The 72,089-nt window shown below is 45.6% G+C and overlaps 1 protein-coding gene across 1 annotated transcript; it reads right to left on the bottom strand.

The window, feature by feature from the left end:
* Positions 1–20,767: 20,767 nt before the first annotated feature.
* On the bottom strand, positions 20,768–56,127 carry LOC121833051 (venom metalloproteinase antarease-like TpachMP_B). The gene is made up of 13 exons (XM_042286117.1): positions 56,079–56,127; positions 53,645–53,802; positions 52,568–52,660; positions 52,071–52,188; positions 51,013–51,054; positions 50,469–50,596; positions 50,258–50,329; positions 45,226–45,359; positions 30,882–30,937; positions 29,675–29,786; positions 29,281–29,448; positions 21,920–22,051; positions 20,768–20,789 (listed from the first exon to the last, which is right to left on the bottom strand). The coding sequence occupies exons 1-13, from the start codon at positions 56,125–56,127 to the stop codon at positions 20,768–20,770; spliced, it is 1,284 nt and encodes a 427-aa protein (XP_042142051.1).
* Positions 56,128–72,089: the final 15,962 nt, after the last annotated feature.

Genomic DNA, 72,089 nt, shown 5'->3' with positions numbered 1-72,089 from the left:
AGGCCGACGAACCCGTCAACTGGTCGTTCCCGAGATTCACCGTAAAACGGTTTTGAAATTAGCTCATGGCGGCATTATGGCGGGTCATCTCGGGAGCGAAAAGACGAAGGATCGCATCAAGGAGGAGTTCTTCTGGCCAGGTCTCACGGCTGACGTAAAGAGGTTCGTAGCCTCCTGCGACATCTGTCAGCGCACGGTCCCAAAAGGCCGTGTACCTTGCGTACCGCTCGGTAAGGCCCCGGTAATCGAGACCCCTTTTCAAAAGTGGCGATCGATATCGTGGGGCCCATCCACCCACCGTCTAAACAGGGGAACCGGTACATCCTGACCCTGATGGACTACGCTACCCGTTATCCGGACGCCGTAGCCTTGCCAAGTATCGAGACCGAACGTGTGGCCGAGGCGCTTGTCGAGATGTTCTCTCGCGTCGGAGTTCCGAAGGAGTTGCTTAGTGACCGAGGCAGCAACTTCACCTCAGACCTCATGAAGGAAGTGGCTCGACTGCTCTCCGTCCGCCAGCTCCACACCACCCCTTACCACCCCATGGCTAACGGTCTGGTGGAGAAATTTAACGGCACCCTCAAGCTGATGCTGAAGCGCATGTGTGCTGAGAGACCCCGAGACTGGGACCGCTACCTGGCCCCATTGATTTTCGCTTACCGGGAGGTGCCCCAGACCAGCCTCGGGTTCTCGCCCTTCGAACTTTTGTACGGGCGCCATGTTAGGGGACCGCTCTCTATCCTAAAAGAAGTGTGGACCAACCTCGACCTCGAAGAAGAGGCAAAGACGACGTACCAGCATGTCTTCGACCTCAGAAACCGACTGGAAGAAACCTGTCGACTGGCCCACCAAGAACTGGAGAAGGCGGGTGCCCGTTATGCAAAAATTTACAACCGAAAGGCGAAGGACCGCCAATTCCAGCCCGGCGACAAAGTCCTGATTCTCCTCCCAACCGATAACAACAAGCTACTTCTGCAGTGGAAGGGGCCCTTCGAGGTCAAGGCAAGGAAGGGGGACGTCGACTACTCGGTTGACACCCCCGGGGGACTCAAAGTCTTTCATGCGAACTTGCTAAAACGGTACGAGGAAAGGAAACGCGAGAGCCCGGAAAAGCAGTGCCACGCGATCTGCGGAGTGTCCGACTGGAACGAGGAAAATGGTATTCCGGTGCCGGAGTTCGTGAAAACCGAAGGGACCGAAGACGTAAAGCTAAATTCAAGGTTAACGACGGAGCAGACATCGGGAATCCAGGAAGCAATGGCCACTTACCACAAGATCTTCTCCAACGTGCCCGGCAAAACAAACTGGGTCGAGTGCCACCTCGAACTCACCACCGACACCCCAGTTCATGTCAAGCAGTATCCGCTACCATTCGCCACGCGGGAAAATGTCGAGAAAGAAGTGGACGAAATGCGGACACTAGGAATTATTGAAGAGGCTCACTCGCCGTACAACTCGCCCGTCCTTATTGTGCGAAAGGCGGACCAAACCAACCGATTGGTTGTTGACTTCAGGAAACTGAACAGCATTCTGGTGGGTGATTCGGAACCCATGCCCCGGGCCGACACCGTGTTCGCGAACGTGGGAGAAGCGAAATACTTCTCGAAGGTGGACTTCGTGAAGGGATACTGGCAAATACCTCTCTCAATGGAGTCTAAGCCTAAGACGGCGTTTTCAACCACGACCGGACTCTACCAGTTTCGTTACATGCCTTTTGGCATCAAGACAGCCCCAGCCGTCTTCGCCAAACTCATGCGGCGAATTACTGAGGGCATCCCGGACGAACCATCATTACTACGACGACGTCCTTGTGGCCAGCAGGACATGGGAAGAGCACCTTGCCTCCTTGCGCCAGCTGTTCGCCCGGATTGAGGTAGCCGGACTGACGATACGGCCGAGCAAATGCGAATTCGGCGCAAAAAGGATCGACTTCCTGGGACATCGAATAGGGGACGGTAAGCTAGCACCGCTGGGAAAAACACTGGACAAAATCCAGGGCGCACCGGCACCAAAGACCAAGCGCCAGGTGCGCGCCTTTTTCGGACTGACGGGGTACTACCGGGATTTCATCCCGCACTATGCCGACATCTGTGAGCCGCTCACCCAGCTAACCAAAAAGAAAGAAGGTAACAACGTTAAGTGGACCCCAGTCCACGAAAGGGCTTTCCAAGAACTTAAACAACGGATTGCCAGTCCTCCGGTTCTGCGTCTCCCGGATCTCTCGAAGACATTTATTCTGCGCACCGACGCGTCGGACACCGGCCTCGGTGCTGTGCTAATGCAAACTCACCAGGGCACGCTACACCCGATAGCATATGCTAGCCGAAAACTACTGCTCAGAGAAACGGCGTATAGTACCATCGAGAAAGAATGCTTAGCCTTAGTTTGGGGCATCCAAAAGTTCAACGCCTTCTTGTACGGCGTACCCTTCATCGTGCAAACTGATCACCAGCCTCTTAGCTACCTTCAACGAGCGAAACAGCTGAACAGTCGCGTCCTGCGCTGGAGCCTACTGCTAGAAGAATATGAGTTCAGGGTAGAACACATCAAAGGTAGCAACAATGTTGGCGCCGATTACCTTAACCGCCTATAAATGTGTTGAGAAAAAAAAAGGTGTTTTCTGTGCCGTCGCGAATTGTATCTGTTGTATTTTAAGATTGTGCCAAGTGCACATTAACTATTGTATAAGAATTTTTTTTCCGGAAACCCTTTTTGTGAGCGCCTGCATGTGCGCACGATTTTGCGTGTGTTTTTGAATATTGTTCCACAATATTCTAAAAGAAGGGGGCCGTGTCACAAAACGCGCGCGCCCATGCAGTGCCGGAAACGGCCGTCGAATTCTCTGGAAGGGAGGGAGACCCCGCACCAAGGTCGTTCGCGCAACCAGATCTTTCTAGAAGCAGGGAGAAGGGAGAAGCGGAGCCCCCCCTTTCCAATAACCGTCAGGAACATTCTCGAATGTCTCGCGACGCCGACGCAACACAACACCGTCACCGCGCCGTCTTCCCCCTCACCTTCGACAAAGGAGAGAGTGTACCCCCGGTGAACTGCGTAAGTACGGACTTGCATGGAGGAGGATAACGCGCCAATACTATAAAAACGAGCCGTGGCTGCGTGTGAGCAGCTCGAGGGTTGGACTGTCGATAATTGCGAGTCGGAGGAAAGCGACTGCACCTCAGCTCACGGAAGTCTGCGAGACGTTTGGCGTCTGCAAGAGGGATCGTCGCTGCCGCCGCTGGGCGAACGGACTGCAGTGCCCGGGGACCCAAGTGTTAAGAAGCCTCCGAGTCAAGCCCACAAGCCCTGCGAGACCTTCGTCGTCTGCGAAGGATCGTCGCTGCAACTACTGTACGGACTGACCGCCGTGCCCGGTGAACTCTTTCCGTATTCCTTTGATCCGTTTCCGAACCCCTTCGTAGTAATTGTGTAAAGTCTCGCTCGAAAATCGTAACTCTCTCTCTCTCTCTGTGTATCTGTATTAGATGTGAGCTAAGATTGTAACCTCGTATCCGCCTTTATCTTGCTTATAAACTGTTGTTACGTTCTTTGCATCCTTTCGGTCTCTGTCTCATTCTCTGCCTTGCGACCGGCGAAAGCTGGGCACCAAAGCGACCCCCCCCCCCCTTTTTGTCACGTTGCGCTCCGTGCGGTGTTCCTGCGGAAGCTGCCGCGTTCCGTCGGGCATTCCTTCCGCGAATAAAAGGAACTAACCAAGCCGCACTCCGGTGCGCAGGGCATACCGCATACCCCATAACAAGCGTGACACGGCGCTAGACACAGTTTGATCAGTGCTGATTTGTTTTAGAGTATAGAATAAATGTTGATTTATTTCTACACCGAAAGCAGTATAGGGGCCTGACAAAAGCGAATCCCCACATCAGCTTCAAACTGGATCTTCGAAAGGTTATTTTTTATTGTTGATGACCCTACAAGCACCAGGTGCCATTCCGAGGCTCCCTCAGTGCAATATTGTAAGAATGCAACAGCTAAAAATGGCGCGCCCTGTGCCTTGCTATACTTCAGTCTTATTGCGATTTAGAATGCCCTTCGGACAGTCCTAACCCCAGTTAAGTCATACCTCCTCAGTCACACCTTTTGTGCGTGCAACTAAGATTGCCCGTGCAACTAGGGTATAAATTGCAAATATCTGAACCAACTTTAGGCATGGAACACAAAACGGGAGGAGGCCCGGCACGGAGCATCCCTAGTCGGTCTTGAAAAATTGTTTCGTGTCATACTTCCGTTACTGCGAGTGCGGTTGAGATTGTGAGGTAATATCTTGAACTTTAGTGCTATTTACCCGCTGTTTCGAGCGGAAACTACACCGCAGCCGGCGACATGCGTGACGAGGAAGTGCGATTCCGATACTGATTGAGGCTCTGCTCTGTCACGGATGCTCCTCCGCTGTAGTGCATGGGTACAATGGGTGCGAGATTGAATCGCGGAAGTTCATATGCGGCGCCTTGAAAATGATGTTCGATCGGAAAACTGTGCGTGGGCTCAGCCCTTTATATGCCTTGTTCGAGGACGACGTGCGATTACGGTTAGATTAGTGCTATTCATCAGCTACAAATCGTTTGGTTATGGGTTTGCATTTTGAATCCCGGCTTGTATTACGACCATTGCATTCCGGCAAAAAAACTTGCTATGTGTGTGCCACTTTAACACCCCCCCCGCCCTTCCCCCCGGCTCCGAGTGTGAAGGTTTCCCTGCTCACTATAATATATGCCTAAGGAATAAATTGACCTCCTAATCGGACTCCCCAAATAAAATAAAAATAGCCGAAGCAACCTAATTTTCTTTTGTCTTAGGGCTGCTGTAGTTGCCCACTTTAGTATAAGATATTAAAGATACCATGTAATGATACATGCTTTAAATTTTCCTAGGTGATTTCTGAAAAGATACACGAAAAAACTAAAAAGGAGAAGTCTGTTTTGGAAGTTAAAATATAGGTATCGATCGAGAAAGTGAAATCCAGATTTTGGGCTCGCATAGAAAAGCAACGCATTACAGTATACTGAAACTCGGTAAGAATATGACACAAGGCAGTGGTGATGCAATGTCAAATTTTGACCAGATAGCGTTACCTGAATAAAAAAAAAATACAAAAAAAAAAGTCTTTATGAGTCGACGTCCACCTGTCTAATGCTCGACAAACCAAAATTTGAGACTGTACGCGAATGTAGCAATTAGGCCAGTTGACAGCAAGAAAAAACATCATTGTCATTCTCATACTGATAAGTTGTTTTCACAGATATATATGCTACAGTGCCGCCCAGAATCTGAAATATTCTTTTGATGAATACCTGGTTTATGCGGACATCGACTCACAGAGAGATATTGTTTTTCTTTAGTATCTTCTGATCCAGGTAAAGCCACTTGCTCACACTTCCGCATTTTCTCACTACTGGTAGCGTCACATTCCCGCAGTGCTTCAGCCTCCTACGATGGGTAGTCCATTCATGCGAAACGAACAACACGCTTTCATTTTCTCAATCGATTCCTGTATAATGCCGCGCGCAGGGCCGGGCAAGCAGCGCCCGGTCACGGTATTCTAGAAGTTTCGCGTTTATTCTTACTCAATCCGTAACTTTTATCATTTCACCCTAGTTTCTTGTTCTCAAAAGGGCCTGTGCATTCTCACCCCGAATGCTCGATGCTCGAACTTTGTCGGCCAAATTTTCGCAATGCCGACGCACACTAGATAAAGAGCGGCCCGCCACCTTGTCGAGTCAGCCTCGCTCTCGCCTCCTGTTACGCCGCCAAATCGGCGCCCGGTTTTTCTGCTGCCTCGCCGCTCCTTCTTTATATTGTTTGGCACAAATACGCCGATTAAACTTTTCTTTTGAGTTGATAATTTATCGCCTCTTCGCCTTACCCTGTGACTATATTTAGATATTATTACTGGAAAAAGTCCCTTCCTCGGCATTCTCTAATCAAACGGTTCAAACGGTGCCGGGTACAACACGGCAAACTGCTGCCTAAAGGGCCATTCAAACTATTTTGAAGTTTTGTTTTAGGAAAAGGTGTTTTGGGGCTCTATGGGGACTTGGCAATATGCTCAATCTTCTTATTAAGTTTTATGAAGTCTATTATTTCGTATAAAGTAAATCACCGAAACCGAAACTGATGTTCGGTTTTCCCAACATTCAGCCTCCCTGAAGGCGGAGGTGACGTCAACTTTGAACCTTCGGTTCTGGAAAAATTTAGGAGTCATGAACTTAGATGACGCGGTGAGCTGTAGCGACACTTATTAGTTTGAGAGCGTTGTACCGCGTTACGACTGCGAGCCAGGAGATTTGTGTCTTCGTATTCAGCTTGCCAATCTACTCCTTGAATAGGTGGTCACGTTTCACACAAAGCTTGAATGAATAGCGGTCGCTTGTCAACGCAACGCAGTCAACCCATTCAAACGCATCGAAAGGCAACTGTGTGAATGGACCAGGGTTGGGCAGTATCGCGATACAAATGTATCGCGATAGTATTTCAGAAATAAATTTCGCGTCTGTATTTCTGTATCGCGATACATTCTTTTCACCAGTATTTGTATTCCTGCATGAAAATACATTGGGAATGTTTCTTTGTATTGCAATACAATCATGATGACGTATATTTCTTTACACTTCTTGAGAAATACCCTTCGCCCAGAGAAACAACACGTAAGTCCGCACGCCTTTTTTTACGTTCCGAGGGCCCCACGCTCAACGCGATGCTGAGGCATTGTTACTGTACTGACGAAGGTTCCTTCCGATTCTCCGAACTATTTTTTTCTTCTGACAGGTGTTGCGTTGCCTGGGGCTCGAACCAGGTAGCGTTCGAAGAGAGGCGTCGAAGTGTCTTCTGCCGCAGGTCCCCAGATAGGAATTTCATGAGTCATTGTTTGCCAGCATCTGACGGGATAGCTGTGGTTTCCCTTCCCCGATGACTGTGATAACGACCGCGGGTCGGAACGCTCGGCCGCCTTCCCCGTGGGCCCGTACCTGTTCGTGAGGCGGAGGGCTACCTGGCTTGGGGGGCTCTCCTCTTCGCTCTCTCCCAGGGCCCGGGGGGACCTTTTTCTGTTCCCCCCCTCCCCTATTGAAAATTCCATCAAGGTACGTAATTTGGGACACTGACTGCCAGTCAGCAGCCTTGGTGGAACGTGATGGACCATCAGACGTCATCTGATGGTCCATCAGATGACGTCTGACTGCCACTGCCAAGGGAATTTCATCAACAAGGGCAGCATTTATATAAGAGTAAAGCTATACACACTCATAAATATCGCCAAATGCCTCAATAAAACAAAATGTTCAAAGAAAAAAAAAATCTCGTCCACCGCGCATCGAACCCGCGACCACTTGCATACAAATCGGGCATCTTAACCACTATGCTATGCATCGGCTTTGGAAACTCGATTTGACTATTCAATTTATAGGAGATGCTTCGGCTACAAATGCAGTTAAGTCGTCAGCGTGTTATGCAAAGCACTCGTACATCACTCGCCGTACTTCAGTTCTACTCACCTGCCATGTAGAGTACTTTCGCGTCGTAAAGCGATCCTTTTGTTCGCGCGTCACCGGCCCAGTAGACCTGGTACACCTTGTCGTCTTCAACTACACCGCTAAAGTCCCTTACATCGTCGGAACTCACAACAGGCTGGGTCTTGTCGAGTAGAAATTCTACTAAAACATAAGACATTGTAGAGCCCGGGCAGGATCGACAGGTTAAAGCAAGCGGGCAAACAAAACGAGTCGAGAGCGATCGTTCATGAAAGCTCGGCGACGTCTCCATGGGCGAAGCGAAGTCGGCGAAGTGTCGTGTTCGGCGCTTCGGCGGGCTTCTGACCAAGGTTGTCAGTCCGCTGCGTGTCATATCTCTAACTTCAGCGGTTTTATGGGCTCACGTCCCGAAATCGTTTTCTCGTGCATAGATTACTTTTTGTATTCATAGATTTGACAAAATAGTGGTATCCGAACGAACTTTACGTCCTTTGACCGTACGTCTGTCTGCACGTCAAAGCTTTTTGACGTACAGTCAGAGACAATCGATGTACAGTCAGAATCGCCACCAAGACATCCTGATGGCATTTCGCGGCGGCCGACTGCCACCAGGAAACCATCAGAAAGCCGACAAGCGGAGTCTGACTGGAGTTTGACTGTAGGTCAGAGTAACTTGTTGGCTGATCAGATATGCTTGACGTACAGTCAGGCACAGTCAGCGGTCCACTAGAAAACATTGACTGCCAAACAGCGTTACATTGATGGATTTTTCCTTCGGGTCGGACGCGAATCACTGCTGACAGGCGAGGAGGTTCGGCCTCTTGTTTTCCCGCTTTCGAAAAAAAAACTCGTCCGGTGACCGCGAAAGAGATAGAACGTGTATCGGCGACTTCTCCGATCCTTCCCCGGCCTTGGCTCTCCGGAACTCCGCATCTGGCAAGTACACTCTAAGAAAAAAGTTGGCGTCAAGGAACTAACGGCAGCATTTGGTCCAATGAAATCCCAGTTGCTCCCCGAAAGGACCATCTGGTTCACGCTAGGTACCGTGCGCAAGAGCTGGGGACTAACTGCGCTCGACTGGAACGAACCGATAGGCGTGCGCGAGCAAAAGCAGCCATCAGGAGCCCTCAGACAGGGTGCATCAATGTGATTTAGTCCCCGAAAACAAACGGAATGTTCGCCAGGAGGACGGATGATATTTCGCTTGTCTTGGGGATCGGCGAGACTCAGCCCAGCACGGCTGAAATTGTTGACAAAACTCTGACGAAACTGGCGAATTTGCTTAATGTGCCACGAACGTTCAGACATCACATGGTAGAGATTCGCGCGTTGCGCGAATGAGAGTTAACGAATGAGTTGACTCTACTTCTCCCAAATATCTCGTCAAAAATGGTCTGTTGACATTTCACAAGTCCCATTCGTGTAATTTGCCTTCGCGCAAAAAAGGAGCATTTATCCAAACGCAACACCTCCAAACACTAACACTTTTTTTTTCTTAAATAAAACTTCAGAATTTGTAGAAGACGCGCTTTCAACACCGGAGTCTCGCAGTCAGAATAAATGGTCACTTCAATCGTTCAAACTTTACTTACTGAGAACACGTCGAGCCTGGTCTCTGCGTCTCCTAGTAACCAACCTTTCTTGGTAGTCCAATGTCGAACTCAAAATCCGCAACGACACACTTGATGCACGGCACGTTCCACTTAAAAAGCACATTCAGGGGCAGTATCTAAACGCCTTCATACGATCGTCGTCGCTGTTTCAGATAACATTCCAGATGAACCACGAAGAACGAACCGCACCCGGATCGTCATCCATGCCAACACACTGCTAATACAAAAGAAATGCGAACTAAAGAAAAAAGCCGCCGAGAAAACTGAAAAAAAGAGACAAAGCGAGAAAAAAAAAAACCTGTTTGCTTGTGCGTCACTTGACCGGCGTGTTGAAAATGGCGACCTTTGACCCGTCCTTGAAGCATTGCTGTGTCCGTGTGCAGTGTGTGCAGTGGGAGGGGGAAAAGAGATTTCCGTGTGCGCGCCCTTCCCCCTCCGACTAACAACCTACTTCGCGTTCCTTCTAGCGCTCCTCGTACACGCGGGGGTTGGGCAGATGGGGCAGAGAGGGTTCGTCGGGAAAATGGGAAGGGGACTTTGTTTGAAAAAAAAAATGTTTTTACTATAGCCTTCGTCACAACTTAGAAGTTGGTCGTCCCCGATCATTGCGAGATCCGGTTTGGATTCGAGGTGCTGCAACACGGCACTTGATCTGTTCTAAAGTCACAAGACAAGGGAACCCGATTAAGGTATGTCAAAGTACTTCTGTTTATGGTATATTCATTAACTGCGACTTCAGAAAGTGTTTTATTTTGAGCGCGTTCTCTAGCTTCCGAAGCGCGCGCAAAGCTCTATTCTTTTTGGCACCCTGGTTGCTTATTTTGTTATGCAGCACAGAGACCTGATATTCAATCGTATCAAGCAAAACGTCAGTTTTACCGATGGCTTATTTTTTGCGTTTTGCAGACTCCTGCAGGATCCCTTTACAATAAAGGCCTGTTCACACATGCAGCAGAGAGCTACAGGCATAGCACTGACCTAGCGCTAAGCGCGTGCTGACGGGAGCTTTCACCAGCTTTGTATCGCACCGTCAAAACTCTTGCTCATGGCAGACGAAAAGCAGCTCACGACACGTGAGCAGCGCTACTTCAGCGCTTCGCTGCCTGTGAGAACCGGCCTTAATGGAGACATTTATTCGATAGTACAGACTTTCGGGTTGATGGCGTGAGCTCGTTCCGTCGGTTTGAAGCATAGTTTGAGCACGCACACGCTGGGTCTGTAATTCTCAGCGAACAGTGTACTAAAAGTATCATATTGCGCTGGTCTGCTGTCAACAGATCGCATGTTAGATGTAAACCATTGTAACACTTTTGTAGCCTATTTATTATTTTATTACGTGTGTGTTATATCTCATACTTTTGCTGAGCGATCGTGTATTTCACGCTGCCCCTGTTGCTAATATTCCAAATTCCTCGCAAACAGGCAAGACGCTAAACGGTGCGTGGACCACGACCGGTTTGGGCAGACGTCTCAGTGTTCAAGCCATCGTCGACGCAAGTGCACCCTTCAGAATTTGGCCTGGTCGTGGATTCTACCGCTCAGGAACTTCGACTTCAATCATCCTTGAATGCGATGTGTATCTACGAGGCAATAAAGCTATGTTTAACCTGAACTGCACAGTTTCGTTTCGGAGATTCGTGGCTCGGGACCGAATGTAAGGGATAAATCTTTAGTCCCAGGGGTCTAAATTCAAGGACTGACGTTTAGACCGAGGAGTCCAAGTGCAAGGGCATAACAGTTGGTCCTCGGGGTTCATTTGAAACTGTGTAACAGTTAGTCTCAGGGGTCAGAGTGCAAGGGCCTAACAGTTCGTCCTCGGGGTTCAATTGAAGCGGTGGAACAGTTGGTCCCAAAGGACCAAGTGCAAGGGCCTAACAGTTGTTCCTCGAGGTACAATTGAAGCGGTGTAACAGTTGGTCCCAAAGGACCAAGTGCAAGGCCCTAACAGTTGTTCCTTGAGGTACAATTGAAACGGTGTAACAGTTAGTCCCAACGGTGGTAATGCGCGAGACTAAAGGAGGGGTGCAACTGTTACTCCCCTTCCCGTTATTCCCCGAGGGGACTGATGGAGGTGGCAACGAACTTGTTCCCCTGTGGTACTAAGTCGCGCTCCCCTTTTTCTTAGAGTGTATAACTTTAACGAAGTTTTACCACGATGTCGCTTTTGCGCGTCGCACAAATTAATTTAACAAAAACAGCAACAATCACACCGGGACCCATAAGATTGGCGCCCTAGACTGCAAAAAAACCCAGCTTATGGGTGGATCATGACATCAATTGAGGCTTGTCCGGTGATTGGCCGAAATGAGCGCAGTCCACTCCTCCTCTTTTTCGATTGTAATTTCTTTAAAAAATTTCGTGCTTTTTTTATTTAGTAGCAACGAAAATTTTATGTTTTTTCACAAAACGAATCCGTACTATAAAATAAATTATTATTTCAGTTCACGGACGCGCAGAGGGAAAAGACTGAAGAGCCGAGAGGCGTGTAACTTGAAAAGCGTTTAGTTTGGTATCAACATAAGATCGTGTTGTTTTTGTTTTTGTATTCTGTTGAGAAAAACAAAACTGGGGAATCAATGTGTTTTTTCCGGTTTGTCGCGCAATTCTTGGTTCCAGGCGTGAAGAGAGCTGCAGAAACTGTTCTAGGCTGACGCCTGCAGTTTGCGGTACTCCTCCGCGTTCATGTCAAAAAGCTTCTGTCAGACCTCGTCTAGCACGCCGCGATCTTTCCCTTTACCTTTTACCTGGCTTACCTGGCTGATTTACCTGGCTGCGTACATCCAGACCTCTCTGGAGTACGCCACCAGAGAGGGCCTGGACTGAGGCCCCCTGCTCATATTCTTTGGGCCTAATAAAGTGTCATCTTTCTCTCTTTCTTGCACATCCATCCAACTTTTCATCCGAGACCCTTTTGCGCCTGTGGTGCACTGAAACATCGGTACACGTCCCTGCGCGAGCCCAAGACTGCGTTTCTTTCACGCCGAGCATCCTCGAGCAGGACCACACTTGTGTCAGATCTTGGGTTAGCAAAGCTGATTGAACTCTGCGTTCAGTCTCTCACAGTGTTTTGTCACACTTCGTGCGCTACAGCGATGCGCAACGATTATTGTCACACTTCGTGCGCTACAGCGATGCGCAACGATTAGTGATCTTCGTAATGTGACAGCGCCGCGAACAACGTGATTGGCAATAAACGGTGTCGACAAAAATAAGGTTCCTACACACAGCGGCGTCTGAATGCGTTTGAATTCGCTTTATTAACGAACTTCTAAATTTCTGAGATACGTAGTTTTAATGTGCAAAAAAAAAAAAAAAACAGTTTCATTTCCTAGAACTTTGTATTTTAAATACCCATGACTCCTTCCACTGAGACAGCATTTCCTTTGATTTACTTCTTGCTCACTTTATATTTTTGTCACGTGATGAAGACGTTGGGTTGCAATACGACAAAATATGCTGACACGTGCGAGAAGATACGCGATAACCAGAAAGCTATCCTGCGCAACTGAAACAAAGGCTTGATATGTGCATGTTGTTGTGTATTCTGTGGCAATTTATAAATAAAATGGATTTGCCTCGAATGATCAGATACAAGTTGCTACAGTGCTCTCGCTCTTCATTGATTTGCAGCACCGCAGATATCAGGACCTAGACTAATGACTACCGCGAAGAATCTTTTAAATTCTAGTAAAATTAAAGCAAAACGACCCATTAGGTCAAGTCTCTGTAAATCGTTTTTCGTGTTATTTTTGCAGCTAAAGCTAAATAAAGTTCATAGACAGTTTTAATAGGCATTTTATTGTAAAAAGATAATGTAAATACATATATTTATTGTGATTTTTTTCTCATATAATACTCAATGCGAAAAACAAAAAGAAACGCTTTTATTTATGCTCCTTCAGATGCATGGATATTGGAGACCGGAAATTTCCACCTTGTAACTGTTTAAGAGACCTCGCGGTCAATATTTGTGCAGTTTCCGAACTAGCACCGCTGAAAAAGAGGGAACAATTTTCATCTTAGATTTCTCGAATTTGTCGTGGCGAGACACCGAGGAATGTTAGCCAGCCGTCAATTTATGCTTGGTACGCTATTCTAAGCACCACGCAGAAGTTTTAAAGTAGGATCTCTCTATTACGCGTACTGGTCTGTTTTCGGTTTTTGGAGCAAGATATACGTTAAAAATAAGCATTCAACAAATATCTGACAAGGTTACCAGGAAGCTATGTCTGAATGCATTTAGTTGTAGTACATTTGTGTATACACGTGCTAACAACTTAATACAAAACAGACATACACGTATACGAGCTATATGCTGACATAGAAATAGCGCCTCCTGCGTCAATATCACTTTTACTTAGGTTTGAGTTGTTTGCAATTTGTGACGAACTCTCCTTATTTGTTTTCCGTCCGGTCATAATGTGTGTGTGAGCAACATGTGGCATGCCGAATGGGTTTGGTTGCTTTGAACGACCCATCAGATAGCACAGGTCCAATTCATTTGAGCTTCACGTCAAAGAGTGGTTCGTAATTAACATCAGACTAAGAATGCTTGAAATGGGTAAGCGGCGCTTGGTAAATCTGCTGTCTTTTTCATCGTCTACGCAGTTCAAAAGACTGCTGTTGCTGGCGATCCTCTCTGTTCAATGTGAAATCAGCGATAGACAGAAGTGGGCAGTGTCGCGGTGCACATGTATCCCAATAGTATCTTAGAGGAGCGTTTGAGTATTTGTATGTTTCTTTGAAGCTACATGTGAAATAATTTTTTTTATCTCAGTTCTAAAAAAAAAAAAAAAAAAAAAAAAACTAAATTACCGATGTACCGCTTGTATTGCAAAACTTTGAGCGGCTTAGTTATTTCGTTACATTCGATGCCGAATTTTAACTGTCCGGTTTTTACCATACATTCAAAACCATATTTTTGTTGAACCCGCCCCATAACCCTTTGCAAAAAAGGCCTAAATTATATTTTAAAAATGGTTCGGAGAAAGGTAGATTTTATAAAATTGCACAATAAGCTCCTCTCCCAAACCTCTTCACTCTTTCCACAATGCCAGAGGGAATTCCAGAGAAGAGGAGAGTCGGGAAAAGGAAACCTCTAATCATTGAGAGTAGAGGAGCTTATCTTCCTCTGATGGTGCAACAAAAAGAAGTTCAGCTTTTTTTGTCCAATGTATCCACCCTAGGTGACTCAGGTGCACTTGGTAGGTCGCTGGGGCGACACTATATTTTAGCACCATTAACAATGGCAGACTGTATTAGTGTAGCAATCACGGCGTTTTTGAAAACAAATCTAAAAAGCCTAAAAGAACAGGCTGTGTATCACTGAAGACTGATTGGAGCCGGATATTGCTTGCACCTCTAAAGAGTCGAGCTAACTAAAACTATTCCCGCACGCAGAGTTGGCCAAGTAGGCGGCGCGCGCGTGGCCTAACGGTTAACGCGCCTGCCTCCCACGCGAAAAGCTAGGGTTCGATTCCTGGGAGCGACGCATCTTTTGTCATTCCTGCAATTTAAGTTTCTGGTAAATTCGAGAACCCTGTTGGGATTGTTCGAGGTCCGAAAGTTCTACGTGTCGAACATTCTACGCCGACTATTCCAGGAGCTCACTCGTGTACACAAGGGGCTTCGCATAGCGAGCCAGGGTCAGTTTTTCCCCAGCGTTCGACTCTGCTGTGATGCCGAATTCGACGCCCGCGACGCTTTGTTATTATCTTTTGTACCCGTTTATTTTTGGCACAAGTTCGCCACATTAAACGTTCTTTTATTTTTGTTTATTTATTGTTCTTTTGGTTACCACCCGTGACATTTTGGTGGAGGTGCGTTGTACGCATGTCTCTTCAGCACACCCCTACGAGGGCCCGCAGTGCAAGTCCGATCCCGAGCCCCCGAGGACCCAATGAAGAGAGGACCGAAACCCGATCAAGTACCCGCAAACTCGGCCTACCCCCGGAACTTGGACCACTGCCGGACAGGACAATGAAGCTGCCGAAGCCGACGATGAACATCACGTCGCAGGCGGACGGAACGCCACCGACGTCCATTGTCTACGTGTTTGCCCCACCAAGGTCGCCGCCGAATTTCAGTGGCAATTTTCATGAAGATGTGGACGACTGGTCGCGCCACTACGAACGCGTCGCACGGTTCAAAGGATGGGGTCCGGAGCAGAGCCTGCAAAATATCTACTTCGCTCTGGAAGGCACTGCACGCACCTGGTTCGAGAACCACGAAGCGTCAATTTCGTCGTGGCAAGATTTCCAGGCGGAGCTTCGACGTACTTTCGCCAGCCAGCAGTGACGTCAGCGGGCCGAGGATCTTCTTCAAGCAAGAAGCGAAGGGCCAGACGAGAGCGTCTCAAGTTTCTTCGAGGGCGTTCTCCGCCTCATGAACCGCGCCGACCTAAAGGCTCCTGGCGAAAAGAAGCTGCGGTTCCTGGTGCGAGTGGTGAAAGAGACCATCTTCCGAGGCCTTGTGCGGAACCCGCCTATCACCGTCGAAGACTTTATCACGGAGGCAACAAACATCGAACGTGCCCTTTAAGCACGGGCCTCCCATTACCAGTGACTTCCCGGCGTCGCTGCAATCTCGACTTCCAGCTGCAACAGCCCGGACCTCCGCGAGATTTTCCGGGACGTCGCGCGGGAGGAAATCAGGAAGCTGCTACCCGCTGCCACAAGGCCGGTTACGCCCTCAGTCGCCGAGATTGTCAGGGAAGAACTTCAGCAGGCGCTGCAGTCAGAAGTTCTCATCAGCGCCGCTCCTGAACCACCGAAGCTGAGCTACGGCACAGCTACCTGACGACAGCAGCCCCTCACCCATATACAGCGACACCTCGACGGGACCTACCGGAGCCGCAGACTTTCCTACGTCGAGAAGGGCAACCCCACCCCGCCTGCACTGAACAACCGGCGCCTAGGAAGACAGATGTCTGGCGCACGGCCTATTTACGACCACTCTGTTATCACTGCGGCGAGGCCCATCACGTCTACCAGAGGTGCCCGTACCGACAAATTGGCCTGCGAGGCTTCGCGCCGAGCGATCCGCGACCTCGCCTTGGGGAGCGACCAAGAGACATCGAGGAGTACCTCCGACGACCCCTGTCCCCGGTGCCGACTCCACCCCGAGGTTCCCGTTCGCCTTTGCCTCGACGTGCGCTTTCGCCCTTCCGCCGTTCTCGTCGGGACAGCCTGTCTCTCCTATCTCGTTGGGAAAACAAAGTGCGGCAACGCCTGGAGGTGGCGTTGCTGAAGACGACCAAAGTAAAGAGCCTCCAAGAACGCCGGAGCGCTCCCACTCTCCCGACGCCATGCGTCGCAACGAAGCTCCTGCAACGGTGTCCGACAACATAAATGTTGTTATCTACGGCTACGACGCATCGGCACTTGTGGACACCGGAGCAGACTACTCAGTCATGAGTGGGAGGCTCTCTCGCCGCCTGCGAAAAGTTACGACGCCCTGGGGAGGACCAAAAATCCGAACCGCCGGAGGACACTTTATCACACCTGTCGGAATTCGCACTGCTCGCGTCGAAATTCACGCCGAAACGTGCCCTGTGGAAATGGTCGTTCTACAAGACTGTTCCAGAGATGTCATTCTCGGCATGGAATTTCTGTACGAATACGGCGCCGTCATCGACCTGCGTGAGAACAGATTGACGCTGCGGATGCCTGTTCCGCCTTCAGAGAAACCCCGACCAGCGTCACCCGCCGTCCGAGTCGCCGTCGACCACGTGAAGCTGCCTCCGCGATCAAGTGTTGTCGTACCCGTGGCGGCAGATACAGCTACTTGCGGCGAAGTTCTCCTGGGAGGCAACCTTCAATTGCTCCTGGGAAGAGGAATAGGCGTCGCAAGAGGAGTAGCTGAACTTCACGATGGGCGGACTGTGGTCCTCGTGACGAACTTCCGAAATAAACTCAACACGTCACGAAAGTTGCAGCCGTGGGTCACGTCGAGGACCTTCAAAACACCGCCGAGATCGCCGTGATTGCTGACGAAACCTTGCCACCTCAGCAAGACAGTACGTCGCCAGCGCAGCTCGACATTGAACCTAAGCTTCCGGGCCCGAAACGCCGGCAGCTTCTTAATCTCCTCGCCGAATACCACGACTGCTTTGCGAAGTCGTGGAAGGGACGCCAAACCGCCGTTGCGAAGCACCGCATCGTTACCGAAGACGACGCGCGCCATGTGCATCGATCGCCGTACCGAGTCTCCATTAAAGAAAGGGAGGTAATCCAGGAGCGAGTTCAAAAGATGCTGAGAAACGACATAATAGTCCGTGAGCCTCTCCAGTCGTGCTGGTTAAGAAGGACGGAACACTTAGGTTCTGCGTGGACTACCGGCAGCTGAACGCGGCAACATAGAAAGACGTCTACCCACTCCCCCGCATCGACGACACTCTAGACCGGCTGCGCCAGTCTCGATATTTCTCATCGATGGACCTGAAGAGCGGCTACTGGCAGATCGAAGTCGACGAACGGGACCGAGAAGTTCAAAGTGATGCCCTTCGCATTGTGCACGGCGCCAGCATCTTTCCAGTGTGTCATGGACACCGTACTGGCAGGACTGAAGTGGAAGAGCTGTGTCGTCTACCTTGACGACGTCGTCGTGTTTTCCAGCGACTTAGACAAGACTTGCGACGACTCCGAGCAGCTCTCCCAGCGATACGGACTGCCGGACTCACCCTGAAGCCGTCAATGTGTCGGTTCGCCTATGACGAACTGAAGCGCCTAGGCCACGTGGTTCGTAACGAAGGCGTCCGCCCAGACCCCGAGAAGACTCGCGCCGTCGCGGCATTCCCAGCGCCGAAAGACAAGAAGCCCGTGCGAAGATTCCTCGGACTTTGTGCCTACTATCGGCGGTTCGTTCGAGATTTTGCAAGGATTTCCGCACCGCTCAAAAACCTCACGAAGGACGCCAAGAAGTTCAAATGGGCCGAGGAGCAGCAGCAGGCATTCGACGAGCTGAAGCGAAGACTCCAGACTCCTCCTGTCCTAGGACACTTTGATCAGGATACGGAAACCGAGATTCACACGGACGCTAGTAATGTAGGACTTGGAGCGGTACTGGTTCAAGTGCAAGGAGGCACCGAGCGAGTCTGCGCCTACGCAAGTCGGACGCTGTCCAAATCTGAGAGAAATTACTCCACGACTAAAAAGGAGTGTCTTGCGGTCGTCTGGGCAATCACGAAGTTTCTCACGTACTTGTACGGGAGCCCGTTCTGCGTAGTCACAGACCACCACTCGCTCTGCTCGCTTGCGAACCTCAAGGACCCTTCAGGACGCCTCGCTCGAAAGAGTCTCCGACTGCAGGGGTTCAACATGACTGTAGTCTACAAGTCAGGCCGCAACCACAGCGATGCCGACTGCTTGTCCAGGGCCCCTGTCGAAATACCTTCCGGCAGCAGCGACGACAAGGACGACGGGTGCTTCCTAGGAGCGGTGACCAACGACAACCTGGCACGACGTCAACGAAACGATCCTGAGCTGCGCGCATTATACCAGCACCTGGAAGGGCGTGGGAGTACCGTGCCCCGTGTTTTCTCACGAACCCTGCCGACCTTCGCCATTCGACAAGGTATACTCTGCAAAGAGAACTTTTGGGACAGCAACTCGCAGTGGCTGCTGGTAATCCCGGCCGACCTTCGAGAGGAGGTCCTTCAACCATGTCACGACGACCCTACGTCCGGACACCTCGGTTTCAGCCAGACACTGGCCCGTATTCGCGAAAAGTATTACTGGCCCAATCTCCCCAAAACCGTCCACCTCTACACCCGATCCTGCCAGGAGTGCCGGCGATGCAAGAAACTGCCAACAAAGTCGGCAGGTCTCCTGCAGCCCATTCCTCCGTCAGCTACGCCGTTCCAGCAGATCGGAATGGATCTAGTGGGTCCTTTTCAGCCGTCGAGCCTGAAAAACCGGTGGATAATCGTCGCCACAGATTATCTCACGCGGTACGCGGAAACGAAAGCCCTTCCTTCAGGTACTGCAGTTGAAGTCGGCAAGTTTTTCATCGAGTCCATCGTCCTCCGCCATGGCGCTCCCGAAGTTCTGATTGCAGATTGTGGATCATCGTTCATGGCACAGCTGACCCCAGAAATCCTTCGCCTCAGCCACACCAGCCATCGTCGCACCACGGCGAGCCACCCGCAGACCAACGTTCTGACGGAAAGACCCAACAAGGCCATCGCCGACATGATTTTCACGTACGTCGACGTGGAGCACAAGACATGGGACGAGGTGTTGCCGTACGTCACCTTTGCCTACAACACGGCCGTGCAAGAGACCACCGGGGTTACACCCTTTCCATTTGTTCATGGTCGCAAAGTGACGACAATGCTGGACGCGATGCTACCCCACGAACCGGCTGTCGACGGAAGCGACGACGCCCAGTTTGTTGCCCAACGGGCAGAAGAAGTGCGTCACCTCGCCAAACACCGGATTAAAGCCCAGCAATGTGTCGACACAGGCCGCTACAATCTTCGTCGTCCGGACGTCCACTTCCACCCCGGAGATAGAGTATGTGTCTGGACGCCGGTTCGCCGGTGTGGCCTGAGCGAGAAACTCCTGAAGCGGTATTTCGGACCCTACATTGTACTTCGTCGACTTGGAGATCTGATGCCCGACGGAACAAGAACATCATCACGCCGCCCACCACGACCTGAAGTCATCCACGTCGTGCGTTTGAAGCCGTACTACGCTCGATAGGACTGTAGACCTTAAGTGTTCCAGATGACTCTTTAGTCTATGGTTATTTTTATTATCTTTGTTTTGGTTTTGTGTTGCATCGTGACGATGCGCTTTTTAAAGGGGGGAGTTATTCCGCGCGCGCAGCTGGCCAAGTAGGCAGCGCGCGCATGGCCTAACGGTTATCGCGCCTGCCTGCCACGCGAAAAGCCAGGGTTCGATTGCTAGGAGCGACGCGTCTTTTGTTATTCCTGCAATTTATTTTTCTGGTAAACTCGAGAACCCTGTTGCTTCTTCGAGGTCCGAATGTTCTACGCGTTGAACATTCTACGCCCACAATTACAGAAGCTCACTCGTGTACATAGGGGGCTTCGCATAGCGAGCCAGGGTCAGTTTCGCCCCAGCATTAAAATCTGCTGTTGCGCCGACTGCGACGCCCGCAACGCTCTGTTATTATATTTCGTACCCGTCTATTTTTGGCACCAGTTAGCCACATTAAACGTTTATTTTTTTCTGTCTATTTATTGTTCTTTTGGTCACCACCCGTGACAATATATATAACATTAATTTCTACCTAGTGTTCGCTAGTAGAATATATACTGGTAAGCCGAACTTGAAGCACACATAGAGTTGCTGTCAGCTGAAAGATCATAGGGTGAGGACCATTATGGTGTTGATTCTGAGAGCGGGATCGGCGCTTCGAGGATCTTATCCACTGATGCCGAGATCTTATTAGCTACCGAGCAATGGTAAGATGTTCAGTACCCGGCAGTTAATGCGTTTCTTAAATTGTTGGTGCTCTAGCTCCCCTAACTGACAGGTTCCCCTCTCTGCACTCATCTGAAACACCCATGCTTCCCAAGCTGCTTGAAAACTTAAAAACAAAGTATTTTTGGATATCCTACCTCTCCATTATCCCCGCATGGGAAGCCAAATGGAGCGAAGTATCTGTTCGTCTTTGTGGACCAATAGGATTTCCGATTACGGCACCTTATGACGCAGTGCTCCATACTCTGAAAATATTTGTAGCGAGAAAGGTAGTTAACTTCAAATATTTGCTGTGGGAAAAATGTTTGATTAATTTTTCAATATTAATTTAGATATCAAATTCTGTAGAACATATATGCACATAACTACAGATGCTACAGCAAATGTGTAATGGTCTCCGAAATCGATGCCTGGCTGAAAACATTAAACTTTAGTTGTACTTGTATTATTTTTTTATAGAAGATAATGCGTTGTGCATTAGGTTCTATTGCAAAGTCAAATTTGGGGGTTTTTACGTGCCAAACCAACGACGGGCATCTGCCGGGTTCTATTTCCGGTACATGTTTAGCGATTTCACATACGTTTATGTCTGGGTTTCAAATCCAACGGTCTAGTCCTTATATATGCAATACCTAAGAGGCGTTTGAATTCATGTGAATGAACAAATTTAAAAAAAGTCATTGTTCTTTCTTACAAAGAAAAAAAATCGAGATTGTACTTCTCCAACCATAAAGAACGTCGCTCTATGGGAGCCTCAGCTGTGACGTATGTTCATGACACAGCACGGCATAACTTAAAAGGTAGCTTTTCTTATTGGAAACGTGTTTGTTATCGCACGACTCAAGGCTTGCCCAAACAAAAAAAAAACAAAAAAAAAAAAAATGCCGTGCACGGAAAAAAAAAGTGTGCAGGCTTCCAAAAGGCGAGAAGTTTGCTGCGCGGGCCTACGTTTAAAGTGAGGGCATGAACCATACAAGCAGCACGCCTTTCCTCCTCGCCTCCCCACTATCGTACCCTCCTCTTCCTTGTTTTCGGAAGATTTGCGATTGACAACAACATTGGGGTCTTGACGACAGCCAGCAGAGCGTGTGACTCCGGATCCACGTGATGAGCACCCTTCAATCCTCTCTTCAAGAACCCAAGTCGTGAATAGCATTTTCGAGCAAAAAAGAAAAAAAATGAAAAAAAAAAAACGTTTGCGAGGCGACCGGAACAGGAGGAAACCATTCATTTGTAGCGACAGCAAATGCTGTGGCTGCACTAAAAGTGTCCTGTTTGAACAGACCTTCAGCATGCTGCGCGCATTGCCAAGAAATAGGGGAGCGGATTTCAGGGAGAGGGTAGGTATACAAAAGGGAAGGGGAGTGATGCTCACGGCCGAATAGTATCCCTCCGGGTGAATGGTTCGACAAAACCTCTCCGGTGTGAGGAAACGGTCCGCAACCTGCTTGGTGATGTTAAAAAGTCATAGTCGGATTGTGTTTTCCAGCATTTCTCTCCACGTAGCCTGGAAATAAACAAGAATCGGTCATTATATGTTTTAAAATAACAATATATCGAAATCTGGGTGTGCGCAATGGAAGAAATACGGAAGTTTTCATGATAATGCAATTGATCCAAAGGTGCAAGCGAGCTGCACTAGAGTGATGAAAATATTTCCTGGAGAAGAGGAACATCTGGGACAAAGGAAAAACACCATCTCCAAACATAGCTAGGTGACTTGTGCGCGACAGAAAACATCCGCCTGGTCCTGGTATCGAATCAGGGACCACTCTATTTAGAGTGGAGCTCTCTACCTACTGAGCTAATCAGGAGTTAGGCGTCAGTAGTGCTAACAGGTTTTATCAGCTGCCGCCGGTCGAACTCCAACAACCCTAAAGAAAACTCCATTTGTATGAAAACATTCTTGTGTCCAATAAACACATATGAATCATGCAAGATATATAAGAACATATAAGAGCCATACAATAACCATAGAAAGAACTATATAAGACATATAGGAACATATGAGAAACTTTTCACCAGATTCTTATATTTTTTATATAGTTCTTATATATCTTGTCTGAGTCATACGTGTTTATTGGACGGAGATATTTCTTATACAATTGAGAATTTTCAATACGGAAGGATAAAAGGCTGCCTTTTAAGGTTATTATGATAATGAAAATATTTCAAAGGTGCAAGCGAGCTGGAAAAACATGATGAAAATAATCGCTGCAAAAAAAGAACAAGGGGACAAAGGACAAACACAAATCTCAACACAGCTAGGAGAAATTAACTGTGTTTAGAGATATGTGCTTGTCATTCGTCCCCCTTGTTCTTCTTCTCCGGGGAATATTTTTATAACGGATGTTTTCGTGATTCATGAGATTAGATTAATAATACAACATTTAAATCTTTAATGAACACACAAGAAGAAATAGAGAAAAGTATCCTTCCACTAGCAAAAAGCAGCCGATATACTACATCCTCTTTAATTGGAGTGATTATCCAAATGCGTGCCTACGAAACTTCTAAGGGCCCTGTAACACTGAGGCAACACGACGGCTACGGCAACACAGCATGCTGTCCAACAATCGTGCAACTTGTTGCTCCCTTCCCATGTTGTCCGACAACCCTGTGACATCGCCGCAACAGTAGCACAACATGAATGACAACGAAAAAGTTACCTCGGTATGACAGCTTTCGGCAAAAAAAAAAAAAAACCAACAAAAAAAAACAACTTGTTTTGGACAACGCGTGCTGCGCTTATGACTGGCTGGGCGAATTGCGGGCCGACAACAAGACAACACCTATAGCTTTAAGGGCAGAGCTAGTTTGCTATCAACGTCGTTTTTTTATGAGCTTACTAAAATAAAGGTTTGGAAAACGTTATCCAACAATAATTAAGGCTGTCGTGCAGCTAATATAATTTTATGAATGTTTTTACCGCATAATTATCGCAAGTGCTTGTCAAAATGGTCACAGAGGCGGTCGTGACCGTTCAAACTGCTGTTGATCTTGGAACTACCGAGAGACCAGCTCACATTACTGCTAGTGAAATAAAATAACATGTCTATACTAGGCTGCTGATATGGTATTATTAAAATAACGCAAGAAAGAAAAAGGTTAAAAAATAAAAGCATTAAAACAACCACTATGATAATGATTGCTATGCGTTTAAGTAAGTGGTAAGAGAAGCTCTGAAACCAGAGGATTCTTGGACGATTACAATATTATCAGGAAGGGAGTTCCATTCGTATGTAGCTAACTGTAATGGAGATAATTTGAAAAGGTTTGACCGTGGAGTGACCAAATGGAGTTTTTCTGAATTGTCAGTGCGCGCGGAAATATGTGGTGCAGTCCGGCAATACAGTTATCTCCTGGATGGGCAGTGGTAGTACAATCTATGCAATGATGCAAGTCTTGAGATTTTCCTTCTGTGTGCAAGAGTTGGTACTCCGAGTTTTTCCTTTAGTGAGGTGATGCTTGTGCGCGTGTACTTTTTAAGAATGAAGCGTGCGGCTCTATTTTGCACTGATTCTAGTTTTTGTGTCAAATAAAAATTATGTGGCTTTTTATATTAAAGAAGCGCAATCCAGTTCAGATTGAATAAGGGCGGTATATGCTACAAGCTTTGTTTCACAGTTTGCCATGTGAAGATTTCGACTTAAAAAACCGAGGCTTTCATTTTCTTTTACACTTATGCGAATGATGTGGGCTTCCCAAGACGATTTTGATGTAAAATGAACCCCAAGATATTTATATGTATGCACATGTTGAAGAACCCCATCGAAGAGAGTGAGTGTTAAACTGCTGGACTTCTCTTAGTACTAAAATTTTCACATTTTGCTTTTAGAAATATTTATCTCCATTTTCCACATTAGACGCCATGTTTTTATTATAATGATGTCGTTCTGAAGTTCAATACATTCCCGAATGCTAGATGAGTTTCTATAAATCACACAATCATCGGCATAAAAACCGATGGTGCACTGGATAGTAGGGGACAAGTCGTGTACATACGAAAGGAAAGTAGTGGGCCCAGCACGGTTCCCTGTGGTACTGCTGATTTTACGTTCCGATGACATGGGGATTCGCGTTCATAGCAGACACTTTACGTGCGGTCGACGAGGAAGTTCAATTACACTGTATGACAAATGGTTCTATTTGCAAAGCGCGTAATTTAAGAAGTCGTTGACGTGGTAACTTGTCAAATGTTTTTTTTTTATGTCCATAAAATTGCATGGGTTTCTGTTTTAGACTGAAGTTTCTGATGAAGGTGTGTGAGAAATTCAAAGAACTGGGTTTCGCATGAATGATACCGCCAGAAACCGTGCTGGTTTACAAAGAGCAAGTTGTTGTCCGGCAAATGATCCATAATATTACAGAAAATTACATGCTCCATCAGCTTACTAGGTACACCTGTCAGAAGGATCGATCTATAGTTCGTCAACTCATTCCTTTGACCGGTCTTAAAAAGAGTGGGGACTTTTGCTTCTTTCCAGTTTGCAGGTATTTTACCAGTATGTAAGGAGTGTTGGAAAAGTAAACACAGAAGAGAGGAAGCTTCTTATTTGCAGAGCCTAAGCACTTTCGTTGAAATAATATCAGGGACTGGAGCTCAACTTTGTTCAAGATTTTCTATCAGTTTGTGAATACCAGTCGCACACATAGCAATTGGAGCCATATGAGTTAGTATACTATGTTCAGGTAAAATAACTAGCAAGGGAAAGGTCTCGTCAGAAAACATTTCACTAATCAGAAAACATTTCACTAAAGAAATTGCCAACTCGTTCGCAGACGTCAACAGCATCCAGCTCGTTTCTCGAAGAATCAGTAAAGTGAAAGGGATGGGAAGTGTGCTTGGGTGTTAACTGCATTCCAAATTATTTTGAGTTAGTTTTTATAAGGCCGCGTAGGTCCTCAATAAAGAACTAATTTTTCGCTTTCATTATTTTATTCACACACATTTGGGAGATTTCGTCGTACTTTGCAAATGCAATAAAAGAACGCGATATTTTAGCCTGCTTGCTTGGCACTAGGAAACAGCCGCTACCAGACTCCCGAACTGATTCGAAAATCCCCAGGACGTTTTGGGGAATGAAGCGATCACATAGCAGGCGGAAGCAAGTATACAGCGTGGAAAAATTTTTATTTTACCTATTGTTATGAAAGCCGATAGCAAATACGATATAGCTTCGCCAATACCGGAAACTCCTCCGGAAACACATAGGAGCGGCGGCGAACGTGACAGTGGCGCCTCTAGCGGACTCGGAGTCTACGGAAGCAGTCGTCGCAATGGAAAAGTATAGGCACTGCGACGTCCTCGAGCTTTACAAGCCCTGTATCGTCACCCTAACAGCGAAAACAATTTATTACGGTCAGTTCGCTTGCAAAGCGGAATCCACTGATCGCAACTGCAACGACAATTGAATAACAACGCGCGCATAAACAAAGATAGAGCAGTTTATTTAGCGGTCTCAAAAGCCTCTCAGGGGATCACACGCGTTTGAAACGTGTCTGGGAAGCGGAAAAAAGCCGTTTAGCTACTCGAACTACGTCGTAATCATTAAAACATGCAAAAACGACATGTTAATATTATCAGAGCAAGCGCACGAGCTGCTGGAGCATAGAAACAAAACAAAAAGTAAGGATAAAAATGAACGTGGAAACACTTGCCGAACTTCGCAGAAAAAATGGTGTCGCCATTCCCGACGAAAATAAGAAGAAACGGGAAAGAGAAACGAACAACGGCGAATAAAACAAAGAAGCTAGCAAAAAACTATTTCAACGACGACGATCGTTGCGGCGCTTATAGAAAAAAAGAAAGAAAAATTTAAAGCAGCAAATGAATAGCTGGTGGTCGCCACCGGTGTTGAGTTCACGACAAACAAAGCGGAAGCAACAGACAAAACTAATTAAAAAAGAAGAAAGCGACCCTTTTTTTTTCAGCTGCTTGTTGTACATTTCTTTATTTGCTTTCGCGGCGTCGGTACGAACTAAAAACAAAACAGGGGAAATTAATAACGTAGTGTAGCTCACACTGCCCGGTAAAAAAGAGTCGCAGAAATGTTTTGGTCGCAGGCAGCAATCTTCTATATGTGCTAGCAGTGAATAACCTTTTTTTGCTTTCGAATTTCTTTTTCCAGTGACTTTGGCGGGTTGTTCGTTCGCTCGCTTGACGAAGCAGTTTAAAGGTGCATTCAAGTACTTGTTGACGTAGGTGTCGTAGGTTGACGTAGGAAGCCGAAGAAAGATTTTCCACCACATCGCACAAACTTGTTCTTGCAATGGTAGGCACCACATCGCACAAACGTGTTCTTGAATGCGGCCGGTTGATCAACAAACGATGACCCGTCGCAGACGTGCCGGCCGGAGTACACAAATAAAATTCGAATAAAAATGGGTAACGAGCTTACACTTTTTAATATATTTAATAAATATCAAAAAGCACGTATGACGATTTTAGATTAGAAACACAATCGAAGGCGAAAATAGGAGGTTATCGGAGACGACAGTGGAAGAAAACAACAACAGCAAAGTTGCAGACGGTCCTCAAAATGCCCGGGCCTAGCGCAGACGAACCGGGGGTAGTAAGCGCGGAAGCGAAGGAAAGGGAGTAAAAACTAAGCCAAACAAAGCAAGGATACGCGATTGTTTACACGTCGGGCAACAAAAAAAAAAAAAAGCAAAAAGCAAACAAAAAAATATACACAGCAACATATAAGCAGGAGGAAGAAATAACGCGGCAGAGTGGCGTCGCCTCAAAGATGTAAAAGAAAGACTCAAAAATGGAAAGAGTGGAGACGGTTCAACGGGTGTCGGCCTTTATCGTAGAAGAAAAGAAGCAGCGAAGCAGATGTTGGTCGTCCCCGCGCTAACAATCGGAATTTGTGCACTGTAAATAACGTGACCGAAATCATCTTTTTTCGCGGGGCTACGACGCTCTCCCCTTCTTTCTTTGCAAGCGCGAGAAGTCTGCCTTTTTCGTAACTCCGCTTTTGTTAATCTATAATCGCGTCAGATTTGCATATGCACAACGCCTTCTTTCGGCGCATACTGACATCGCCGTAACGTACGTGGTTCGAAATTGACTTCTGCTTCTTCATCCGGAGACGATCTTAACGGGATTAGCCAGCTCGCCTGTTCGACGAAACGGTTATAAGCAAGACACTCATGAGAAATGGGAATTGCAATGACAAAAGGAATTGACTGATAAGAACAATAAAGTTGAAACGAAGCTATGTTCTGAAATGTTTGTACATTTCTCTTTTTCACGAAACAGCGCGAAGGCATACATTCGTATTTTGCTTGGCTTAGATAAGTTGTGACAGAATGTTTTCTTCGGGAGAACTCCGAAATTGCACCCAGAAAGCTGTAACATCTTTCCCACGCGAAGAGAATGTCTTTCACTCATGAGCTGGCACCCATTTTTTAACTTTCAAACCAGCGAATGTCCGTGACAATTTTTTTTCGTTGGTCACCTCGCACGGAGATAGGCAAAACCAATGCATTTCGGAGAATTTGTCTGCCACCGGAGACTCCGAGCTCGCCAGGGGCGCTGGAATCAGTTTTCGCCCGTTTTCCGCGGGAGTTGCCAGTATTGGCTTCCACGGTATTTGCCGATAGTGTCGGTGTCGCAGTTTTTAAGCAATGTCAGTTCAGTTCAACACCACGCGGCAAAAAACGCTTCAGGGAACTGTAGGTGCTAACTCAATTTTACAGTAGATGTCGGAATTTCATGAAAGAAAAAAACTGAACAGAAACACCTTATACGATGTCGTAGATTCCTAACATATATCGGCAATATCATCTTCTTTGTATAGGGCTATATCGTTGTCAGCGAATGAAGAACATCTTCATAAAATAAAGGTGGAAAATACTTCCCCGTGTCAAGTTTTCTAACCACAGTCACTAGTTGATGCGGTCCCGTGGCGATTTCCGGCCCGTCGAATGCTCTAGCACATTGAAGATTCTCATTTCCAGCGACGCCTCGCCAAACGCGAACAAAGGTAAACAATCAAGATGGTGGAGTGTTCCAAGCATTGGGCCCGCCGTTAGCGCGGTGTGATAGGGTGGACGGACAACAAATCGGCCAACACGGATTTCGGGTGACAGCAACATGTTGCCCTGCTGTTCTTGTTGCCGCGATGTGAAAGGGTCGATGGAAACGCGTCTATCTCGTGTTGCCGAATAGAGTTGTCCGACAGTTGCCTCAGGGGTTCGAATCAATCAACCTTGCAATGTTTCAGTCGGTTCAGTTCGTTTACACGAACCAACCGACGGACGCACCAGGACTCTAAGAAGAAAATTATTTGTTAAATTTAATAGATTCAACTACATTTTGGTAAACGCTTTGATGTTCCTTAAAGTCGATATAATGACCATAGTTTGTTTATATCGAGAATAACAGGACAACCACAATAAACGTATTTTCGCTGTGAACCTGGCCGCCTCGTTCCCTCTCCAATGACAGATGAGCTGCAAGTTCCTTTCATCTATCGCTGACAGCTTAAGGAACATGATGCGCATAATATGGTAACGCTTTTAGCGTCATCAATCGTGTGGTAGATTTAGCTGCCTTTTAGGTGAACTACAATTTAAGTAACTACGATTACAAGTAACATCCCCGTCAACTGGCAAACAATGCATTCAAAATTAGGGGGAAATAATAGCATAGGATATTTCACGGGTCCAAAGAAAAATAAAGGTTCGATGATGCCAGTGCCTAAGAAAGTTCAAGCAAATACTTACTTCAAAACAAATTGCATCCCCTTCTCACTACAATGCGAAAACGCGAAAGGCGGTCCACGAGGCCCACTAGAGTCCATAATGTATTTGACTTTGGACTTGCAGTCAACAGCACCAGGATGATTCTTGACATTTGTCAAGGGACCACTTCCATCGTGCACGCTCCCGAGCCTGCGAAAATATTGTTCATGCTAAGAAAACCGTCTAATGGTCAACACAATTTTCAGGGACAAATCAAGAAACGCAAAGCAAGGCTCATTATGGTCACGCTTCTTATCGGCCCATATCGCATTGTTCATAGCGATGATAAAAGGCATGGGATTCACTAATGGTGAAAGCTTTTCCCCGCTGATACGCTGAGAACATGTGTTTGTAAAGGAAGCGACAAGATACTTACAAATGCCCAATTTCGTGGGCTATTGTGGTGAATCTACCGTACAGAGGAGGTACTGCCTCGGAAATTCCCACATTAACGCCTTTCACGCAGACAGTTCCGACATAGGCACGGCCTGGAAATAATAATCCATCTGTTGCTTACCAAATACATTCAATAACGTTTTTTTAAGCGCTAAGAATAAGCTGTGATGTTAAAATCACCCTCTTTGGAAGAAGCAGGTATTTAGAATTATGAGACGTTCAGCCACATAAAGTTAATAATTAGCCGAGGCGTGACCGCTTGTGCAAAATTCTCGAATGCCAAGGAAACAAGCCGTATTAAGAAGTAAGGCGGTGTGCTTACAGGGAAAATTTTCTTCAGAAAGGTACAAGCAAAACAAATACACAAACAAACATGGAAAGTTACTTTTTTCAGAGCAAATCTAAATTACAAATAACTAAACTCCCAGTCTTTGGCCAAATGCAGCGCTCGGTGCTCGAACCTGATGCCGAAGTTTTAGAACTTGCTGACTCAAAGGATATGAACAGTTTTTTGGAAATTTAAGAAACGCTTGAAAAGGAGTGACGTCAGCCACCGAAAACGGGACTCATTTTGCCAGTGTAAAATTAAAAAAAAAATTGCTTCGAACTTTTGAATCTACAAACACTGAGTTTTAAAACTTTGGCATCAGGTTGTACCGTTAGAGCTCCATTTGGAGGGCACTAAGCATTGGGCAATGCGTAGGCTGCCTTGTAATGGGAAAACACTATTTTTTCTGGACACACGTACATTTCCGGCCTTACAGTTTTACGTAGCGTTGATTTTCGCGTTTGGTGTTGTAGAAATCTCACCACGAATATAAGTGAAATTTTCAAGAGATATTCGTTGAATGTGATGTTTATGATCATCATCTGACGACAACCCTTCTCGTCAAATTTTATTTGCGAACTAAGTGGCCGAAACATGCTTGAAAAACATTTTGAACTTGACTTTCTCCAACTACTTCAAAGCAAACAATGTGAATTTTATTCAGTAAAGGCCATCTTCTGTGAAAACGGCTACCAACTTACCAATCCCAATCAGTAATTCATGTTACAAAATAGCAGAAACGGCGAATATTATTCGTTATTCGTTAGACATCTCCCGGAAATAACTGGTTAAACTGCGATTCTCTCAAGATTCAGCATAAATGTGTGGTCCCGAGCACCTTTTGACCCCGCTTTCTTACCTCGAAGATTATTAGATAATTTTTTAGTCTTCTTGTCACGTCTCCCTAAGCGGCGCCTGAAATGTAAATATGAAAATACTAATTATGCGCATCCCTGCTGCTATGAACAGTAATCACATGGAACGGTGTATGTACATATAATTTGTGCTTTTTAGGCTTTACATGTCCTTTTTTTCCGTGAAAGCTACACTTATGCAGTCTCGGCAGATGAGTTACACGGCGATTGGGACGTAACACAGGAGCTGTCACAATAGGTAAGATTATTAACTAAAACTTGTGAATGAACGTTCCAGTTCGTAAGAAAACATATCATTCTAATCAAAACGTAGTTGAGCGTGGGAAGACGACGACGATCCTATCTCTAGTAACCTATTTTGTGCTCTCCGAAGTAATCGTTAGAAACTACTGTTTTTCGTTTTGAGTAACCTCCAATTCTGTGACTACCACTAGAGAAAAGTAGCTGACCTTTGTGTTCAAAGGGCCTCCTTTTGGGAGGCCGGAAAAATCTCGGAAATGACAACTGAGCCTCTGACCCCGCCGAACCAACTCCACATGGAAGAGGACGAAGACCAGGCTACGGGCCCCATAGGTGACCTTCCACCTACTGATTCCATAAATGACTCACACAGTAGTTCCTCATCGACAATTGTATCCCTACGTGACGACGACGACATGCTCTCCGATGACGCACAGTACAAACTAGTGCATGGAAAGAAAAGACGCAAGACAAGCCAGAGCCCTGCATCACCACCTACGAACGAAACCAACTTACAGGTCGGATACACAGTACTGTTCATCCCGACAGCAAACGACAAAGTGGGATCTCTCAGCAAATTAAAGCTCATGGACTTCCTCAACAACGTTGCTCCAGGCATAATCAGTGTAGTTCGAGTGAACGCAGCACGTAACATCGTTGCAGTAGATGTGAAACGACCTCTCTACAAGGCCGAACTTCTAAAGATAACAAAACTCTGTGACGTGCCTGTAAGAGCTTTTATACCTCGAGAACGCTCCAACTATTTCGGCGTACTTCGAGATATTGATCCCGACTATACCGAACAAGACGTCAAGGCGCAGCTACAGTCCTCCATTGGAGTAGCAGAAGTGAAGCGACTAGGCAAAGCATCGCCTGTTGTGCGAGTTGCATTTGCAGGTAAAATCGCACCCCAGCATGTCAAAGTGGGCCTTGTGAGGACTACAGTAATTCTTTATCGAGCACGACCCCTGCAATGCTACAAATGCCATAAATTTGGTCACATTTCAGTTGCATGCGCTGCAGAGTTCCAAATTTGCTATCAGTGTGGGCAAAGTCATGAAGGCGCACGTGAGGCCACCCCGAGCTGCGTGAATTGTCGAGGAAATCACACCTCTAATGCAACAGAATGCCCGGTCAAGCAAAGGGAAACAGAAATTATGAGATACCAACACAAAAATAACACGACACTTCGTGAGGCAAGGGGTGCTGTGTACGCGAAACATCAAACCAACAAGCAAGTGAATGAAAAACATATACAGAGACCTAACATAGCCAGTACGGCAGCGCCACCTTTGACTGATGAGGCGTTCCCTCCTTTGAGCAGCTCGGGGAAAACGGCTGAAGATGACCCCACCGCGGCATCCACATCATCAGACACACTAGGAAATTCTCAGAAACCATCCTTTTGGGAAAAACAACACATCAAAGACATTATCTCACACTCGTCTCCTCATACACATGCGTCGACTCCCAACCAGGCGAATGGAAGAGCACCTACCTCCCTGATTAAAGTGATAGTGCCGTTAATTTTCTCCGTCCTTCGAAAAATATTGAACACAATACCACCATCATCAACGCTCCACCAAGTGATCACAGCAGTCCTTTCATTAGAGTCCATTATTTGAATAGCGTTCTGAACTATTCTCAAGCACGCCATACTCGCACTAAAAGGTCTATAACGCCTCCACGAAGCCCAGTGCTTTCACTTTTCTGCTCCAATAGCTAAACGACAATCAACGAAAAAGGCCAAGAGCATAAAACCTTTGCCAACTATACTACAATGGAATGTAAACAGCCTTCGTCCTCGCCTACCTGAACTTCGGCGCCGCCTCCTTACACTGCAAACAGATGTTCTCGCACTACAAGAGACTTACTTACCTAAAGGGCTTCACCGATTCTCCCCATATGTCCAGTACCACAGTGATACAATTCACCCCGATGGAAAACCTCGTGCATCCTTATTCATAAAAAAATCAATCTGTCAAAAAGAAATACCTTTGAAAGACTTCAACTCTACATATGACGAACACGTCGCGGCAATCATACGAATAGCCAAGCAGGAAGTTACTGTCATATCCACCTATGTTCGACCAAATACACCTTGGAATCCTAACGCAATCCGGAAAATTCGTGCACGCTGTTCTGGACCCATCATCTGGTGTGGCGACTTCAACGCAAACCATCCAGCATGGGGAAGCGACAGCACTACGCGACGTGGCACCATACTCTTGGACATCATCGCTGATTTGAACCTCCGCTGCATAAACACCGGAGACCCTACACTAGTACGGCCCAACCTTGAAAAAGCAAGCGTCCTAGACCTCACTTTGGTATCGCCTGAAATAGAGATAGTCTGGAGTCTCGAGCCCGACACATGGGGCTCAGATCATATTCCAATTCACCTCACTCCCCGCTGCGGCCTCGCACCAAAACATCGTGTACATACAGTAACGAATTGGGATATGTATCGACAAATACTAGCAAAACTCTTTAAAAGCACTGGCATGGGTAGCATCCCACTGGAAGATGCAATATGTGTAGCTATCTCTAAAGCCACCAAAACAGTCACCCTACCCGCGAACAACCCAGTTCCTGAACTTATATATCTCGAAATCCGCGCTGCCTCTCGACGAGCTCAGCGGATTGCGAGACGCACAAATGCCCCCGCCGACTGGACAAAATCAAGGCGAATAGACGCAAAACTACGTCGTCATACCAGACGCCTAGGCAGACAACAATGGCAACTTCGAAGCGAATCGCTTAAAACTGATTCGGGGTCGAGGCTACCTTGGACCACTGTGAGATGCTTACTTGAGCCTGTATCTCAAGCATATCCTTTTGCTGAGATAGCGATAAAAGACAACCTTACTATGGCTAACCTCGCAGAAAAATTCGCTGACGAATTCTCAAGGCCTGTATCTCCACCGCAAGGAAAACCTCCAGCGCCGAAGCCTCCAGTCCCAAATTTCACCCTAGCCACTACAAACGACGACTTCACAAACCCAGAGCTAGGCTATGCCCTGACTCGCTGTCGCCGCGAGGGTGCCCCAGGAGCCGACGGCATTACAAACCAAGCCCTCAAAAACATTGACGCTACGGATAGACCCCTTCTTCTAGAGTACCTCAACGTGATTTGGCGATCCGGCGAACTTCCTTCCTCCTGGCTACATTCTACTGTAGTAGCCGTCCCAAAAGCAGGCAAGTCGAAAGCCATCATAACATCTTACCGTCCAATCTCCTTAACCTCCTGTGTCTGCAAGCTTTTAGAGCGGATGATCCACCGACGGCTCAGCTGGCAACTTGAAGACGCACAAGCGCTACCACCACAGCTATCAGGGTTTCGCGCGGGCTGCTCAACAGCGGACTCGATTGGAAATCTGACATCATCACTAGAGCAAGCCAAGGCACAAAAACACGTTCTTCATGCTGTCTTTCTAGACATTCACCGAGCATTTGATGCACTTCCACACAACGTGATTATGGAGCGCCTTCGTCATATCGGTGTCAGAGGGAGAACGTACAAGTTTATTGCTTCGTTTTTACAACGAAGAACCTTCCATGTAAAAATAGCTGGGCATACAAGTTCGCCCCGCGACTCTTCCCAGGGAGCACCACAGGGAAGCGTCTTAAGTCCCTTGCTATTTAACATCGTGATGGCCGGCCTACCTTCTGCGCTTCCTAAAGGTGACACAATCGCAGTCAACTGCGCTATCTATGCAGACGATGTTGCGCTCTGGTGTACGGGGCCAACGCGCATCTCGACTACAATACAAGCCAAACTCGAACAGTCCTTGAACACAACAGCCGCATTTCTCTACCACGCGGGTCTCACGCTGTCAGTAACAAAGACATCAGCGTTGAGCTATCGGCCAAGAGCTAGACTTAAAGGAAAATTCAGCTCGCTACGCGTAGATGGCAAACGGATTCGCAGAAGCACTGAGGTGCGATATCTTGGTGCAATCATTGACGACCGAGGAAATTGGCGCCCAGCCGTCAAACATACACTAAATCAGGCCCGCAAATTACTTGGCGCTATCCGAAGAATAGGAGGCCGCAACTGGGGTGCCAGTCAACAAGTCATGCTTACGCTGTATCGCGGCCTTATCGTCAACCGAATATTATATTCCCTCCCCCTGCTGGAGATTCTGGATTCTCAATGGAAAACTCTCGAGACATTTCACCGCAACGCACTCAGGATTGGTCTCGGACTGCCACGCTCGTCACATAACGTCTCCACTATAGTCGAGGCAGGTGACTCACCACTAAAAACACAATCACAAGAGAGAACACTACTTCACGCAGCCAGACTGCTCAGAGTACCATCATACGAGACACTCATTGTCAGCATACTACTACACCATCACTCCTACCTCGGTAAGACCATGAAACGCTTCATTGACCACGTCGGCTACCCAGAGAACATCCCTCCCCTCCCCCCTCCACACCGGCAGAACGATCACCTCCACATAACAACAGAGATCATGGACCTCCCACGACGAGGCCACGTCGCCGATATCGTGGCACGCGACATCGCAAATGACGTCATCCAATCCTATTGCAACATGAAGCACATATATACCGATGGAAGCGGGAAAGACTTATCCACCACAGCTGCTTACATCATACCAGAATCTAATCAATCTTCTACAGCCAAATTGAGCTACTGTACCGACACGACCACAGCAGAACTTGCTGCGATATGGCTCCCGCTCTCCGAGTTAATAACACTTTCGGAAAATGAAAAAGTGGCTATTTTCACGGACTCGAAAGGAGCCTTACGACAGCTCCAAAACTTGAGAAGGGGAACTCCTTTGGCAAGATCCATTGTTCAACTCGTACACCATATGGCTAAAGAAGGATCAATCATCTACTTTCAGTGGATCCCTTCGCATGTGGGTATACATGGAAATGAAAGAGCAGATGCCCTTGCAAATGAAGCCCACAATAATGTATCCCAAGTAATAGAAATACATCCATACAACAACTATCGAATCATAATCCATAATGAAGCACAAACTAATCACCCCCACCCAGGAACGGCTTCTGGACTACCTCCTCCAACCATTCCTAAAAACAAATTCCCGAGACCGCAACAATCGTTGCTACATAGACTACGAGTCAACTGTGCTAACACCTACTCTCGTCTACATCTCATGAGACAAGCGTCTAGCCCAAACTGTCCCGCATGTGATGAAAGAGAAGATCTGGACCACATCTTTTGGACATGCCCACAAAACGCCAATTCAAGAAACGTCCTGAAAAAATCTATTGCGAACGGCAGTAACCAGGATACCCGAAGTCTTCTTTTTCCCGCAGGACCACAAGCACTAAGGGTGCAAACATTCAAAGTCATCCTTCTTTTCCTCCAAGAGACTGGTCTCTCAACACGCCTCTAGGCTGTACTGACGGGCGTCAGCCATCCTCCTCCTCTTAACCACTCTTGGTTTCCCTTTCCCCAAGCGGAACGAGAAAGCTGACCCCGCTATTGGGAGACTAACCTCTCGTTCCGCATTACCCCCTTTTTCTTTTGCTCAATAAACTCACTCACTCACTCAGTTGAGCGTCATCAAAAAGCACTAAAGTAGTCGATTTTAGAAAATTTTGGGAAGGGTTGTGGCGCGCTGACGTTACCACCAGTGATATCGGTGCAAGGTTGGCGATGCAAAAACTCAGATGAGAATATAATCTTCTGCGTTTACCCATCACCAGCCCTGTCAACCTAAGAAACTCTCGATTTTGAATGTAATATTTACCCGCGGCCCTTACCACGTATTTCTCTGGGCCATCGCTTTGAACCAAACGTAGAGACAGAGAAAAGGATTGTGCATCATGAAAAGCAGAAGCTTTTTTTGTATTTAGAACATAAAGATTCCGCAAGAAATATTAAATATCCGCTAAACTCACTTACTATACATAAACAATCGACGAAATTGAAGACTTCACTTAATATTTGCAAGAGAAATATTGTTTCCGGGAAATTGTTTTTTAACGTCTGCTGACAGGAAATTTTAAAACCAAAACAGCGACGCTTGCGACAGCTTAATACTGACAATTGGAGATCCCTGGGATTTGCAGAAATACAGGGCTTTGCTATCCTCGGAAATAATACATGAATAACTTGTAGCGTGCAGCGTATATCAGCCAAACATATGCACCTGTACCGCTCGTTTTGAGGGGCAACAAAACTTTTTTACACGTCTCTTGTCACCTTGCCGTAAAGTCCACTTAACCGGAACATAAAAAAAGAGGGCATGTTACGATTTTGGATTGAAATGCTCTTTACACAAGCTTGCTGCCACGAGTCGTACCGAAGTACGAAGTTAGCAAAGGTGGCGATGCTGGGCGAGTTTGTTCATCACTAGGTAATGTAGTCACACAGACGGTGCGTTTTTCGTTTTCTTATAAAAACAAGCGGTTTATTTTGACGATACCCGTTCGTCACCGAGACGGGTACCTACCTTCCGAATCTCGTTCATCTCGAGTCTACCTCCTCTTTTTTTTTCGTTGTCCACACACAGCCTATCTAGGTGACGTCACACGCCGATGATACCAGATCGCGTGGACCGGTTGCGGCATGCGTTCGCGGTTCTCGCGCACACGTGCCGACGGCTCCTGTCGTTGACAACACGGCCATCCTCCATCCCAGTCGCCCCGGCTGGGTCTTCCCGTCGCTGGAAGTTGGAATGTTTCGGCGAAGTGATCATCCGACTCACGCTAGCTCTTGCTGAGGTTCTACCTCTGCTATACCTGTGTCGCTCTCCGCTTCCATTGACAGGCCGTCGTCGCTGCTCTCGGTGCTACTCTCAGCGCTGGCCGTGAAGCGCTTCATCTGGTCAACAGCGGCAAAACCTTCGTAGAAACGTTGCGAGCGTTGGGTCTTCGGTAGATCTTGAACTTTGTACCTATCGTGAGGTAGCTTTTCCACAACGATATACGGGCCTCGATATTTGGGGCGCAGCTTGCGCGACTCACCGGTTGCCCCTGGCTCTCTCTGGAGCATCACGATATCACCTGGCTCGTAATTTGGCGCGACTCCTCGTTTCTTATTCTAATATTTTCTCTGGATCTCTTGATCTTGACGTATATTTTCTATGGCCTTTTTTTGTCGTTTGAGCACGGTAGCGTCCAAACTTTTCGATACAGCGTCGTCGACTTCGTCACCTGTCGCGCTTCGGGAACGAAAGTTGAAGAGAAGACTGAAGGGTGTTGCTTTAGTTGCTCGGTTTAACGTGTTGTTTATTCCCCACTGAACTTGAGTGAGCGATTCGTCCCAGTCCTTTCCGTCACTCCTTTTCGACAAACTGGCAATGGCAGGTGTTATGATTCTGTTGTATCTCTCGACTTGCCCGTTCGCTCGGGGCGTGCAGGTGGCATTTTTCACGTGGGCGACGTTGAGAGACCTACAGTATTGCTCGAACTGTCGGCTGGTAAAAGCGGTGCCCTGGTCGGTGACCAATCTTCGTGGAGCACCGAAAATGCTAACGAGGTCCCTTAGAAAGTTCTTCGCGTAGCCTGACGAAGTGCTCCTGACGGCTCGAATGACAACGAACTTCGTGAAACCATCCACCGCCACTATTAAGTACGTGTTGCCACTGGTGCTGCGGACGAATGGGCCTAAGTGGTCTATATGAATGGTGTCAAAGGGCACGGCGACTTTTTCAATGCAGTGTAGTTTCCCTGGCTTTTTCCCGGATGGAACCTTGCGGTATAAGCACTCCAAACAGCATGCAATGTGTCGCTTGACGTAACGACGCATTCTCGGGAACCAATACTTCTTGGTGAGTAGTGCCATGGTCTTCTTAACAGCAAAGTGACCGACGTCATCGTGGCATCGTCTTACTACCTGCCAACGTGCTCCTCGTGGCACAACCCAGATCAGACGTTCTTCTCCGTTTTCATGGACCCTCTTGAGAATCTTGCCCTCCGCTAGCACGTACTCGTTCTTGATACGCTGCGACTCTTTAGTTTTTGAAGGCCCCTGTAAGTAGTCTCTAATTCCTTGTAACGTTGGATCCGTCTTTTGGGCCAACACCAACCAGTCATCGTCAGCGAGGTCTGTAGCGAAAACGTTGACGCCCGTGGCGACATCCATTTCTTCGGGTCCCGATGCAGGAGCCCTACTGAGCGCGTCTACGTGGTTTATCTTGTTTCCTGGTCTGTGTTCAACACCAAATCTATAGTCCTGCAACTTCAGATACCACCTTCCTATGCGTGGCATTAAATCTCGCTTAGACAGCGTGGTTTGTAGTGAGTTACAGTTTGTTACGAGTGTGAACTCAATCCCGTACAGGTACGACCGAAGTTTCTCAACCGTCCAAACCACAGCTAACGCTTCAAGCTCGTAGGAGTGGTAGCGTTCTTCTTCCCGCGTCGTGCGTCGGCTGACATACATGACCGGATGCATCAAACCGTCTCTTTGTTCTTGTAACAGTACGCCTCCGATACCGAACTTGGATGCGTCTGTGTGTACCTCTGTTTTAGCACCGTGTGCGTAGAGTGCCAGCGTGGGTTTGCTCATAAGACTGCTTCGCAGCTTCTGGAATGCAGCCTCTTGGTTTGTCGTCCAGTGCCACTCTTCTCCCTTACAAAGTAACGTGGTGAGTGGTTTCGCTGTTGTGGCGAACCCGGCCACGAAGCGTCGAAAATAACTACATAGGCCGAGAAAACGGCGAAGGTCATGAACGTTCGTTGGCGTCGGAAAATCGGAGATGCCCTTGAACTTGACTTGGTCAGGGTTGATGGACGAAGCCGAGATCTCATACCCCAAGTAGGTTATCTTTTCGTGGAAGAAATAACACATCTTCAAGCGCAGAGTGAGGCCATCGTCTCTTAACACCTCCAGAACTTCGCGTAGAATGGCCAACCCTTCTTCAAACGTAATCGATGGAATCAACAGGTCTTCCATATAGGCCATGACCTTCGTGTTCTTGAGTGGGCCGAACACCGTGTTTATCATTCGCTGAAACACGCTTGGTGCGTTGACGAGGCCGAAAGGCATGCGAGTAAATTCGTAGTGGCCATCCGGAGTGATGAACCCTGTCTTCTCTCGGCTTTCCTCGGAGATGGGCACTTGATAATACCCAGATTCAAGATCTAGGCTTGTGAATAAATGTTTGTCGTGAAGCCTGTCTAGTTGGTCATCAATCAGAGGGAGGGGATACCTGTCCTTCTTTGTGATCTTGTTGAGGGCGCGAAAGTCAACACATAGTCGCCTCTCACCGTTCTTTTTCGTGACCAGTAAGATAGGACTCGCGTAGTCAGAAGTAGAGTCCGTTACAACTCCAGCGTCTTTGAGTTCATCGATCATTGACCGAACAGTCTGCCTCTCAGAGTATGCTAGACGGTATGGGCGGTACGTCACAGGAGTGTGTGTTGTCAACTCTATTTTCATTTTTGTTGCCTTCGCACACCCCAGTTCCGCAAGCGATGTAGCAAAACCGTCGCGGTAGTCATTAATCGTGGTGACGAGTGCTTTCTTTTACGAGTCAGAAACGGTTGGACAGACATCTACGTCCTCTGCTGCAATCAAGGGTGTCGGCTTTCTTTCGCTGTAGTTTACGTACGCGTCGAGGTTGGTGTTCGCGTCTTCTTCCGTGCACCATGTTCCTCTAGCGATCTGTTCGTTTTCAGCGAGGACCAGCGGCGTAGCCGATATGTTAGTTACGGGGATATACAGTTCTCCCAGTTCGTCTTTTCTCAAAACACAGGTCGGGATGTAATGTCCACGCGATTCGTGGATACTGCTATCAATAAAGATGTCTCCGTGGGTTCTCTGTGTCCCTTCTCCGGAGCGGAGCGCGATAATCCCGACGTAGCTTGGAGGGATTACGACCGCTTCTTTGACCCATAGGCTTACGCGTCGTGGAGGCAGGACCGGTATCTTAAGATTGGCCAAAGTCCCGTCCTCATCATCAGACTTGTCACGCTCTTCGAAAATGCGTAGGGTGTTCTTGCGACGTACCACCGTAACGTGCGGTTGTTCAGTAAAAGGCTGTCCGACAAGCAGCGGAACAATCTGCACTGCGGCGCGCCACGTACACCCTGACGTTGGCCTTGGCTTGGTCGACCGTCATTGTTGCTTGGAAACTCCCTAAAGGCGTCGTTTTTCCAACCCCAAACCCGTTGATTGTGAATGGATGATTCAACGGTTCGTAGGTCACGTTCATCAGCTGCGCTTCGCTTTCTCGTAACGTTACGCACTGGCTTCCCATGTCGACGAAAGCTTTGATTGGCCTGTCGTTTAGAATTGCCTGCATGAAATACTTCTCGTTTGGAGCCATGCAGTCCCACGTCTTGTTACCTTGTTGGGTTAGAACATTTGCTTTCTTGTCACTCGTGTTTGTTGAGTTTCTTTTTTGAAAGCAGTCTTTCGTCTCGTGACCAGATTTCCCACAATTGGTGCATCTTGGTTTTCTCTGAGGTTTCGGGCATGCAGCCGAGAAATGTCCGTATGTCGAGCAAGTAAAACAAAGTGGCTCGCCTGTTTCGTTGAATCTTTTTCATGGAGCCCTGGTCGTCGGCTCGTTGTTGTCTAAGCCGCAATTTTGACGTTGACCAGTCGGCGGTTGATGGAGGGTTTTGGCCCGAGTCTGCTTGATCACATCGACTCGTTCATGCAGTCGCTTTATGCACCGAAGTAGCTCGTCTGGGGTGGCGTAATCTCGCACGCTCAGAGACCGCACTAAATCTTCGTCTTCCAGTCCAGTGATCAGGTACTCGATGCACGTCCCGTCATCCAGGTTGCAGCGTCGTGCTTTCGCCAGCTTGTCATAAAAGTACGCTTCGATGGTCTCGTGGCGCCCTTTCTTTCTTTTCTCCATGTCCCTGAAGACGTGTTGAAAACTCGATGCCGACGGAAACGCCTTTTTCATTTCCACTTTCCACTCGTGCCAGGTTCGTCGAACAGAGGTCAAACCGTCATACCATGTCTTTGCGACGCCGTGAAGCTTAGTGAGAGCAAAGCACGTCGTTTGTCGATCACTCCATTCATAGGCCGCAGCAAGATTGTCAACCTTGTTGAGCCACGCTTCCACCGTAAGCTGGGTGTCCGATGATGGATCATATACTGGCACCAACTAAGCGCTCGTCGTAGCCAGCCGTCCGTCTATGGCGCTCGAAGCCCCCGTTGGTGGGTGGCGTTGTGGTGACTGCGTCGTTTGGAAAAGCTGGGCCGCTCCTTTCAAGGCTTCGCGTACGGCAGTTCGTATGGCGGCTTGCATGAGCTCTTGAAAGTCAAGGACTCCGGACGTTGCACCGTCAGGAGCTAGGCCGTGGTCGTTCTACGTCGCGGTGTCCCCGGCTTCTGTCGTCAAATTGTCGTGCTGGCGATCGTCGTGGTCCGAGTGTCCGTCACGCACCTCCGCACTGCGAAGCATATCTGTGGTTGTCGGATCATCCTCTCGTGGGGTCCCCTGCCCTTGTCCTCCTGTCGTTAGCTTACGTCTTCTCGACATCGGGATTTACGTGGACGAAGCTCTCGTCGAGGATCTCGGGTAAAGCAAGAATTCGTAGAGCGCTACTTACGTTGTAGCATTCAATCCGAACGGCTTCTCAAGTCCGGGCCTCTCGATCCCACTTCTGAGCTGTTCTGTAGTCACACAGACGATGCGTTTTTCGTTTTCTTATAAAAACAAGCGGTTTATTTCGACGATACCCGTTCGTCACCGAGACGGTTACCTACCTTCCGAATCTCGTTCATCTCGAGTCTACCTCCTCTTTTTTTTCGTTGTTCACACAGAGCCTATCTAGGTGACGTCACACGCCGATGATACCACATCGCGTGGACCGGTTGCGGCATGCGTTCGCGGTTCTCGCGCACACGTGCCGACGGCTCCTGTCGTTGACAACAGTAAGGAAAATACAGCGCAGAGAAAGACGAAGACAAAGAGGAGAGATATATCAGCGCACATGTGTCCTCTCTTGAACACATATCGGATAGACACATATAAGGACATATGTGTGTAACTAGATACCGCCTCCTAATAACTGAACTATACCAAAATAAAAATAAAGATGCATTTTTTAAAGAAACCATGAAAATGTTTTCTTTTTCATAATCATAATAAAATCAAAGGCCCAGTGGTCATAATATATATATATATATATATATATATATATATATATATATATATATATATATATATATATATATATATATATATATATATATAAAGAAGAAAACGAAAATAAATTCAGCTTTGATGCCCTTGATATTTATTGGCTTTGCTTTCAACAGTAAGTTTTGGAGGATCCGAAGCTCCAGGTTTGTGGCACACATTAAGCGACGAATCAGGTTCGCTACACAGTGAAACGGTCAGCACGTCAGACACTGTAGACGAAACGTTTTGCATGTCGCCGAACAAAAGTGCGTAAAATAGAGGAAGCCGTGGGCATCTCTCGTCCCCCAGTAGATAATATTTTACGTAATGAATTGAATTCAAAACAGAAAGCTTTCCGCAAGATAGGTGTCGCATTTTATTAATGCGTAGCAAATGATCTGCATTCGGCATTTGCTCCGATTAGAAAAAAAAAACACATAAAAGAATGGAATTTTGTATTCCCTCACACTTTATATTTTTCCCGAAACTAAAACACTTTTGGCTAAAAAGAGATTTCTGTCGAATGAAAAGGTAAAAGAAGAATTCAATTCCGTATTTGAGGGCCTCGAAGAAATTCCGCTCCAAGAGTGAATAGAAAAGCTGGAAAGACCTTTCATCAAGTGTGTTCATCTTTGAGGGGATTCTGTTTTCAAATACCATGACTTGAAATGGTTCGGTTTTCATTTAATGTTCAATGCAGAAACGTTTCGATATATCCCACTGTACTCGTAGGAAACACTACTAGCTCAGGAGCTTCCCTGTATTGGTAAAATGTTATTCTGCTTCGTAAAAATTAACGACGCAGTTACATGGATCACACCATATGGGGTAAAGTGTCGAAGGCGGCTCAAGTATTCGACACGAGCAATGCGTAATCACTCGAGTTAGGCTCGTGAGAAAAACAGCTAGACGAACGTTTGAGTAGTAGTTTGCGTCTAATCACTGCGGTGCAGTGAATAGCCCAACTGTACATTGTGATTCAAGGAGTGGCCAAGCTCTTTAAATCGACCGCAAAATTCGGTGTCTTAACCTGTCGCGCTACGACTTTGTGCCGCGTTGCCTACAAATGGTGCACTTTTTTTGTAAACTTTCCGAAGGGCAAATTTACCTGAGGAAAAGGTAAAGAAAGAAAAAGGCTTAGCTCCTATGGAAACGCAGCGACCCAAGCGGTCTTCAAACAACACGGCGCCGTTTCGGACGGGAAACAAGAGATGGCGCAACGAACGCCGCCAACGAACGAGCATAGGGCCCCAAGAGCCGGCGTTTTTAGCAGACAATCTTTTCGACTCAAAAGCGGCGCGCGTTCCGCAGGCGGCGGCAGTTTCAGAAACAAAAGCCGGCGCGGTAACAAGAAGGAACTACAGTTTTTTGTCCCCTAAGGATGTCGTATGCTCATCCGTTGGTGGCAGGTGGCGTCGCGTTCGCCTACGCCATCTCTTGCCTCCCGTGCAAAACGGCACCGTGTTGTTTGAAGACCGGTGGCGTCGCTGCGTTTTCATAGGAGCTAAGACTTTTTCTTTCTTCATTTTTTCCTAAGTAAGTTCGCTCTTGCCAAATTTTACAAAAAAAAAATGCACCATATCTTTGCGACGCTGCACAAACTCGTAGCGTGATAGGTTAAGAAACCGAATTTTCTGGTCGATTTAAAGAGCCTGGCCTCTCCTTAAATCACCCTGTAATAATACCCATCCGTTCTCCGCAAGGTTTTGCCAATTGCCTGCCCAGAATCCGTAATAGAAGATTATGTGGCCACTTTTTCCGGAAAAGAGGTAAAAGCTAACTATGCTCGTTCAACTAAAAAAAAAATTCTCCGACAGCCTTTGAGTGAAAATAAAAGCTAGTCCATGTTTTGGGGGGTTATGGAAGTCACAGATTTTATCTAAGCAGTGTGTTATTTATTGTGAGCATTGAATCGCCATAAGGTACTAGGATATGTTATCTCTGAATCAACCGCACAACTGGATTTTAGGAATTATGTGATCTTGCTTACCCAACGAGCATCAGGTAGAAATCGGCGGGCCTTGGGAACGTGGTCTTTTTGGTGAATTGTCCAAAGGCTTTTAGTGACGGACCCACTGAGACTATATTATCTTCCTCCACAACGAAATACTCATCTTCTTTCGTCTGTAAACATAAAGAATTAAACGAAAATATTTATATTTTATTACTTTTTCAATCACAAATTAGACCGCCGTTATCATCAAAAAGTAGTACTTTCTAGATGAAAAATGTCTCTAGCTCTAATTGTTTATCAAATTCTGCAATACTTTTCATTGAGTCTACTAAGTAAAATAAGCCAAATGAAACATACGGACCTTTGCGAAAACGAACTAGAAATGAGCTAGTTTTGATTTCACAGCGCCATCTGTCGCGAAAAAAATAAATATTGTACACAATTTAAATAGAAAACGAATTGTTACTTCGAAAACAAAACCGACGGCGTTGACTGCGCGAACAGGAGAGATTTTGGAACTTTGATTTAGACAGATAAATCCCCAATTGCTGTTGATTGGCACAATCACTTTGAGACATATGTCTTCGTTTTCTTATTCATTTACACGGTGTAATACAATGGCGACATTAAAATAGTGCAAGGTCATGGTGGAAATAAGTGGTTTCTTGTTACCCTCACCGAACCATAGGAACCCTTTTTCGCAACACAGACCGACGCTCCTTTCTTACGTTGTTCGGGGCCCCATCATACCGTCAGATATAAGATATGTGTACAGGCACGCACTAGCACCCCCCCCCCCCCTTCCCCTCCCTCCTTTCCTTGTTCGAAACCATTTTTTTGCATTCGATTAGAGTGATACCATCTGTTTGCGACAAACCTATATTGGTTTTATTTCTCACACATCACACACTGGTACAACGAATCGACTGCAACTTTTTTCACACACCTATTTCTCCGGCTAAAGCTCTCAGCAATGCCTATACTTCAAAAGAAACTTGAGCATAGTTAAGAAATTAAAAAAAAGCGAAATGACGCCACTGTGTAAACGTACTTCATTCTTCGCCAGTTTTCTTACTTTTTTAGCCCACTTGCGGCCTCGCGCACGTACGGCTCCCTCGTTTTCAACTTGAAGCAAGATGACTCTTGTTTGGGCCTCATCTCTCTCGATTAAATCAACGAACACGAAAGGGTTCGGGTGCGATCTTCCCCACATGGCTCTAATTTTTTGATGCCATGCCTCCAAATGGTTGTTGGTTCTGTATCCCCTGTTTCCGTGATGGTTCCACCGCTTTAGTTGGAAAATGCCCGTATCGAAGTCGCGTCAAGGTAATCAAGTAATCCAATGAGCTCCAGACCGAGCAAGATATGCCCCGACATAGAAACGCCCAGGGGCGAGGGATGTACCAAGGCGAAACAAAGGAATGTGCCACGAGCTTACAAATGAACGCCCTTAGCTGGCTGTTTCTTGAATATGCGCTTTTAGCCCAGCCCCCTGAACGGAAGCCCACATTTATTGCGCAAAAATGAAAATGTCACAAGCGATGAGCAGCTTGGGGAAACACGACGCGCAGACCACCAAAAAGAGCCTGCTCAAAATCCGTCATGAAACTCTCAGGGGTTGAGGAAGGAATACCAGCAGATGTGAACGTAATTATAGCCCTTCAAACGCAGGAGCATAAATTTGTAGCTAGCTGACCCGACAACAAAAAGCAAACGGCGGCGCCAGGCACTCCATCAGTTACAACATGCAGAGTTACAAGTTCGTCACACATGTAAGGTATAACAAAAAAGCCCCGTCCGTAAAAAAATAATTTTAACTGACGACAGCCGTTGCATGCCATGCCGTGTTGCGAAGGCAACAATTCAAACGAGGTCTCTGCGGTCGTCGATGATAAAGAAGGGCTCTGCTATTTTTGTATTTTTGTGGGCGTCGTTGTCTTGCGGAGTGTCGGCTGATGAAGGAACCGGTGGCTGCGCTGAGCGTCTTTCTCGATGCATGGAATCCTTCAGGCTGGCAAACGTGGGTACATCTGCTGCGTCTTCATCTGGCACCTAGAATAAATTTAGTAATTTTGTTTAGGAAACTTTGCAGGATACTTCGTAGGTGTGATAGATATAATATTTTGGAAGGAAACTGCAGAGCAGGTTTGGAGAAGTTCCTCGTTAAACAAACTTGGCATGGGCGTATTCGGGTTGGGTGCTGCTGACGTTTTCAGCGCCAAGCGCAGCTGGTCCCTCACAAGCCTAGGCTCGTCTGCTGCATGGTTATGGTCGCCTATAAGTAAAAGGAGCGTAAATGTGCAATGGCATGTTAACGGCCCTCAAGCATATACCTGGTGGCGCTAATAGGAGTAAGTAAGAAACGAATCAAATAACAGTGTTTTTTATCATGCATAAATAGATCGTCATTACAAATCGGATAGAGCAACTTGCGGGATCTGCTTTTCACGTTGTCCGTTTCAGTCAAAATCGAAGCTGGCATCTTGATCAATTGTAACGGCAACGAAACGAAACCATTCCGTTTGCTTTCTGTCGCTATTTGTGACATATGTAACCTTCAAGGTAGGGGCGCTTCTCTTCTCTGCAACAGCGAGACAACAATCAGGGACATCGCCCCTGATTGTTGTCTCGCTGTTGATTGGGTAGCGTTCTATTTCGGAGTGCAACGTTATATTTTTGAGTGTAAGGGAAACATAGAGTTCCGTGTTTCGACACAAAGACTGCTCAGCGTTTGATGACTCAGCGCCAGTGTTGGGGTAACGCGTTACAAGTAATGACGTTACCGGCAACGTGATGCTTATTTTCGGTTACGCTTAACGTACTTGTTACTTTTTTAAAACAGTAACGGGTAATGTATCTACGTTACGCAGTTCGAGTAACGGGTGACGGATTTACGTCACTGGTTACTTTTAATTCCTAAAATTTAATATTGTGACCGACAAGATAGTTAACTACGCACCAAACCTAAAGACACACCTCGAATTCTAAAAAAACTGTAGTTTATAAAACAATATATCAAGTTTAATGAGATCAAACGCTTTTCTATAGTCTAAAAATATTTCAGTGGTAAATAGTTTATTTTCAAAATGTTGATTGATTTTTCTTTGATACTAAGTAGCGCCCTTTCTGTTGACTTTTTTTTTCTTCTTGAAAACCGTATTGCTGCATTACAAAGACATGTCTTTCATTCAAACATTTGGTTCAGCGTTTTTGTTTAGATGTTCTAATACTTTTAAAAATAAGGGAAGTACGGATATGGGCCTAGAGTTATTAATGTTGTCAAAAGAACCTGGGCTTTGTACAAAACAGCAACTCTTGGACTTTTCATGCCATGGGGAAAAGTATTAAGGCTCGTTCACACTCTTGCAACCGAGTACGACCGAGAGAGAGAGGACCAGTTTTTATCCTTTTGCGACTTCTTAGGACCAACTCCGCTGCAGCGGGGCTGCTCCTAAGACGTCGCCAACGTCTTAAAAACCGGTCTGGTCTCTCTCGGCCGTGCTCGGGCGCATATATGTGAACGGCGCTCTAGTTGCTAATGGAATGTTCCATATATGCTGTAGAGGAGAACACAAAAAATGGGCAACAGCTATGATTGGTATGGCCTTGATATCATCTGCTGTAATGAGTAACGTATTTCGTTACTTTTTTTTCGGTGACGCCTACAATACTGCTGCAGCGCCCACGATGCATCTCAGAAAAATGAAGAATGGATTCCGGGTCCCGATTTTTGCTCGACCTCTGCTATTTCCCCTCTGAATTTACAGGGACATTACGTCACGTGACTTTATGTCATGTGACCTATAGAACAATGTTGTTTCTCCGCTAAACATGGCGGAAAAAGTGATGTCATCTGACTTGGTCACGTGACCTAAACGAAATTTTTGTTTGCCTGCTACATTTAGCAGGAACAAGAAGCCACGTGACCTCAATACCAAATCAGTTTCTCCGCTAAACTTAGAAGAAAAAATGACGTCCCGTGACTTTGTGCTACGTGCCCAACACACGAATTCAGGAAAGAAGTTGTCTAAGTGGGAAGGGCAAATCACTTGTGGACATTTTTATATATTTTACTGCCTTGTCCGTTGTCATTTTACACAAATTGCTAAACGTGTGGTAGTTTATATAGTAACTAATAATATTTTCAATATTTACCTATTATATAAATCACAATACTGAACATATTTTTGCATCCGGTACAGTTGTGTAAACCTGCTCTGTAGCACTATCATATCAAAAACACAACATTGCATCAAGCTGACCAATACAATACTCTAGCAACCCGGAAAACATGAGCGTTAATAGCATGGTGGAGAATAAAAGTCTAGACGATTTAAATCGTGATTTTTGTCATGATTTCAAAAGTGTTTTTAAATCATACCTGTTTCATTACAATATTTTGAATAAAAACATTTCCACAAAAATAATCCCAAAATAGTTTTATAATTTACCATTTTTCTATCATGCGATGCATTGTATATGCATTGCTTGCTTTTTAAATCAAGGAATCGCTAAAGAAAACAAAAAATCTTATAACGCACTGAAATCAAGCATAAAGCAGTCGTCTGAGCGAAGCGCAACCACACAATATTAAGCTGTTTTTTTTTTTGTTCTACAAAGTCAAAGTTTAATAAAGAAAAAAGTCACTTAAACCATGCTTTAAATTTACTGTAATTAATTTTTCGGCATTAATTTTAGTGGTCGGATGGATTTATTAGTCAATCTGTCATGTTCAAAAATACATCTAGTCATCAAATACACTATTTTATAGCTATGCTAATGTAAAATAAATTAATCTGGTATAACGCAAATGAATCTGATTTAAATCATAGACATCATAAAATTTATAGTTAGACAAATATTTATTGTTTTCCGCTCACTCGATTCTCCTTGGCAAAGCGCAATCTGATCCAAAAGGTTTCGAGTAAAAAACTTGACTTTATATGACAAAAATTTTGTTTTTTTCTAAAAAATTTCAGTTCACAATTGTGTTGCACTCTTGGCGGCAATAACAAGACTTTCAAATTTAAAGATACCAATATGTGGGGGTTGGACAAAGAATACGCACCTGAAACCTGTATATTCCAACAAGCTGGAGGTTTATTCGGGGCTTTCGAACCGTCTTGAAGATTGCATTCACCTTCGTGGAAGAAATAAGGCATTCGAGCGGGTGTCAGTAATAGGAGCACAAAAGCCTCACTAAGCGCTTTTTGTTTGGTCAATGAAAACTCACATTACTATATTATTTCTGAACAAGAACAAATGTAAACTATACGCACGATGTTCATAAGCCTTATGATGTATTGAGCCTGTATATATTCGCTTTCGTTGAGGGACTTGTGTATTACACTGTCAACCATGACGTACATTTCAGGTCGCCACACGGTGGGTGGCTCTGCAGTGTCATCTAGAAGGTTTCAAATCATGGCATGTTCTCAGTGCTTCGCAAGTTTAGAATTGACTGTGTAATCATTATTTTTTAATTTGCACGATGCAGATAAGTCGATCTTGTTTTCTGTGCAAGATAGTGAAACAATCTCTAATTGAAAGCTTTCAAATTCATTATATTATTAAAGTGCGGTCTCGAATTGTAGTTACACGTGCAGCACTAGCTGGCGTGTACCGAAATACTTCAAAGCAAAAACCTAAAGAAGAACAATTAGGGTTTCTACTGTGTACAGAAAATTGCATCAAGGTTATAGATTGGCCAGTATGTATGCCGCGCATGTAACTGGAATTGCAAGCCTGCTCCTTGGCGTTTCTAGAATTGGTTGAGAGGATTGCTGAGAAATGTTAAATGTTTTACAAACAAAATAAGCTTAGTTTTTGGCGGTAGACTTTCATCAGAACGTTCTTCAACGGGAACTGTAAACATCATAGTGATACTGAATGTAAAAAGTAATCAGTCAAAGGTTATAACTTTTCAAAGGCATGCTTCTTCAGCAAAATTATACAGGAACAGTTCCTCTTCTGCTATCAATTAAAATTTTTTTTTTTTTGTTGTCCTGTTTTTGCGGTTTTCAGTCATTAAGATATCTTCAAGATACTTTTCTCAAATTGTTACAATATCCGATGTCAGCGCATATGTGTTGATTCAAATACCATCACCTCAAAACTGAACTATTCCAAAATAAAGTAGATAATTCTTTTTGTTTGAAAGAAAAGACGACGAAGTGATATTTTTGCATGTGTTACCTAAAACGCAAGCATAATTAAGTAAAAATGTAAGGGACGTTATAATTGTGAGTATATTCCGCGTCAAAAATATCGTTTGTAGAAACATGTTTGCTTGGAACTCTTAAGAGCTCCCAAATAAACTATTTAAGAAAAATAGAACGGAAACTTTGAACGCACTTAAGGTAGGTTGTCCTGAGTATAAGGATATAAGAATTTTTTCCGATTGCCAAACCACTGACCTCTTCCGTTAACTCAGAAAGTGCTAATTATTGGTACGATTTGAGATCATACATACTCTGATACTCTGAATACTTTGAACATCGGATTACATACTCAGATCACTGATACAGGAGCCGTTGAAATGATGCAAGTAAAAACATAATGAGATACTCAGGGGCCGTCGCCTTTGCAAGCACTTCTCCTTTTCATTTTACAATGATAATCAATTAATGCGGTCATTTCGCCACGCTTTAAACAGAATGTGTTGAGAGTGAAAAACGGGAGGTGAATTAATTCATCGAGAGAATAAATGGCAAATAACTGAGAGCATACCAATATTGACACTGCACGTGAAGCGAACGCTGAAGGAAGGAATTCGGTCGTACGTTCAAAATTTCTAATAACTTTTGCTTTAGGAAGTCTAGCCTTTGAAGATCGAATTTTCAACAAATATCTAGTGTATAGTGTTTCATTCTGCGACTTACTTTTCGAGTGAATCGCCTCTTCAAACGTCGGGAGCGTAAATATTCTGTGAGGGACCCGGCCGGATTTGTCATGTATTCGCAATGGCTCAATTCCATGTGTAAAGTTTAGGTATCCTTCCTGTTAAAAAAGTGAAAGATTTCTGAATATTGCAGGCATTGCCCGTTGCAGACCGTTTTTGAATCGCTGAACAAACATTTCAATAAAAATTCAATTGGTTAGAAAGCAATTTATGGAGAAAGTATTCTATATATGTATTTTCAAATTCTCATAAATAATGTTCTTTAGACGCTGTGGCGGTGTGAACTACCAATATGCTTAATACACCCTCATTTATACGGAACTTAAAGAAGCCTGCAGGGTTATAAAATGTTCGTGAAAATCTATGTTGTTAACAAGTACAGGATTTATAAATAACGATTGCATAACCTTCTGTACATTTGTATAATCGTATTTATTGTTCCTATAAAAATATATACTTAAAAAAATGTGTACATACCATTTCAATTCCCAAGTCTGTTTCAGTAATTGTAAAGGACGCCTTGGGTTCCGAATTTTCATAAACACTATTACGTATGTCTGTAGTATCCATCTGGAAAGAACATATTATGAGAAAAATAACTGCGAAGTAATATTCATATTAGTAGCAGCTGAAATGCTAAACGGTTATTTTTATAGCCAAGCTATTTATCGCTAGGGTTTCGTGGATCTTTTGTGTGCGTCTATGAAAGCTCAGTTCCCGAATTTCGTACAAAATCGCTTAATTTTATGAAAAAGCTTATGTCTCATCACTTGGATATGCATCTTCAGTAGATTAGTTATCAATAGGCTCCATTTTCAAGATCAGTAGATTCTCAGGTAGATAATAAACGTTTCTCAAAGATTTGGCTTTGTGCGACCCGCGTCCGCTATGTCTACTCTCGCACCGCCCTCTCCTTGTAGTCGCCCAGAGCGCTTGCGAGCCTAGTTTCCGTTCCTTCCGCCCTCCCGAATTGGCGGTCCCTTCGCGCGCGTCTACATTCCGCCAGGTGGCCGTCGCATTGCGGGTGTCTTTTTTCCTCCGGCTCGTCACGATGACCACCAATCAAGACAATAAATCTGGTCGTACCTTTGTTCAAAATTCTTTGACACGTCTGTGTCATATGCTAAACAGCTTCGCTGGTCATCCGCCTTCTCAGAGAGGAATCGCTCATGCTTGTTTTTGCAAGCTATGCCATGTTATAAAACCTCAGTAAATGATTACATTCAATGAGTTTCAACAAGACGCAGAACGAATATTGGTGTGAATGGTTGCATAAATTATCGAGGAAGTAAAACCTTCACAGAGAATGCAAAAAAGAAATCGTGGGAGTCGGCACGTCTTTTAAACAAATGTGATATTAACGTTATTATAAGCGAGACAATTCTGCTTGAACGGCAATTTGAAATGTACGAAAACCTCCAAAGACACTAGCGGGCACATAAAGAAACTTCTGAGCGAAAAAACAGGTGGAATGTTTATTTTTTAAGTAGATTAATTGAATTTCAAACAATGAGACGGAAGCATGCTTTCTTGTGAAAGGTAATCTTTCCTTACCAATTCGTGATTCACCTCTCCATACTTAGCATCGGAAAAATACAGACTGTCCCCTAAAACACTGGATTCTTCCAAGTCTATGACGTAGTCTTTAGAAAGTTGAACAGCGCCTCTTGAGTTGCCGCTTCTGCTTTCAATCAGAACCGGATAGACGACACCTGGAACGTAACCGCTCCTGTTATCCGACCGTTCCATACTCGCAACAAACTTCTCGGTACAGAGGAAGAAACAAAACGGTGGTCACAAGTCACGGTGTTTTCCTTATAAAACAAAATCGTATCTAGATCTCCCAGCAAAGTTCCATTTCACAAACAGAGGAAAATTAACTCAACAAAAATAACAAAGCCCTTGTGCAATGACAAGACGTTGGAAACGTAATGCAATAAAAGTACACCGCGAGAAGCAAGCCTACACTCATATGAATAGTTTGAACGGAACAGATTTAGAAAATCGGGGGAAGGGAGGGGGGGGGGGCATCTTCCAATCGTGTTTCGTTAACACTATTTATCCTTTCATATGCATTTCTTAATATGCAGCTGATGAGAAGATATGCTACTTCGGTAGACCTCAAAATGCTATTAGATTGCCATACCACATAAAAGAAAGGCACTGAAGAATCTAGATTACCCTGTTGCCAAGTTGTTGTACATTATGGTTATAACCCTAATCTTTTGTACAACGCCTACGTTCTTGTTCTTGCGAAAACCTTTTGACAATCTGTCAAACTTTTCGCTCTTCACCACTCTAGTTGTATGGCACCACGATCAATGGAACATCCTTTTGTGACAGTCAGATCTATTTGGTAACTCCGATTGTACACGTAATCTGAACGAACAGAGGCTAAGAAAAGCGCGAAGCGTAATTTTCTCAAAGACCCAACAACTTGAAAGGATTTCTGGCAGTTTGGAACTGGGCAAAACAAAAACATTACGTTATTGTGCATTCGTGCACGTAAAAAACAATTGGCGTTCCGCATTAAAGAGCAACATTTGCATCCTCTCTTAATTTGTAGGTGTAATAGGAGGAACCAAGTGCCTGGTATTTACGCACACCTGACGTACCTCAGACGTTGAATACGAGAACAACTGTTTCCCGTATGATGACCTCGGTGTCGCTTTGTACCTATTTGTGACGCCCTTTGGCTGGCCGAACTGTGGAGTACGATGCCTTTAGAGCTCGTCTGGGACTGGTGAGTTAAAGATCCTATCGCATCCATACCTTAAACGTAATCCCGAATTTTCTACACACGACCTCACAGGAGGCAAAGTGTCATGCTCTCGGATGTCGCAACCCTTGCGCTTGGTGCCAGAATTCCCGGGCAAAATTAAAATGAAAAGCTCGTACATTTGGCTCGTACCACAACCGCCGCGACACCGCCAGGATCCTGGCCGACGGCATGGAACTTATATGACGTCAGAGTGGTTGAGACTACAAGAATTTCGTTCGCAACTTCTATGTTTTTAAAGAGATTTGGATGTAGTATCGGGTGTATCAAGTAGCGGCCAAACTCTTTAAATCGACCGAAAAATCCGGTTTCTTAACCCATCGCGCCACGATGTTCTGCAGGTTTGCACACAGGTGGTGCATTTGTTTTATAAACTTAACAAGGAGCGAGCTTAGGTGAGAAAAACGTAAAAAAAAGGCTTAACTCCTATGGAAACGCAGCGAAGTCACCAGTCTTCAAACAATAGGGCACCCTGTTGATTGAAGAACGGTGGCTTCGCTGGGTTTCCACAGAAAATAAGACTATTTCTTTCTTTACATTTTCCTCAGGTAAGTTCGCTCGTTGCGAATTTTATTGAAAAATACCCGCCCCCTGTGGGCAACGCTGCACAAAATCGTAGAGAGATGGCTTACAAAACCGAATTTTGCGGTAGATTTAAATAGCCTGGCCGCTATTTGAGATACCCGATAGAATACCGACGTATTAAAGTGTCCGAATCAACCCGTCATGTCATCGGGAGATGTAGCGGCATATATGTATATAAGGCCGCTTCTACAGTCATTGACAACCAAAGTGAAGGACGTGCTGACTAACGAGCATCCATTATTTCTTCTCATCCAGTAGGATTGCGGTATTAGAGGATAAGAATACGAAAGAAGCAATCACGAAGCAAGAATCAAGATTATAAGATCAAGCCACACCCTGCGCGCCTTATTTGTCAGCGACTATGAAGGAATCTGTGAATACAATCAATGCAGCGTGTCTACCCAAGCCTATTTAAAGATTTAAACTAAGCCTTTGGGGGCATGGTGCATGCCGTAATACAAATTATTTCTCGTTTGTAATATTGTGTGCGGAATTTCCATGATAACTGTTTATCGTGCCCAAAAGCTCGGAGGTTGAAGCCTAGGAGAAATGTAAAATTCGATTTTACGTCACTAAGAAAAACGCCATGCGGAAGCTTCTGCATAAATAAAATCAATACATAACCGGCGTGAGCAGTAGCTACGCTGAAAATGATGAGTGTAGCCGAATACATTTTCCGTCATAAAGACGTCCGTGAGGGAGAAATTTATAGCTGGAAATGAAAGAATGCCTTTGTCCAGGAACCTTTTTAAAGGGTGAAAAGGTCCAGTGTCTTTAAAACATTACGCAAAATGCGAGACAATGAAAACAATACATCAAATGACGCACAAAGGAAGTTGCACTTATTATGTTGTTAAAGACAGCTTTTGCACGAGACGAGCATTAACACCGGCAATGGACCCTATTCAAAAGTCAGAGCCATCTCGTGGCAGTCTCAATAGCACCAATTTCTCCGCACTAATGACGGTGATAGAAGATGAAGATTGTGTACCTTGAAACACTCTCGATTTTGTGAATAAAAGGTGACTTTCAAGGGCCAACTTGTTAGAATGGATTTTTCTCTTCTCTGTGGCATGCTTTTAAAGGCGTTCGCTTCTCCAAGGGTGCAGAAGCTGCGTAGCGCCGCAATTAGAGCGTCGAGTTTGGCTCTGCACGTGGTAGTTGAGGCTAAATATTGAAAATTGTCTATTGAAGCGGGCGACAAAAAGGTGACACCAGCGGTTTGGTTATCGCGCTGGAGACTAAATATGGCTTACACTGACGTCACAGCAGCGGCCATTCTGGTGGCCATTGCTTGCTGAGCACATGGCTTCTGCATCAATGCATGAAAATGAGTATGTAATATGACGTCACATGCCGGCCACACACAAACGCCGCGGCTAACGAGACATGCTAATGTCACGAAACCGGCCCGTCGAAGACGTGGAACAATACACCAGCGGTTTTCGACAAATGGCTTTCTCAAATCTCTCGTCGCTTAGATAGAAAAAAGTGCGATTCCACACACTGAGTAATAGTCATAGCACGTAAAACTGAAATTTAACAATTGTCTACTTTCTGAGCGGGATCTGACTTGGTGCTAGGGAAGTTCAGAACACCTCTCGAGGGCTACGTTTACTCAAGTGATTTCTATTGACATACTCACGACAGAGTTGGCGTCGCGCTCGTCACCCACGGGAAGGCAGGGAGCTAGGGCCCCACCAGCCAAATTTCTCATTTTATCTTTCTCCCCTGTTCTATAACGTTATCATTTTGTAACGTATTTCTCGTTCATGTTCGAAATGTTCTAGAATACAGAGTATGTACAAAAGAAGCTGAATCTGGCAACATTGGGACATTGCTCCCTTGTCACCATCACGGGACGCACGCTGTTCTTTTGGCTTTAGTTAGGGGTGCGAGTGCGCCTTACTGTACATTTATTTTCACTTTTTAAATGAACCTACTTTTTTACCCGAGATAATACAGTAATGCCTAAGGATGACACCCAAAACTGTAGGGAGATCGTGAGGTATCCAGGGCTGCCCGTTAGTTGACGCCACTGTGTTCACTCTTCGTAGGCGGTCGCAGGCGTGTCAAAACGACCATTCCCCTGGTCGTTTTAGATCACTAGTCTAAATCCACTACGGAGCATCCGATTCGTGCGGAGTCAACGCGCCTCCGACTTCACCAGCGGAAAAGGCAGGGTTCCGAGGGTGACCAACTGTCGTCCCGGCATTCCGCATCGCGCTGGGCTATCGTCATTTCCGGAAACCGACATCACAAGTCGGTCGACCGCCGTTCCCGTCATGCTCGGCGAGGCAGGAAGTTACGTCTCCCAAAGATCGGTTTCCACTCGGCTCCGGGAAGATCAGCCGATCAAGATCAGGGCGTTCCGAACCCTAAATCAGAGCCGGCGCTGCTCCAAAAGGACGTGCGAAAGACATCCAGGTTGATCTCAAACGACCAGTGGCGAACGCGCCCTGCAAAAAAGTGCATCCCGGAACGCGCCATAACGACGAGTGGAATTCTTCATTAATCGAACGCGAATCTCTTAATAAAAACTTTTTAAGGGACCCTGAAGACTACATTGAAGTTCACTTTAATGATTGATATGAACGCAAAGCGCTTGCGCGTCGCACAAATTAATTGAATAGACCCAGCAACAATCACACCGGAACAGATGAGAGTCGCTTTCATCGGTCCCGGTGTGATTGTTGCTGGTTCTATTCAATTAATATGTGCGACGCGCAAGCGCTTGGCGTTCGTATCAATCGTTAAAGTTAACTTCAAAGTGGTCTTCATGGTCTCTTCAAAATTTTTTCTCGGGCGTCGCGCCCGAGACTGCAGAAAAATCCAGCTTATGAATGACGTGAACCGCGATATCAATTGAGGCACGTCGGGCGGTTGGTCGAAAAGAATGGAGTCCTCTTGTACTCGTTTTTGATCGTAAGTCGTCAAAAAAGATTTCGTACTTTTTCTCATTTAGTAACAGCGAAACTTCTATGTTCTTGACAGAACAAATTACTACAATAAATTAAGATATTATTTCAGTCCGCGGGCGCGCGGAGTGAAAAGACTGAATAGGTAAAAGCCTTTGAAAAGAAGCTGAAACAATTCTTGAAAAAAAAAAATAGAAACGAGTTAGAGAAGAACTCTAGAGTATTTTTATCCCGTGACTTTGAATACCACGTTCATTTTCCACGATGATTTATACTAAACATGAGAAAACCCGAAAAACCTCCGGCCAGTAGTGACGTCGTACTAGGATCTTTGGGCCGCCAAGCGCGTATCACTGGTTTGGGAAGCGCGTGCAATCGGAAGCTTGCAAGGTGTATTTTTCCGCACTCACGTCAGTCGTGACGTCTATCTCTGACCTTTTCGAACACAGGAAGAGTACACGCGGATAGCTTTGACAGGTGCTGAAGATGCGCTAAGCAGGGATTCCGAAAACTCCTACTATCGCCCCACGCCCCGTGCACTTTGATATTAACTTTTAAAAAAATACTTTCTGCAGCCTCCGTGCGCCAAATTGAAAAATATTTCTCTATACTCGTGATCATGGAGGCCAAATGAAGACGATTTTGGTGTTTTTCCTTAAGGCAAGCCACTACCCAAAAAACAAAAAAAGAAAATTCTGCAAGAAAAGTTGATTCTGAAAAATGATACATCTGCATCCACTAACATATAGAGGTTTAACGCAAAAATTTTAATTAGTTTACACTGCATGGTTAACTTTTTAAACATTGTTTTCTGTCCAGTGAAGCTAAACAAAAGGCAGGGTTTGCAGCAATTTGAACACACTTTTCTCTGTTCCGCTTTTTGCTAGAAATTCTATTTTAGTCAATCTATCGTTTGATAATGGCGATAAAGAGACGGCTCGTTCTTATTTTTTCCTGACTCAAATTTAATAAGGTATGCGGCTATAGAATTATTTTGTCACATTACGGATGTCTTTTATAAACAAATGCGAACATTTTGCTCAAGCCATAGAACATTAAAAAGTTGTCCAATTTTGCAGAAGAAAATATTTAAAGAAATAAATTACTTTTTACAAAAGACTTTCCATAGCCGCACCCCCTAGGCATTCCGCTACATATCTAGCAGACAAAAAATTTAAATATTGTGATAGTTTTCCAACGATAGATTAAGAAACAATGTAGGCGTGTTACTGATAGAAGCTGCTCTAATTTCCTTCCCATTTAACCGACAGACCTGAAATTTTGTTATGCATCCTTTAGCATGACTACCAGCCTGCCCTGTTAATTTCATTAATTTTACGCCAAGGGTTTAAAAGTTGACCCCCTTGGGGGTGTGTCCACTTAAATACAAAACCACTTTAGTCTTCCTCTAACTTGAAAAGCATTTAGTGTAATACATGTAAAAAGATATGTTTTTTTTTTTTTTTAGAAATACAAAATTGGCGAGTCATTGTGTTTTGTTCGGTTTGTGGCGCGGCTTTTAGTTCCTCGCGCGAATGGAGCAGCAGAAACTGTTCCAAGCTGACGCACTGCGGTTTCCAATACTCGTCAGGGTCCATTTTAATAAGCTTCTGTCATACCTCGTTTAGCACGCCACGTTCTTTACGGCACATCCATCCATGCTTTTCATCCAAACAGACCTTTTTGCGCCTGTGGTGCACTGATAGATCGGTACATGTCCCTGCGGGAGCCCATGACTACGACGCTTTTACGCCGAGCCTCCTCGAGCAGGACCATACTTTCGTCATGTCTTGGGTTAGTAAAGCTGATTGAAGTTCCCGTTGAACCTGTGACGGCGTTTTATCTCACATGGTATACGCAAGAGCGACACGGAACTATTATAGTTCTCAGTAACATCAGAGCGCCGCTCGCAACGCGAATGGCAATAAATCATGTCGACAAAAAATTAAGGTCCATACCAGGGTTGGGCAGAACTACTCAAAAATGTATATGGGAATACAAATACTGGGAGACATGAAAAAAGGAGCAAAAATACTGATAATCCAATATATCTGGAAAAATCTATCGCGATACGTATCGAAGATACATTTTAAAAATAAGCATAAAGTCTTTGGAAATATTAATACAGGAATATATTTCACTGAGGGCAGAAATAGAAATATTGAAATACTGATACTGCAATATATTTTAAAAATATGTTTGAGACGCCAACTGAGATTAAGCTTGAAGTGGAAGTTTTTGATGACGAAATTACTTTCTCGCAGGCTTGGCACTTCACCTTAAAGTGCCAAGCGACGTCGCACGCTGTACGGTTCCAAGCGGCAAGGAGTCTTCAATGGGCTCAAAAACGTTCAGTCAAGGATTGACCGAGGTCCCTTCCCTGGAATTCTGTGTGTCCCATGAGCGATGCGAAAAGACTTCGACCTCAAATAAATTTCATGTCATCCTAAATCCCATAAAAACGTCGTCATGCTCCTGTTCAATATGGGCGCTTGGTCAACAGTGATCACATCACGTCACGGTGGAATGATCTGGTATTCGTGTATCTGTAGGTGTGACCTTGAACGTAAAACTTTACCCAGGCTGCTGTATGAAAGGACAATACGCAATTTTGTTGTAGGCGACTTTCGTGAAGATCGTGCAGGAACCTTGGAATTTTGGAGAGCAGTGGACCACCTGAATCATCCTGGAACACATGTCTTTTGTTACAGTTGAAAAAAACGATACGGTGGCATAGTTGTTGTGACAGTCCTTCGTGAAGACCCGCCAACGCTATGACGCATGGATGGCAGTCCTCGAGTTTTGCCTAGCCGCATTCCAACAGAGACCTTCGTGGATTGCGACCTGAGATTGCCGGCACAGGTGGTATCTGTCTGTGAAACAGCACGCTCAAGACGATTCGCAGGTGTACGAAGTCTGTGTCGGCACAGAGAGGCCACGTCTGGCCTCCTCCCTTGGTATCGGATCAGCAGAGTAGCGGGACACGTTCACATCGACTGAGCCGTGCAATATTACGGGCACAGACGCTTTCGGATATGTGTTGCGGGCATCTAAGTCCGATTCCCATAGGCCCTCTTTCCGGATGAATATGACAAAGCAATACTTCGCTCTCGGCGAAAGTGTTAATTTAATCACTTATTGCCTGGGATGTTTCGGGGTCGGGGAATGGTCAACAGCCAGGCCTTGGGGACGTCCGTCGCCATGGCAGCTGCTCCTAGTCCTAGCGGTGGTCATCCACAACGCGTCATGGGGACGTCATCGTCCAGGGTCGCTGTCCGGTCCGTTGGTCGAGTCCGCCACTCGGCGTAGTGCCCGCACTCCCCGCGCCAGCGTCCCCCGCCGTCCGAGCTCCACTCCGTCACTCGTTTACCCCCAGGTCGGGAGCAACAGAGACCCACCTTTTGTCTCGCTTCCCCTTTTAAGACTTTCCTGCCTTTGTCCCTCCAACCGTTAGATCGGAAACCTTGCCGCGAGCCGACCCTTCGACGTCAGCGCTGAATGAGGAAGCGCTTGCCCCGTTCCTTCCGAGGGACGGGGCAAGCGCTCCCTCAAGGTGGGAAACGGGAAGGTCACAGAGGAACGACGGGCCGGGAAAAGGGTCTCCACACCTCCCCTCCCTCAAGGCTCGGACTCCGGGGGGCTTGAGTCGGGGGGGGGGGGGGGGGGCGGACGGTCTCCCAAGAGAAGCTCCTCCAGCAGTGAACTCGCTCAGCTGAGTGTCGCCCATGATGACGAGCACCCTCGATGATGATGGTGGTGGCGCCAATCCAGGCAGGTCAGCGGTGAACGTTGATTCACTGGGAAGCTCGCGACCGACGAAGCACGGTTTACGAACTAGTCGGGTGCGCCACAGCTCACAACACGGACGGGCACTCAGGCACACGCCAGCTCTGAAAGTTCGCTTCCGTCCCTAATATTCCAGACAGCGAATCGCGCAAAAACGAATACCGGCACGGTATATCAGACAGCGGGACGAAACCAAAGTCCTTCGATGATTGGACATGTTACAAAATAAAGACAAGTCATGAAGACCGTCATGCTACACGTTCCAGAGGTAGTTAACAGGAAAGCTATTCCTTAACGAAAAATTATGACCACTCACTGTCTACCGAAATCGTACATACGCCCACTATACAACGTTTGCTCCTATAAAACTCAACCGCATTCTTTTAAAACAGAAAACGATCTACCAGAGCGCAAGAACCGTACACTTTTGACAACAATGTTTACCTCTAACCCACTCTCGAAAGACGCATAACACTTCGAAAACTAACAACGATCTCCCGTAAAACAGAAACGGCGACATATCCAGTCCCGTTCGCGAGGTGCGACTCGAAAAAAAAAAAAAACACGCCGCCAACAGTAGAAATTACCCAAGAGGGGCACTCATGCACTCGGCGTTCACGACACCCGAGCTACAAACACGCTACAACCAAGCTACGCAGCACGTCTTCATCAGAATAGATAATAACCGTACTGGGAGGCCGTTGTTCCGTGGTACCGGCCACTTACACCAGTACAAAGGAAATAGTATCTAATAAAACTTTGGTTGGGGCCAGTTGGTTCATATCGATTAAAAGGTTAAAAGGCGCGAAAAAACAGGACGAAAAAAGACTAAAAATGACGTCGTACGTGCCGTACGTGCGTCTTTTTTCGTCCTGTTTGTTCGCGCCTTTTAACCTTTTTATCAACAGCGTCTATATCGAGCGAACCGCAGATCTCATTGGACAACCTATATACACTTATGGTCACAAGTTTTGTAACATTTTGTCAATAATTACAGTAACAATTCTGTTTGCATGGCGGGTTAAATTATGCAAGAACCACTAAATGTACTAGCAGACGTATAAAATAACTTTTGACCGACATCCACATCATTTAACCACCCCAGCTTCGGGTGTCCTAATTTCTAGGTTTTAGTTTTTTAATGCTACCAAGCTGAACAGGCGGCATATATTTATTTTCTAATATACAGCCTAGTTTGAAAACCTGAGGAAAATTCATACCTTTCTAAGAAAGATAAACATTCCTCACCAATTCGTGATTCACCTCTTCATTCCCATGCCTCGGTCAAAAACAGACTGTCCCCCAAAACACTGGATTCCTTCAATTCTATGACATAGTCTTCAGCCAGTTGAACAGCGCCTCCCAGATTTCCGCTTCTAATTTCGATCAGAGCAGGATACACGACACCTGAAACGTAACCACTAGTGTCATCTGACCGTGCCGTACCCGCAACAAACATATCCTTGCTGACGAAAAAGAAAAAAAGAAAAAAAATCTGTGGTCACATCACAAAACCTGTGGCCTTAGAAAATAAATTGCGCCTAGACCCTCAGGTAAAGTTTCAATTCACAGGCAAATATCAATTAACACAGCCTATAAATTTAGAATAAAGTAACCCCCGTACAATGTCAATACTTGGGTGATGTAAAATAGTAAAAGCAGACCACAGCGAATAAACCCCATGATTCATGTGTCCCCCCCCCCCCCCCCCCCCCTAAATCTTCCAATAGACCCTTCCGGAAAACTGTGGCACCCCCACCGTCTGGTGGACGCATTATGACTTTCCGATGTCCGGCACGTGAAATTATCCAGGAAACGAAGACAACATTGACGTCGGTTCAACATTTTGTGATTTCAAAACCCAGAGAATTCGAAGGAAAGCAAAACAGGCTATGCGATCACCTCCTTTTGTGTTCGTAATGATAAGAGAAAACTAATCGTGCCACTTCGAAGATATATAAAGCGTTCGAGTCGACAAGAAACGCACACCCGAGCAGGCCTACAATGCCCCCTCCGCGATGTGTCCTGGGATTTTCCAGAAATTCTTATCGTGTTCTCTTTAAGCTATTCATGATTTCATGTGCGCCATGCGGATGAATGCATCCTCAATTCGCGCACCTTGAAAGAAAGAAGCTAGTTCGCTTTACTTCAATTTGCCCTTAGGGTGCCCCCATACCACACAATAAACTCGAAAAAACTAAAGGATTTAGGCTATCTTGTTACCAGCCATTATATCAATAATCATTATTATCTTAACGTTTTACGCACCTGTTCATATAAAAATCTTCTAGTAACTCGTAACTGTTTTTCGTTTTTCGTTTATGTAATTTGACTTTAAGATGAAGGATGACGCAACGTTTTGAGGCGGTCACCCACATGTAGTAACGTAGATTGAATACCTTCTGAACGGAACAAACGAGAGGCTAGAAACTACGCGAAGAGAAATTTCCTGCATTGTCCAACAACCATAACGGAATGCTGGCAGTTTGTAACTCGGCGAAACGCAAGCATTACATAAGAGCGCATTTCGTGCACGTACAATGCAACTTGCGTTCTGCATCAGTATGCTATGTTTACTCACTTTGTTAATTCCTTCGTGTAGCGGAAGGAACAAAGCGCATGACCTTTACGTAGAGTCGACGTACACCCGCTGTCGAATAAGAAAACATCTGTTTCCGTTCTGGTGAGCTTGGTTTTGCTTTCTATTTGTTTTTGAATCCCCTTGGCTGATACAAGTTTAGAGTATAGATCAAAAGTGGTCCAAAATTGGCAACAAATGACGTCACTGAAGCCGAAGTGTCACGCTGTCTGATGTCGTGGTCCCGGTGGTTGGCGCTAGAAGTGCCAGCAAAACGTATAAGCGAACGCTCGTACTTTCGCTCGTACCACCACTGGTGTGACATCGCAAGGATCCAGGCCGGCAACAGCATCACAAATCTACGTTGTCATCTGACTCAAGACGAGGGATTACATTTTAGGACGTGATCGCGGCACCAGACGGAGATGCGTTCACGGCACCATAGTTTGGAGTCAGCACTAAGCATGTGGATGCTGATTAAAGGCCGACGACCAGAGACGATATTCTGCTGGGCAGAACATCGTCCTCACCCTGGGGTAGGAGGAAACGGGCAACGATGGACAGGATAGAAAGGAGGAGAGGAGGAAACTGAGGAAAATTGGAAATCGTGAACTGATCGGCGATCTTCAATTTAAGTGAGTGACGAATCTCGAGAAGGTTAAAATTAGCACATCTACACAACCATACCAAAACTTCCGTCGCAACCTTGATGTCACAAATATTAACAAAATGACACTAGGCTTGTGATAGCCTAGTAGCAATTTTCTTTTGCTTTGTCTCTAAAGAAATAATTTTTAGTATAGTACACTACAAGCATAATAAACGGACCGAATGGGCATGTTTTTATAAAGAAGATATTGCACCATATAATTCTATGAGCCGCTCCTTCAATCACTTACTACTTAAGAAATTAAGGGCGTGGTGACTCAAGAGCACCTCGTTATCGCTTTTCAACTAATGAGATTGCGAGATTTACCAATAAGAGCGCTAGACAACCATCTAGAAAACAAAAAGCAAAGTTATAATATTAAGCCACACCCTGCGCTTCTTATTGCTCAGCGATTCTGAAAGCACCTATGAATAAAATCACTGCAGTAAAATTTGCTCAACCCCCTTGAAACCCTACGCCTTCTTAGGCTGTGTTGCAAGGCATAATTGAAATTCTTCTCGCCCGCAAAACCACGCACGATAACTGCATGATAGCCGTTGACCTTGTCCAGAACCTTGGATAATTCTCCTATAGAATTGAAACGTTCGATTTTACGTAACTTTGTGAAGGCATTCAGATGCTTCTTGATAAATGCTTCTTGCTACAGCCGGCAAGAGCAGTAGCAAGGCTAGAAATAATCAGTGCAGCCGAATACATTTTACCGTGTAACAACACACATACAGCTGAGAAATGGAGAGTGGAAACTCTAAATATGTCTATCTGAAATCGTTTAAAAAAAAATGCTTCAGCGCCCTTTACAACCACAATATACAACATTTAGAATATAAAAACGAAGAAAAACAGGGACGCACTCGGGAAGTGGCATTCATTTCGTAGGTGGCACCTTTGAAGCGTGAGAGCCAACTAGTAGCAGTGCGATTAGCTCCGATTTATACGTAAAATGACGGTGATAGGAGAACAAAGTCGCCTAACTTGAACCAACCCCCAACTTCGTGACTCAAAGGCGACTTAAAGGGAGCCCCTTGTTTGAAACAATTCCTTCCTTTCCTAAAGTATTCCTTCAAAGACGTTCGCTTTTTCTAGTGACAAGAAGCTGCGTAGTGCCGCCATAAGATCGTCGAGTTTGGCTCGGCACATGTTGGGTAGACTACCTTTTGAAAAGGGCCTATTCAAACGTGTAAAAAAAAATACACCAGCGGTTTGCTTATCGCGGTGGATACTAAACATGGCTTGAACTGACGCCACATGAGCGGCAGTTGCGGTGGCCTTTGCTTGTTTTGCACATTCCTCCTGCGGCAAGGCATGAGCACTGGTATGTAAGATGACGTAACAAAAAAAGCCACATGTAAACGCCATGGTCAACGAGGCATGATTATGTCACGTGACCAGCCCCTGGGAGGCGCGGAAGTACAAAAGGGGTTTCCGCCGAAATCCTTCCGCGAATTTCTCCTTGTTTCAATTTAAAAAATAGTGCGATTCCACTCACAGAAAAACAGCGAAAAAATTTAAACTGGAATTAACCGCATATTCGTTTACTTTACGAGCGTCATTAAAGTTGCCGGCAGGGAAGGTCAAAACAGCATTCGAGGACTACGTCGGTAAGAGGGTGTTTCCAGGCCAGATCCTACAAGAATGGTCCGGGTCACAGTTTTTATATTTATGTAAAAAATATATGTTAAAGCCACATTCTTGAGAGGAGCATTCAGCTATATGCGAAAGTTGTAGCTAATTTTCTTCCGGAGATAGAATATTTCGAAGCTCTAGGCGTTGAAATTGCCAAGGTTTCGCATAGACTTCTGCTTATCTCTAATACCCTACTCAAGACACTGTATTACATTTACTTTTGTTAGGAATTCGATATCTTGCAAATATACCTAAAATTATTTACCACTTTTTTTAATTACATTTTTTAGCACTTTGTGCTCATTATCTCAAGTACATTTTTCAATCTTTGAGAGAAGCTTGTCAACGGAATGGTTTACCGGAAAAAACCACTTTCGAAAATCGCCGCTTCAGAAGGTCCATGTGTGAAAATAGGTGAACACGTACTCAAGCGAGCTCAGGTACTCCGTCTAACAAGGAAGCAAGCTCCGGCTGGATCTATTGAGATGCAGAGACTTAGATTGGGCTCCTCCAAACTTTCTTTTGTTCATAATTTGGGTTATTTTTTGGGTGCGAGGCACTTTTTTTTTCGAAAGCCAATAGGATGTCTCTCTGCTGATTTTGTGTGTGTGTGCTGGTATTGCACGTTTGAGCCCTTTATCAGTTCTCCCTACCCTCCATTGCATGCCGTAAACAGCTTAAACTAGACGGAATTCGCAAAACCACAGGCGCATACCACAACGCGCAATGCCGTGGAGTAGGAAGCGTCATCTGCTCTTGGATAGAAAATTAGACGTCATTAGTGCGTCCCCTCGTTGTGTCCAGTATAGCGACAGTAGGTGATTCGGAGGTACACGGCTAAATTCCAAAATTTATGTTCTAAAACGTTATTTTGATTAAAGGGGCTGTGCAACGACATTGGGTAGGAATATTTTTTTTACTTTACACCAGCTGCCTGGCACTGGTGGGAACCAAGAATACTCGAACTGTGTGACCCACTTATGTGGGTCACATGTAAGAACTTATAAAACTTTACCAAAACTTATAAAATTGAGAAAGTTCGACTTCTCTCTTTTCAAAATTATCCTAAAATACTAGCTTTTTAAATTTTTTGAATTCTGATTATTTGCTGAGTCACGTCCCACAAGCCCCTGCCGACTTTGACCTGACTCGATGATGATCTTTGAGATCGATGCATTCGTGAATAGGTTAGGTTATATTATTATTATTATTATTATTAGTATTACTATTATTATTAAGCGTCATAAAATCTATTTTTCAAGTGTCACAGAAGGATTCTCGTGCAGCAGTGCGAGAAGAGAATGCACAGCGAGCGGTCAAACATGCGATCTCCGACTGGAAGAAAAAATGTCAGTTTCCGCCTTGGCAGCTGCAATAAACAATAACTTTAAAGCAAAACAAATTCTCCGAGCTTCCTGTTTGCGCTGTTGTTCGTTGCAAAAAGTACTCTCAAACATGTATTTTCTTTTTTTTTTTTTTGCGGCGTAGTTTTTGGACGTTTGTTTCCGGGTTGAGCTGCGTCAGAATCGTCGTCAACCTCGGCGTACCCAAGCGTTGCATTATGGGACGTTACCTATAATGACGTCACGTGTGACGGCACGAGGGTAAAGTTTTCCCGCTAAATTTAATGGGAATATTTTCCCGCTAAATCTAACAGGGAAATTTTCCCGCTAAATTGAGCACGGAAATTTTTCCGCTAAATTCATCAGAAATTTTTTCCGCTACATTTGGCGGAAAACTTTTCCACCAAATTTACCGGAAAAATATTACCATCGCGACGTGACGTCACACGTAAAGCCTCAACCCGGAAAAATGTTTCCGCTAAATTCAGCCGTAAAGTTTCCTGCCAAATTTAGCGGTAAAATTTTATACTCGTGACGTCACAAGTAACGCCACATGTGAAGTCAAGCGGGAAAATTTAGCGGGAAAATTGACGTCATGTGACCTCAAGTTCAATTCAGTTTCCTCGCTAAAACTAGCGGGGAAATTTTCGCTAAATTAATCGGGAAATTTATGTAAAATTTCACGCTAAATGGGAGGAAAGGGTACGGAGGGGGATGAGAGGCATGCCCTACCCTCCGTACACTGTTATCCCTCTCCTCAAGATCTGCACTGTAATTCGACATTAGAGAGAATTGTAAACGTCTTTAATTTTTTTTTTGTATAAATTAAAAATTTTACCTCAATTTCCTGCCTGCATTGAGATAAAAAAAATTCTACTAAAATTGTCTTATGACAATAAGGCTACAAATATTACCGTTTGAAAACCTTACACGCGATACTAGGGAACCTGAGGCAAACAAGCTATCATCGATGCGCTGAGAAGTCTAGCTCGGAATTTCGCACTGTTCCAACTGACCCTTCTGCAAGCACTCTAATCCTAATGTCTCGTTTTAAGACTTCTTAACTTTTTTTCATACTTGTGTCAATGAAAACGTGTATACACCTTCGGAAACACAGTGCTTCCTTAATTGAACGCCGAAACGAAGCTGTTAATTTTTACAGTTTTTGTGCTATTCCCTGGCTGTTCATTTTTTCACTTCTTGTGCTATTCCTTGGCCTACGGTCGAATTGTGTGGTGAAGTCTTGACTCCCCGATCACCACCCAGCCTGTAGAGTTATCTACCTAACGTCACCGAATGAAAGCCAACTTGTTTCTGAACAATGTCGGCGTGTAAATACTGTTGGTTTTGGGGGAATGTCACGCTAAAGCTTTGCAAGATGGAAGTTCGTTTCATGCAGCACTGCATGGGGGGGGAGGGGGGGGGGGGCAAAAACCGGATTTTTTACGCCACTGTGTATCTCTAATTTTGAAGCTTCTAATGGTGTCCTTATACGACCGAGATTTCCTCCACAGAGAGAAGCAAACGTCATTGTGCTTCGAGGTCACATGCGCCACATCACGGATGCTTGCTCATCCCGGTACTCCAATAAGAGGCGAGGATTGCCCCATGGTTCCGGCAATAAAGGAAGGTGCCGTCGAACGACAAGTTCGTTGGCGTGTGCAAAAGCCTTGTGGGAAGCTTGAACTCACCGCGTCCTTACACAAAAAGCGTCAAAGTTGACGGTGCCATATTGCTCTTGTGGTGGACTCACACGACAAGGATTTTCTCCAGGTAGAGGAGCATATGTCACCGTGTTTTGAGGTTATGTGGGTCACGTCACTGACGGTTGCTATTCTCAGTACTCTGCAAGGAGCCAAGGACAAAGTGTTCCATTCCTACGGACTGTCCCATCGCTCCGGCGAGAAAGAGAGATGGCGTCGAACGATGAGTTCGATTAGTTTTTTGATCATCGTGAAAAGCATGGTGGATGCTTGAAGTCCCTGCATCCTTAAACCAACAGCATCAAATTTGACAGTCCGGCGTTGCTCATATTCACGTCGTTGAAACAAATTTATTCCCAGTATCAGACTGTCAACCCTGGCTTTGTTGGTGCAAGAAGGTGACACCTTCAAACTTCTACCACGCTTTCAAGACACAAGATCAAACTTGTCGTTTGACGCAATATTATTTTCTTGACGGAACGGTAGGAGAATTCCCAGCTCTCGGCGGGGCGGCTCAGAGGATTAGCAAACATTCGTGACGTGGCGCACGTGACGCCGAAACGCTATAACTTCTGCTGCTTTATGTGTAGAAAACCTTTCTGCGAATACACGTACTTTGTGGTTCGATGTTTAGGCAGTGGAAAGTTTAAAAAAATTGTGTATTTGCATCCGAGCTGGTGCGTATTAATCATGATGTTGAAACACTGACTATTAGCAGTGCGAGTAATAAAAAAAAAGGAAGAGGGACGGGCGGGTTTCGGATGCACGAGCGCGGACAATACCGAACAATTCGTAGCGCTTTCTGATTAAATCAGTTTTTTTATAATCCTAACATGGCGCAGTCGACACCGACAAGAATCACAGGTACGTGCTAGCTCAGGCACACGACCCAAGCACGCATTTTATTGAACGCCTGCCAAATTGACGCAAGACATGGCCGACTCTACAAACGATCTCGCGGAGCGCTATGAACAGCTTCAAATCGGCTGCGAGAAGCTCTATAGTGATATGACTACGATCAAAGAGTAGGCACGCCAAAGCCAAAAACAACGCCCGACCACGGGTTCAGTGCCGCAAACACCGGACACAGTCCCACATCTTCAGCATGCAACGGTCATAGACGCAACAGTCACGAGAGTCCAGGAGGCGACCAGCCGAGAGCCTGCGATCCCTACCATTAACGAGCTTCTCTCCCTCATCGCAGGGACTCAACAACGGATCGTGGGGTGCGTATTGACAAACCCACGTCCCCTCGAAGTCTTCTCTACGATTGACACGTCATCCGCCATACCCATTTACAACGGAGATATAGAGACTAACGTTTCTCATTGGCTTGAAGAGGTCGATCGCGTTGCCCCTATTGCACATTGGACGTCATCCCTCACCATACTGAATGCGTTGACTCGACTCAAAGGACCTGCTAAGGACTGGCAGAATGTATATGGTAAATCGATCCGTGATTGGGAAACGTGGAAGCAAGCAGTCCTCGAACGCTTTAAGAGGAAGATGACCATCCAAGACTTCATCGAGTATCAGGCCCAACAGAAGCTCCTGCCCAGCGAAACTCTTGTGCAATACATTTACGCCACGAATGCCATGCTACAAAAGTCGCCGTATGAATCAGTGCCTGAGGACAGAATCTCATTGATCTTGCTTGGCAGTGCCGATTACAAATGGGCGAACCCTCTGTCGTCCCACAATTGCAGGTCGGTGCTCAAACTTATTGTCAGAGAAATGTGCATGGATAGCCGACGGCCACTCAAAAAGAGCAACTACGCAAACGAGGAACACCATTTCGTCGTTTACCCTGAGACTGGTTTTTTTTTTTGAAGAGCAGAAGTAACAGAAAAAACAGACAGGTTTTCTGTTACTTCAGCTCTTCAAAAAAAAAAAAAACAGTCTCAGGGTAAACGATGAAATGGTTGACTTCCACCAGCTAGCCTGTACTTTGACTATTTTTTGGTAGAGGAACACCAAGAGCTGTTACGGAGGACAGCTGCAAGCTTCGAAGATA

Source organism: Ixodes scapularis, unplaced genomic scaffold, assembly GCF_016920785.2.
Source record: "Ixodes scapularis isolate PalLabHiFi unplaced genomic scaffold, ASM1692078v2 PGA_scaffold6__148_contigs__length_123643588, whole genome shotgun sequence".
In the NCBI taxonomy this organism is placed as follows: Eukaryota; Metazoa; Arthropoda; class Arachnida; order Ixodida; family Ixodidae; genus Ixodes; species Ixodes scapularis.
Note: the sequence above shows the minus strand (reverse complement) of the source record. Positions and strands in the feature narration are given on the sequence as shown.

Bases quoted from the DNA above. Each gene is read 5' to 3' on its own strand.
- LOC121833051 (XM_042286117.1), bottom strand. From the start codon at position 56,127: ATGTATTCGGCTACACTCATCATTTTCAGCGTAGCTACTGCTCACGCC. The intron at 52,189-52,567 runs GTATGTACACAT...CTTTTTTAACAG, and splicing joins CAGACTTGGGAATTGAAATG to GAAGGATACCTAAACTTTAC. The intron at 51,055-52,070 runs GTAAGTCGCAGA...TGATGTTTACAG, and splicing joins AGAGGCGATTCACTCGAAAA to TTCCCGTTGAAGAACGTTCT.